Here is a 72,089-nt window from a genome sequence, read left to right as displayed (position 1 = left end):
GAGACGGGCCTCTCCTCTGTTAACAGTTCACCTGGGTCATAGGGCGTCACGTCCCTGTGGGGGTGCGGAGAGCTTTTGAAGTTCCAAAGCTCTTTCTGCACCCGATTCAGAGCCCGTATGTTTCAGCAGTTCTGTTTACTCCTGCAGGGATCCGCCCAGATAGGTGGGGCCAGGGGCGGGGTGAGTTGTGAGAGGTGGCCCAGAGCAATGGCGGCGACCACCACCACAGCCGGTCCTGCTTCCACAGCTCCCTCCCCTTTGCCGTAACTAGTTGGGCTGCGAATCTGTTTCTGCAGTCCACAGTTCTCAGAACAGCAAAGATCCTGTCCTTGTGATCTGACACTGCTAGTTTATCGCTTCTAGCACCGGGCAGGTGGGGGTGGGGCGAGCTCTGGGAGGGTAGGGAGGGGCGGCTAGTCTCAGTGCCTAAGGCTTCCGTTCTCCGCTCGGCAGTGAGGGCTTAATCACAGTTTTCAGCCTTCTTCCCTCAGTCTTTTCTCCGAGGTCTGCCGTGAACGTTGGGTTCAGCTGTGCTATATGCTGCCCCCTCAGCCCTGTGGGCCGTAAGCGGAGCCCTAGCAGTCCGAGTCCTTCCCTTTCCCGCAGCTGCGGTAGTTCCGGGAAGCAGCGAGCTCGGAGCACTGAGCTAGGTCTTTGTCCTGCGCCCGCGGGGCTCCGTCCGCACTTCTCCCTTCCCTCCTCCCCCGCTCGCGCGATTCACCCACCTGGAGGTGAATTCAGTAGTGGACCTCTTCGTCTTGCCTGTCTGCTGTGCAGGGAGTGTTTTGTGGCGTTATTGTTGTCCAATTAGTTGTAAATTCCAGGAGAGCTTTACAGAGGCTCACCTCACGCCGCCATTTTGATCAGCTTCCAATTTGTACTTCTTAATCCCTTTCCCTTTTTTCACCCACACCCCATCCCCCCTCCCACATGGCAACTATCAAAATGTTCTCTGTATCTAGGAGTTTGTTTCTGGGTTGTTGTTTGTTTATTTTGTTCTTTAGATTCTACGTATAAGCAAAAATCACACTGCATCTGTCTTTGTCAGATGTACTCCACTCAGCACAATACCCTCCAGGTCCATCAGTGCCTCCGCAGATGGCAAGAACTCATCCACGGCTGAGCAATAGTCCATTGTATACATGTACCACCAACTCTTTATCCATTCTTCCATCAAGGGACACCCAGGCTGCCTCCACATCTTGGCCATTGTAAACAATGCTGCAATGGACATACGGATGCACATGTCCCCTGGAAGTATTGTTCTGGGTTTCTTCGGATAAATACCTTGAAGTAGGATAGCTGTCTCCTCTATCTCTTGCTATCGTTTTTGTTTTAAAGTCTATTTTGTCTGGCATAAGGATTGCTACTCCAGATTTTTTGTTGTTTTTTTCATTTCCATTTTCATGAAATCTCATTTCCCATCCTTTTACTTTCTGTTTGTGTGTGTGTCTTTCTATCTGAAGTGAGTCTCTTGTAGACAGCATATGTAAGCGATTTGTTTTCTTATTCATTCAGCCCTCTTATGTCTTGATTGGAGCATTTAATCCACTTACATTGAAAGTAATTTTTGATAGATAATGTAGTTATTGTCATTTTATTATTCATAACTTTGATTTTATTCCCTTCAACTTAAAGAAGTCTCTCTAGCATTCCTTGTAATACTAGTTTAGTGGTGATGCACTCCTTTTTCTTCTCTGGGAAGCTCTTTATCTGTCCTTTGATTTTAAATGATAGCTTTGCTGGGTAGAGTAATCTTGGTTGTATTTCCTTACTTTTCATCATTTTGAGTATTTTGTGTCAATCCCTTCTGTCCTGCAAAGTTTCTGTTGAGAAATCAGCTGACAGCCTTATGGGGGCTCCCTTATAAGTTACTAGTTCCATTTTTTTTTTTTTTTTTACTGCTTTTAAGATTCTCTCTTTGTCTTTAACCTATGGTATTTTAATTATGATGTGTCTCGGTGTGGGCCTGTTTGGGTTCATCTTGTTTGGGACTCTCTGCACTTACTGGACTTGTATGTCTATTTCCTTCACCAGGTTAGGAAAGTTTTCAGCCATTATTTTTTTCAAATAGGTTTTCAATTCCTTGCTTTCTCTCTTCTGCTTCTGGTACACCTATGATGCAAATTTTGTTATGCTTGATGTTGTCCCAGAGGCCCATTAAACTATCCTCATTTTTCTGAATTCTTTTTGCTGTTCTGATTGGACATTTTCTACTACCTTATCTTCTAAATTGCTGATTCGATCCTCTGCTTCATCTAGTCTGCTGGTGATCCTTCTAATGCATTCTTCATTTCAGTTATTGTATTCTTCACTTCTGACTGGTTCTGTTTTATGTTTTCTATGTCTTTTTTTATGCTTGCTATCTCTCTGTTAAAGTTCTCAGTAAGTTCCTTGAGCATCCTTTTGAACCATTGTTTTGAACTCTGTCTTTGGTAGGTTGCTTTCTTCCATTTTGTTTAGTCCTTTTTCTGGAATTTTCTCCTGTTCTTTCATTTGGAATGTATTTCTTTGTTTCCTCATTTTGGCTGCCTTTCTGTGATTGTTTCTCTGTATTAGGCAGAGCTGCTATATCTTATAATCTTGCTGAGTGGCCTTATTTAGTAGGTGCCCTGTGGGGCACAGGGACACTACCTCTCTGATTACCTGCTCTGGGTCTTCCAGGAGTGTCCCTTGTGTGGATTGTGTATGCTCTCCTCTTATAGTTGAGACTTGATTGGTACTGGCATCTCAGTGGGTTGGATTGACCCTCAGGCTGATTGGCTGTGGGGTTTGGCCATGTCCACAGCTTACAGGCTACTGTGCAAGCCTCCGTACTCAGGTGGCTTACTCCCCTGAGTGGGATTTGCCCAGTGGGCTCTGGTGGCTATTGAGACCACCCGTTGTGTGTACCACTTGTGGGGCTAGTTGAGCTGTGCTCTGCTGTTGTCTGACCAACCTCCAAGTATATTGGTTCTGGGGCCTCTTGGGAGGGACTCCAGTACAGGCCCAGGTCACCCATCACTGCCTGTGACTGGGCACGACTACCTGGTAGGACCCACAAAGCAATCCACGGTTGTTCACTGCCTGTGCTAAAGTTGGAGGCATGTGGGAGAGGCCATGCTGTGGACCGAGGATAGCTGTCACAGTACTGGGCCTGGGGTAGCTCTGCAAAAAGCCAGGACACTCCAAGGCCTGCTGCCACCTGCTGCCTCACTTAAGGCTCAACCACTGATAAAGCCTCATGCAGTATACTAATTGGGCCTCAGGGAGTCACTAGAGTCGGAAGAGTTGTGGTTACAAGATTAATGTAGACTCTGGTTTGGTGCTCGTACTGAGCCTGGAGCTATTCAGCGAAAGTCTCAGAGCATACTGAGGCTAGTTGCAGCCCACTTGGGGCTTGTGGACTCTGATAGTTTTCCAAGAAAGAGTGCAATGCAGCTGTAGCTGGCTGCTCTGGAGAAAGTGCTTCTGATGTTGAGGGGAGTTGGGTGGGGTTGGGGTCCCAGTGGAGCTAACCAGGCCAATCAGATTCAGATTTGGCTGTGGTGGGGGAGGTCTCAACACAGGAAAGATGGCTCCTGCCTGATGGTTGCATGGGAGCAGAACCCCTCACAGAGAAAATGGTGACTGTCCTCCAGCCCTCGTCTCAATGCCCCCCCGTTGCCTCTCATTCTGCCCCCCGTATGCCTCTGACACCCCCGAGTCACCATCCCTCCAACAGAGCCCAGTGTGAGTACATGCAAGTGAATGAGTCTGTGCGGGCCATTTAAGAGGAGGTCTGGGTTTCCTGCGGCCTTCCTTCCCACCCAGATAGTCGAAATACCCACTGTTTTTCATAGACAGATGCTGTTGGGGCTCCTCTTCCTGGTACCAGTACTCTGGGCTGGCTAGGCTGGTGTGGGGCTAGGGTCCCTCATTCAGGGGGAACCTCCATGGCTGAGATATCCATCCTGATTCTCAACTGCCACATGAAGGTTTGGAGCCAGCCTATTTTGCGTCTGCACCCCTCCTACCAGTCTCAATGTGGCTTCTTTATATCCTTAGTTATAAAACTTCTGTTTAGCCAGACTTCAGATGGTTCTTCATGTTGATTGTTCTACAATTCAGTTGTAAATTTAATGTGTTCATGAAAGGAAGCTTGCACAGTGTTTATTTACTCTGTGATCTTAGATCTCTCAAAAATACGGTTTATATATGTTATGTGAGTATATGTATATATGCACATATATGCACACACACACATACATACAGACATACAGAGAGACAATTTTCCTGTCTTACCTTACATTTCACCATAAAACAGGGAAAAGTTTGTCCTGAACTGACACAAGAGTCTGTGACTGACTTTTGGGGACAGGGTGAGAACTTTGCCCCTGAACTTCCTATTTCCTGCATGATTTGGGGAGTGCTATTATGTTATTTCTTTGACATTAGCACTTAGCCCCCTCCTACTGTTGTGTAAGGAGAGATAAACGATGAGAGAGAGTGGCCTCACTCTAGGGTTACAGAACTTGCTGCCTGCTGGCCTCTGCTTGCTGTGGAGGGCATGTGAGAGTGTCAGATCTCAGAGACTCTTGGGGACCATAAGACCTAGAGAACTGCTTGGTTAATCTTCCCAGTTTAGTGCAGATGCATGTGTCCATCAATCATTCCTGGTAGATGGGAAAGTGCTTGTGTTCAAGGCCTTAGAGGAATGATTTCCAAACATCCCGGGACATAGCATTCCAATATTCAGGAATGTTCACTCTCAAGAAGGAAGTTCACAGAAATGTAGAGCAAGAATGGGCCTAAAGTCACATAGCTGAATTTCCCCATGTTACAAAGTCACTAATTCACCTGAAAGAGGCAAAGGGCAAGCAGAGATTCACTAAAATTATCTTTGAGAGTCTGACACTACCTCGTAAGCTCTACATAGCCCAACACTACTGCCTGGAACACAGATGTGCTTCTCAGATGGTGGGTGGCCTGAGCTGGGGACTCCTGACACATATCTCACACCTACCCCCAACCTCTACCCTTAACCTGCTAGTCCGCCCATGAGCTGAAGAAAAGCCAATATCAGAGGCTGTTCTCGAGAGCCTTTTCCCGCTGGGCTGGAATCTATTATTTTTATCTTCTAAGCTTTGTCTTAGCCATGCTCAAACTTTTTACCCTTTCTTTAAAGGACTTATTTTAGAAATATTTACTTGTTGACTTTTAAAAAAAATTAGTTCCCTTTTCACAAGTGTTGTTCCAATTGGGCCACAATATCCTCACGTCCAATTGATATTGACCATTTACACAATTTATGCAGTCCCCTATTCTGTGCATTGAGAGTCTGCACATAGAATACTCTTGCTTATATTTTAATTTGCTGTATATCTTTTAATTGGCCTTGTTTTGTCTTTCTAACCTTTAAATTAGTTGTATATTTCAACTATTTAACTCAGTTTGTTGCTTTCTGATGGTGTCTCTGTAGTGAGCTGAATGACGGCCCCTCAAAAAGATATGTCCACATTCTAATTCCTGGGACATGTGAATGTGACCTTATTTGGGAAAAGAGACTTTGTGGGCATATTAAATTACTGATCTTGAGATAGGGAGCTAATCCTGGATTATGTCAGTGGGCTCTTAATCCAATGACAAGTGTCCTCATAAAAGACAGAAATGGCAAAGATACACAGAGGAGAAAGTAATGTGAAGATGGAGGCAGAGATTGATCAGAGTGATGAGTCACAGGCCAGGACATGCTGACAGCTATCAGAAGCTGGAAGAGACAAGGAAGGACTCTCCCCCGGAGCCTCCAGGGACTGTGGGCTGCCAACACCCTGGTTTTGAAATTCTGGCCTCCAGAATTGGGAGAGAACATGTTTTTGTTGTTTTAAGCCACCAAATTTGTGGTAATTTTTTAAGGTAACCACAGAAAGCTTAGATAGTCTCCAATATGCTAAGAATTTGTTCAACACATTTCCTGTACAGTGATTTATTCTGCTATCTATAATCATTATTCCGACATTTAGTGCTATTTTCCAATTGTCAACATTTACTATACCTTTAAGGTCATGAATCTCAGTCATTTTGTGAATTTTCGTTATTGCTTCTTATTTGTCAATTGATGGGCTGTGTCCAGAATTGAAGGCTTCTGTTTCTCTACTAATCAACAGAAAATAAACTGTTTTTTTTTTTCTAATTCACAAATTTTGGAACAAAAGCCTGGAGAACATATAGAATTGAACAGTTTGACATTTCAGAGAAAGATATGAGTTATGTGAAGGTGTTTTAGGGCAATTACACTAATTGTACATCATAGCAGTTAGTGTGTGGTTTGGAGCTAGACTCCGTGGGTTGGAACCCAGCTTTACCAACTAATTGTGGCAAGTTATTTATCTTATCTGGGCCTTGATTTCCTCATCTGTGAAATGGGTCTAATAATTGTACCAACTCAAGGTTGTTTGGTGAGGATTAAGGAGATAATGTGTGTAGAGTTCTTGGAACAACACCAGGATTGTGCTTGACGCCACAGAAGTGTTAACTATAGTCCACGTGTTTATACCTTAAACATCCAATTAGTGTGAAAGCACCTAAAAAATAGGGAGGGACTAAATAGTGAGGTTATTAATATCTTAATAACCTTAAATTATTCACTTGAGGCAAGGGCTACCAGGTATAGAATGCTGTATGAACCTGAAAATAAAGTTCCAAGCAGAATTATATATACTTATCTAGGGGTGAACAACAATGTACTCACAAAGCAAGTAGTAATTATTCTGCATTATGCTGTTGATAGCCGTTATTTAACAGGTGGTGTAATGACAAATGTCCCCTCTTATTAAACCAGCCACTCTGTCTCTTTTCTTGACCTTTTACAGTATTTCTCAAATTGATTTCATCATTTCAATTCAAGGGCTAGTAGATTAATCTCATCACTCCATGCCTGCACTGTTTGAATACTCATGGAACCAATGCCCATATGACTAAATCTTTTCCCTCCAGCAGAATTCTGGGCATAGCATTCTGTAGCCCCCAAACTTTCTGAAATTCTCATCACCTGCAGCACTGGCCTTGAGCTCTTTTAATCCTGCACCCAATCAAAGGAAGAAAAATTAACAAGCCATATAAATGATATACAAATACTATTATCCTAATCATCTGTACGTGATAAAATACATGACAATGGAAAAAATGAGTTTAAGCTGAAACAGAAAATATTTTTAGCTGTCTTTCTAGTCATGATGCTCAGCCCTGTCATGAGCTGCCCTCTAAAGGCATGTTTTACATTTAGGACAAAGTTCCTCTTTAATCATAATGGGTACAGACCCTCATGAAAATGCATCTTCTTGGTCATTTAAAACTTTTTGTCCAGCTTATTGTCAGAGGTGGTTTGGTTATTATTGTTTTCACCTCAGGCTGAAGTGTAGATGTATATACCCTCTGTCATTTTCTTGCTGTTTGTATGTGCTTTATTATACCATGTTCAATATGCCATTTCTTTCTAGGAATCTTTTTAAACCACTTGTCCATTTTTTGAGGGTTAATGAAGTTAAAACATGAGCCATCTGTGATGCAAAACATGACAATAAATGGGCAGTGAAGAAATGGGGAGGAGCCACCACCCTCTGTCACTCACACCACTTTGAGATAAACTCACAAACTCATTGGCCATCTGACATACAGGTTGAGTGAAAGCATTAGTGTCATCTTCTATATTTAATGCTCACAAAAGTAAGAATCAATATGTTCTTGTTGTCTCCCATTTTGTGCCCCTCCCCAGTGGACATTCATCTTTAGGGGACCACTATCTACAGATAAAGTCCAAACTTTTTAGTCAGATTTTCTAGACCTTCACAGGCTGGTCTTCATTGGCCTTTCCTGGTCCAATGGTTGCATATCCCCTATAAGACCCAAACTGGACATATGCTGTTAGACATTAGTCGAAATGGATCGCCCACTGTCTCCCAACACGCCTTATTTTTGTCTCCCTGTGTTCAAATAAACAATTCTACCTTTCTAAGAAAATTCAGATCAGATCTCACCTCTTCATTCTTCCCTTATAATCTTGAGGCTGCAGTGAGCACACCTCTCTGACTCTGCAAATAGTCACACTTCTTGGTGAGGTGTCTTCTGTTATTGTCCTTATTATTGAAAGTTTTATTATTGTTATATTTTTACATGCTCATGTCTTTTTAAAATTTTTTATTTATTTTGAAATTACAGTTGACATACAATATTATATTAGTTTCAGGTGTATAACATAGTGATTAAACATTTATATGACTGATAACCACGATAAGTCTAGCACCTTCCTGATACCATACACAGTTATTACAATATTATTGATTATATTCCAGATTAGAGGCTTGTGTCTTATCTCTCCAACTGGATTGCTTGTTCCTTGATAGTGAGCCTATGTGTTTTATCATGGTTTAATTTAAAATGTTAAAAGACTAATATGTGCACATAATTTAAGACATCATCATTGCAAAAATGCTTATAATGAAACACACCATCCTCCTACTGACGTTTTCCCCTTTCTTTTCATCTTATTTACAGGTATTCCCTTTCAAATCTTAGTTGTTTCTCCTGACAGTTTCCTCCAAATTTTGCTACCCATTCTCTAGTTCTTGAATCATTGCTTGCAGACATTATCTACTGAGTTTCTGCTAAGGGATATGAGCATAGGGTATTCTGATTGTTCCTCCTCCCATTTTTTCCTCCCCCTTTTCATCCTTGCATTTTCCTAATATATCACAATTTGTTTTTCAGTTATTAGTCAGTATTCTCATTACTATGACTACTATATAAATACAGTTTACCACTGAGCCAACTAGGGCATATCAACTCATTTCTTTTTACAAACTTTGGTTTTTCCTGAAGTTGCTACATTTTCTGTTTTGTTGAGTCTGAAGCTATCATCACATGTTTTTTTTTTTTTTTCCAAATGCTCTCACAACACTACAAAGTGCCTGTCGGTATTATTTTCCAAGTTCTCAAATGTATCATACAATCGTTCGGTTCAGGTTTTGCTGGGAGATCTTCCCCCCCACCCCATAGACTTTGTCGACTTGCTCTAACTGGACCAGCTGTTGTCTGAATTTGTGGCACTGTTGTTACTCTGTGACTTCCCTTTGATACTCTCCTGTGTGGGACACCCTCCTTTTTGGATTCCATATTTCACCTCTCCTTGGTTTTAACCCTCATTCTGGTGGGAAAGTGTGAAAATGTCTATTCTGTACTTACTTTGGGTGCATAGATTGGCTGGGTATAAAATCCTAGATTAAGAACATATTTCCTTTAGAACATTGAAGGTTTTATCCTCCTCTTGTATTTTCATTCCTATTCCTGATTCCATTTGTATGTTTCTTCTCTGGAAGGTTCTAGCATCTTCTCTTTATCTCCGTTGTTTCAAGATGTTGTGATCTTTTCATTTATTGTGTTAGGCATCCAGTGTGTCTTTTTAATTTGGGGACTTGTCATCCTCAGTTCTGAGGAAAATTCTATAATCTCTGATAGTTTCTTGCTTTCTGGTCTCTTTCTAGAATTCCAGAAATTTTGGACCTCTTGTTTTGGACCTATGTCTTTCATTTTTTCTCTTCTATTTTCTATTTTTTGGTGTTTTTGTTTTACTTTCTAGGATTTATTCCATAATATATTATAACACTCTGTTGAATTTTACATCTTGGTTATCTTATTTTTAATTCCCAAGGATTCTCTCTTGCTCTCTCACATCTATCTTCCTGTTCTTATTTTATGAATTAACTCTCTTCTCTAATGGCTCTGAAGGTACACACACACACACAGATCCTGCACCATTTCTGTTTCCTCTGCAGTCCTTCCTACCAGTCTCTTGTAATTCATGTTGCAAGTTTTCTTAGATACCTGGTGATCCTTGATTGTCCTTTTATAATTAAGACTTAGATACTTGAAAGCAACTTGCTAGCTCTCTCTATGTGGGCAGAGCTGTGGACAAGTGGGCTTCACAATAGGTGCCAAACTAAAATGTGGGGTTGGGGGCCAACTGACCTTTTCATTAGGGATCTATTTCTTCAGCGAAGCATCCAGTCCTTGATGGCGGGTATTTTCCTGGCTGTGATCTTCTGGCATCAGGTTCTTGGAAATGTGCTGGATGGTCTACTATCATTAGGTGGACTTTCAGTTAATTCCCTTATTTTCAGGTGTGTGAATCACTCTTTCTTTGCTCACCAGTAACTATTAGACTGGCCCTTCCTGGAGTCAGTTTCTCTAGGGCATGTTTCTAGCCAACATTGGGGACCAGAAAGCATGGAGGTGTCTGCCTCTATTGAATGGTTAGGAGGAAATCTGGGGTACATGCCTTCTACACAGAAACTTTGGACCAACCGCCTGCACTGCCCCTCTGGGTCTAAGTCCTGGGCCTTTGTAGGTTCTGCAGGACAAACTGGCTTTCAAGCCCTCCTGGGAAAGAGTTACAGTTTAAAACCATATTTGCTGTTGTTTATTTTTGTTTCCATGAAAGAGGTCCAACCAAAAAAGTATTGTTGTGAATTGTCTGATGGGGTAGAATTTGTGATTCTTGATCTGGATTGAAAGAATCAGCAGGAACTGCAGGCAGAATCTACATCACTCAGGAAATTGGCTGGTAACAGGCAAATATTCAAAACTGTATTAAGAGCTCTAAGTTGTCACCAATTTGAAAGGAAAGTTGGATTCTTTGGGACATTAGATTATATTCCTGCAGAACCATCAAGGGGATGTAAAAATGATTCCAATTTGGCACCAGATAGACTTTGCTTTGAGGCTCTGCCCTCGGGTCAGGGGTAGGTTGGGAGGGGTGTATACTTTCTTTCCTCAATGCCAAGAACTCACTATCATAAATGGAAAGAACAAAATTATTTCATGGAATGGAATAGAAAAATTACAATGTTTTAGGTTTAGTTTATTTTTATTGGTTGTATTTAACAGTCATGTATTTAACAGTGTACCTTCTGAGTAACAGAAGCTGCAAAAGCATAGCAGTGGCCCCAGGGAAATTAACACTAATTGTTCAATAAATATTCTTGAGTATGTGCATCCATCCCAATGATGGCAGTCAATCATCCACACATTCCATTGCTTTCCATGTAGAAGACATTGTAGTCTCTTTATCGGACTCTAAATCTCATTTTAAACCTCTCCATGATGCTAACACCCTTGTAACACAAATTAGACAAAGACTAATGTCTTTGTCATGAATATGGCAGGTAAAATGAATGAACAAATAATGACCAATAACATTAATAACTTGAAATTTTCCATTGCTTACCATATATCACACATGGGATGAAGTATTTTATAGGTATTAGTTACTTATTTATACAACCACCATATAAGATATTGTGTCGCTCAACTTAGATTAAGTAAGTTATGCTGCAATAAAAAATGGCCCCCAGATCTCAGAGGTTAATGACAACTCATGTTTTCTACTCACATAACATGTCCATCATGGGGCTGCATGACTGGGGACCTAGAAGGTGGAGGAGTGCCAGGGAAAATTGGTAATCTCAGGTGAAGGGACAGAAGGGATGGTAAACCATGAGCTATTTCTTAAAACTTCTGTTGAGAAGTGACACACGCCACTTCTCCCTTTGATTCAATGGCCAAAGCAAGTCACATGGTCTCTCCTGACCTTAGTGAGTCAGGGAGGTTTTATTCTATTTCATGGAGGGGCATCTCAAGTCCTGTGGACAGCCGGATATCAGTGGCTGGGGAAGTACAAACGTCCACCAGGGACAGCAGCAAATATTTTGAATAATACAATCTACCATAGAGAAAACAAAACACAAAAGCAGTGTCAAGGATGTAATCATGCAGAAATTTTAAAATCAAACCCTATGTGCCACTTTATTAAAAGAGAAATAATTAATTTTCATCTGTATGTTATCATTCCAGGGTATAATTAAAAAAAATAAAACAACAATAACAACACTAAGATACTATGAGCAATAACACCAAGAGATTGCCTTACAAAAGGGCCAATCTAATGTTATTTATACAAATGAAATCCAGATTCTAAAATCTAGATTTCTGACAGCTTAGGTGGTCTCAAAGAGGATCCTGTTTCACTTTGGGGATTCTCTAATGTTTTACATTCATCACGTGACTCTGAAACTTGCCAAATGTGAGAAATAGCTGAGAGACAGTAAGTGTGATTGTTTTAAGGGGAGATAATTTTAAGAGGAAATAATTTCACATCACCAGAAGCCTGTCTTCAACTCATGAGAACCTAGTCAGTCTGCATTGTATTTCCTTTTTCATGGTTGCATAAAGTCTTGTCTGTCACAAGACAAATAAGTGCATACACATCCCAATGCTATAATTTGTTTTCTAGTTTATTAGAATCTTCATTAAAAAGTCACCACTTCTCTAGAATTAGCATTTAGTGTACTATAGAAATTAGCCAACCAGGTGTTGCTGTTTTCTTGAACGAGCCTGCCACCTAGTGGTTATATGGAAAACCAGACTTGGCAAAACCAGTGCTCTGCAGTACTTTTCCTTCAATGAGTATTTTTCGAGTGCCTAAGCTGTACCAAACACTGTTCTAGGTACTGAACTTATAACAGTGAATGAAGTGGATGAGAATTCCCGCCCTCCCAGAGCTGATGGCTGACTGCATAAGGACTTGTGTATGTTAAGTTAAAATTTGGAAATGTGGTCCACCTTCATAACCTGTTAACCTAACATCCTAATTACATGTGCTCCCATCTTCTCCACATGCTACATGTGAGTGAACTATCCCTGCTCCTATAAAGGTCAGCTCTTTCTTCTTCTATTCTCTGGATCCAAACACTTTTACCTTATCAATGGGTCAAGGACTTTGCATCTATGATGATCCCCTCTTTCTCCCACATTCTCAAAGGCTTCCTCTCCCTTGCACACCCCCTTCCATGTATACACTGGCTCCAATGGCTTTCATTAAAAACAAACAAAAACAAAACAAATCTTTCCTTAATCCTAAATTCTTTCTAGCTAATGCTGCATTTCTCTGCTTTCTGTCACAATAAAACTTCTCAGAAGGTTTGTTTTTATCCCTTGCATTCTCAAGAATCTCATCAGCCTTGTTTATTGCTGAATCCCTGGCACTCATAAATATTTTCTGGCAGTTAGCTGGTGCTCCATAACTATGTTTAGTTTGCATATGAATTCATATTGCAATCATGGCAATTGCCCACCATACCCTGGTCTATGGGTAATCTGGTATTGGGGAGAATAGAGGTAGATAGGGCATTAAACTGATGAGAGTCGTGCTTAGTATTTGGGAAGATTCTTTAACCTCTGGGTTCCCAATTTGTAAAAGGAGGATTGAATTACACTGGAGATGACAGTATCGTGTATCGTGTAAGATATCTAATTGGCACTGGTATCTTGGGTATAATATTACAAAGAGTTTTTTGGCCCCAAAAAGAATGCTATGACTGAATGATATTGATTGGTCAGCAGTGTCCACCCTCGGTATGGGAGGTGGTGCTGGCCATGCATTCCTGGACTTTATGGTTTCCTCTTGCTCTAAATGTAAACAGAGATTTTAAAAGGCAGAATCTCACAACGTTGTTTCCATTGTATTTTGGATTTGAACTAGACTTAAACCTCTGAACAGTCTTCAACATTTAATGATACAGTAAGAATTAAACTCAGACTCAAAATGATAAACCACAATCTCCAGGAAAGAATCTAAGATAAATGGAAACAGATTTGCATCTGTTTATTTACCCAGAGTTCATCTGATATCTGGTATCATGAAGGAAAAGTATTTTATTGTATAATATTTAAAAATGTTCCTTTCAGAAAAATGTCCTGAACTAAGTCTGGTATTTATTATGCTTGGTATTTTATTTCCCACTGAGATGTTTTATCTTCCCTTCCCTTCTGGTTGGTTGACTTCACTTCCTTCCCCCACCCCTGTTCTGCTTCTTCACAAGGGGATAATTCCAGAGTAGACTGACAAATATTTCAAGCTAGATTTCAATTACTGGGATAATAAATGTGAAATTAATGAGGTTAAAATAAAATAAACCTCAGAAGAAAGTGTAAGCCCTTTTTAGTGGAAATTGGGATCAACTGCATATTTTCATCACCTTATGTGTCAAAGAGTCATAAATCTCTTGAGTGGATGAAAAAAACTCAAAAACATCTGCATGGATTTGAAGATTCAAAAGAATGTATGGAGTTTATCTTAGTGAAAGAAAAGATAGTGATGGGTGATTTAATTTTTTATTTTTAAAATGTTTCCAAAATTGAATTTGTTAGGGTGACACGGGTTAATAAAATTATGTAGGTTTCAAGTGTACATTTGTATAATACATCATCTGTGTACTGCACTGTGTGTTCACCACCCAGTTTGACTTTGGGTAGTGACCAACGATTTTAGCAGCAGGAAATTATTAATGATGTAGATCAGAGGTTGGCAAACTTCAGCTCTTGTGTCAAAGTTGACCTGCCCTGTGTTTTGTAAATAAAGCTTTATTGGAACACAGCCATGTCCACTGGTTTTCACATTGTTTACGGCTGCTTTCCTGATACAACAGCAAAGTCCCCCAGTGGCCCACAGAAATCCCATGGCTTGCAAAACCTACAACATCCACTGTTTGGCCCTTTCTGGATTATAAGCTTTTCCATTAGATTGTATGTTTTTGAAGGCAGGGACTCTATGTTTAACCTTAGTTTTGAATTTCTCTTTAAAAAGTATCTGGGCCTTTGAAATGATCAGTTAATAACAATTTTAAGAAATCTAGTGTAAAAATAGATTTATGCAGTGGGTGGTATTTTTACACATTTCTTTCAGGAGTAGTTTCATGTTGGACCATTAGGCCAACCCCATTTTTCTCTGCCCTCAGAGAAAGGTTTGTGTCCTCTGCAACTCTTCCCTCAGCTGGGTTCTTCTGCAGGCCCCACCCCAGAAGGGAGCTCGCACAGCAGGGCATCGCCCAGCATCTCCTGTCCTGATCTCCTCCTTCCCCAGGTGCCACTAAGTTACTTTGAGTCCATCTGGCTGGTTGCTAGGGAACAACTGCCCTCAAAAGGTCTTCTGACTCAGGTTGCCCCTTATATCCTCAGGGCTTCCAGCCTGCGGGGCTTCCCATCAGCAATGTGCAGGCCTGTGAGCAGATTTTAAGCAGCTGCCAACAAGCTGTGGGGTGTCCATTGCCAGACTCCCATGGCACCCCTTTAGGCAGAAATGGGGGACCCCTTCCCTTGGGCCCAAATACAAGTTGAGTTTTAAAAGAAGAAAACCTTAACATACAAATATTTCTTCTTATTTTTCTGTCCACACATACTCGAGAAAGTCAGTTTTTGCACTGCATGTCTGTTTTGACAGCACAGTGTCTGGCACTTAGTGAGAGAAGCTAAGGGGGAGGGGTGAATTCCATGATGGTCACCCCTAAGTCCCCTGGGAATCTGGAGTCCCCAGCTCAAGAACCTCTGCTTGAGACTCCTGGGGGTGGGGTGGATATATATTTTGAATAGATCTTGCATGCCTGATGGACATTTTGTCCAGTATAGGGAGAGGCTTCTTGCTTTTTTCCTTCACCTCCCATCCATGGAAAATCTTTCTATGTGATCCAGGTTTCTATGTGCTCAAGGTTGCCTGTCCAGACCACTTTGTTTTCACCTTCTCAGAAAAATGCTTTAGCAGAATTATAATATAATAGTTTCTGCAGTTTGTAGGTTCATATCATAAATGGCCTCATGAGAAAAACTCCATATCTCCAGTAAAAATCATTACTGAAAATTGTCCTTTATGCAATTTAGGACCCTTTACACAAAGGGATATAGCAACACATTCCTTTCAAGTTGATTGCTAGGAAGACTTGTCCCTCCTGACACACACTGGAAATGTTTGCTTTTACTAGAGAAATTAATAGTCCCTAATATTTTAATTTTTTTCTCTTGGCTGCCGGGAAGTTCTTGTGCAAACGTAGCAACATACTTCAGGTTTTCCGTCATAGCTCTCTGTGTCCTCCTGTCCTCCCTGATTCAGTTCTTAACTCTGATCTCCTCCTTTCTGATCCTATTTGGTGGTACTATAAAATCAGGTTCTTTAGGACAGCTTCTGAGCTTGTTTTACAAATTGCTTAAGGGCTTTAAACACATTTTCTTACATAATCCTCAGAACTACCCAGTGAAGTTGGAATTCTCCCATTTCCCAGAAGAAAAAGACTAAGGCTAAAAGACAGGAAGAATTGCGTTCAAATTCAAAAAGCTAGAAAGCGAAGTCAAAGTGAGGATTTAAAACTATTGCTATCTAAAATCCAAGCTTGTCAATTCAACCACTAAGACGTACTGTCTCTCCCGGTCATATTCCAGTGGAGTTCAACAGATGTCAAAGAGAACTTCTTACAGAAGAATAGAATCAATTTTCCCAGACGAAAACCCAAACAGTGAATCCATATTAGAAAAACAAAGTCTAATCTTGTTGGTAATTAAATATATGCAACTCAAAACCATTTTGCACCCTTGAAAAGTTGTGAAATGTATTGATGTTGGAGCTCTGGGGAAATGGGTTCTCTTAAATTCTTTTGGTTACGTTGACTTTCAAATTTCATTTGAGAGCAAAAGCCATAAAAATCAGCACAGCGATGATTGATGGATCCCATTGCTAGAAACTTAAACTGAGGAAATATTTTAAAAGATGAAAACTATGTGTTTAAAGCTGTCACAGCAGCACTATTAGAAGTAAAAAACGGAAAGGAAGATAATTGGCCTTCAAAAGAAGACAAAATGCTTAAGCGATTTTGATTCAGCAACAATGTTATGTACTGGAAGATCATTCAGACAGATCGAGAAAGACACAAAAACCAGTTATATAGAAAACAGAACTTTGTGTTGGTCATGGGGCCACCAATGCAAAAACTAAGTTAATACAGATGGCGTAGTAGGGACTGAGTATAGGCTAAAATCTTCTTGCTCCTGCATTCACTTCCAAAGCTGGGGCTGAGAGGAGGTTTTCTGCATTAGAAGTGAACTGCCATGGGGCACCTCAGAGACCTGGATTAGCAGCTAAAAGAGAAGCCAGGGCTGGGGCCAGATCTTCCAAACGAAGTCCCTAATTTAAAGGCGAAGAAGCAGAAAGAAGCAGGAAGCACAAGTGCCGAGTTCACACACACAGTGCAGGGAAAGCTGATGAGAAGGCAGTCTCCAGGTAGTGATTTCTCGGCTGGGGACAGGTCTCCTGAACAACCCACAAAATTATATATTCCTCCCAAAGTAATGAATGGCCATTGCAAAAGCATGGAACTTTAAAACATGGTCTTAGAAAGCTGAGCAACCCTCTACCCCATCTCTGACACGACGCCAATTCTCAGTGAGAGCTACTGGAAACAGTTTGGGGTAAAATCCTGCAGACATTTTGCCATGATTTTTTTATTTAGAGCGTAATGGGACAGTGCCATGTATACTGTTCAGCAACTTGCTTTACGCACTCAAGAAGTCATTTTTGACATCTTTCCTTCTGTTTGATTTTGATAGCGGGAACATTTTAATGACAATAAAATTGCTTTCTTGTTGTTGTTCCAAGTCCACCAGGACTACTGAGGCTTTAAGATGAGAAACTACAGACACCATAGCTGATTTTTTTTGTTTTCTGTTTTTAGATATCCTGAACTGTTTAATGCCAGCTATTTCCTTTGTACATTTTAAGTCTGGCTCTCTCATTTCGTACTATCTAATTATTTTTTGTTTGGAGAGAAATCATTCTTTCTGACATGAGTTTATCTGAGTAGGAGATTCCTGGACTTGAGACGCAATTGCGTTCTAACATCTGCTTGCGAGTCTTAGGGAGTCTATCTAAAGAGCGGAGGTAGGTAGATGTTAGAATTTGGACAGCATTTGCACTTGGAGAAGTAGGAAAAAGCCTTAATTAATTTATAGCAAAAATATGCATTCTCTGCATCCTGGGTGGCAACTTGCTTGAGCACTTGCCAATTTATTTTGGGCATCATTTCTTGCATTGGAATGAAAGTAAAACTATTTTAATTACCAGTAGGGGCTGATATAAGAGAAGCATGTAACAACAAGGAATGGGGCCAGACTTAAGGCTCAGGCTATCTAATACTGGAACCTCTACAGTCTTACTCATTTAGAAGTGGAATCATGTGAATAATTGTTCTACAGCATTCTTTATGCTGTTGTAAGTAACTTGTTCTTTGAAGGTTTAATGATTATGGGGGAAGGGCAGCCAAAGAATTAAGGACTGCTTCCCCCGGACTGAGGTCCCTCTGCTCTAATCCTCTGTCCTGTAGAAACAGGTTAGGCATTGCCTGGAAAAAGCCCTTCCTGGTTAGTGAGGCAAAGGGCCTCTTATCATTGGTTTTGTGTGTTTTCTTAACAGAAAATGCTGGTGAGTAGAAAAAGTACTTTGGGACTGACAGTCTAGCTGGAGAAATTGGGGCTATGACAGGGAGAAGGTAGTTGGGAATAAGAACTACTCAGGTAGAATATAAGATTGCTTTTTATCTACCTTTTATGTTGGGCAAATATGTTCCTGATGTAGAGCTAAGGCCAGGTTGCTCCCTCCATTTCAAGTCTAATGCTTCATAATAAACATATTTGCCAAGGCTTCTCAGCTATCCTTTTACAGAACATAAGGAGGAAAGTGACATAGGGAACCTCAGTAAAGCTGTTTCTTCCCCTTTGCCCAGCATATAGTGACAGAGAGTGGAACTCCAAATCCGGAGGTGACTCTCCGGCATTGCTCCTGGAATGACTGCCTGGATTTGTGCTACAGCCGAGGAAGGTGGTCAGCGAAGGGCTCAGGGTGCATTGCAGGACCCTGCTCAAAGGAGAATCTCTGATAAAGTTTTGTACCTCCAAACCTGCTGCCTGCTAAAGACACCCCAAAACCACAGCAAGAGGCAGTTCCCCTTGGAACATGTGCTCTTAACAAAAATCAGGTCTTTTCCAACTTCATGCTCTTTTAAATCACCGTTTCTCAACCTCATTATCATTATTGACAATTTGGATGGGATAATTGCTTGTTGTGGGTGTTCTATGAGTTGTAGGACGTTCAGCAGCAACTCTGATCTCTACTCATTAGATGCCAGGAGTACTTCCCCACTTACACTTCCTTTCCCCATATGCCTCCGGATATTACCAATGTCCTCTGGGGAGCAAAAGAGCCCCTGCTGGAGAAGCACTGATTGAAACAGAGGAAGTCCTTCGCTTGGCTATGTGAAGGGTCAGGTCCTAATAATGTGTGTGTGGGGGGGTGTAAGAAGGGAGAAAAATGGAGTAAATGCTATACAGATTTCAACGTTTTCCTGTAATTAAGAACCATATATATATATATGGAAACAGCTGTACTCTTTCATATAATATTGGCTCTCTGGTCTTGAGCTTCCAATTTGTAGATAAGATCCTGTGAACAAATTGTAGCAATTCGGTCCTCCAACCAATACTTACCAGTAGAGCTGAATTTATCAAATTCTCTACGTGAGTCTCCCAGGGTTTGGGTTAATTTAGTGGCCTTGGATAGAAGTTAGCCAAAAAGATGTGAAGCAAAGGTGGTTGGGGTACCACAGCTGACACTGCTGTCACCTTGCTTTAGCTTCATTCCTGTTGGTCGACATATTTTCTTTGGGACTTTCATTCTCTTTGAACTATTTAGGAGGAAAGGATGGGGAACTGAGGAAGACATCAGGACTCGGTAGATGGTATGGGAGGCACGGAGAGGGGAGTCGTGGTGAGGTTTGGAGGTGAGGTGAGGTCTATATAATTATTGTAGACATTTCAATTGACACAAACAGATACAATTCAAAACGGTGAACACACACTGAAATTTTTATCAACTGACTAGTAATGTAGGTGATGACGAGTCCATTATATTACAAGTAATTCTATGGCAAATACTTTAGCAGAAATCAGTAGTCACAGAATAATTTATCCTTTTGATAAATATCTTCACAATGCAGGTTATGTTTCACTGGCACAAATTATATAAGCAATTGAAAATGACAAAGGAATTCATTTTACAACCCAGGCAATCCAGCTTTGCTTATTAAAAATATATTTATTTCATTTGGAGAGTAAAACAGTTTTTATTTTCATGAGTGTAATGTTGAGAGGTAATTAAATTGGTCGTAAATCACACCTTGAACTTCGGCTCCCCCGTCCCGTTAGTCTATAATCTAAATAGCTAGTGACAGCCACAATAATTAATGGTGACAATTTTCTAAACTCCAGAGCTTCAAATGCTTCTCCATTCATTCCCTAAGTGTGTGTTTCAAGATTTTTTTTCAGGAGCACACACCTTAAAAATGTGAGATGAACCACTAAAAACATCACCAAATTGGACTTTACACAGTAAGATATTGAGATGTAGCATTTTGGCTACCACTTGATACATGTCTATAAATTCTGGAAAAGCTTCCACTCTTCAGGTTAAGAGCATTGTCAACCAGTTACATCATTATTTCATTGAAGAATGCCTTAAAACACCTGATGGAAAAACAAAATTGAGAAGATCTGCAGTCTCATTGGTGGAAGCTTTTGCCTCCTGTTTCTATGGTAACCTGTGATCTGTAGTCCAGTCACACCTTTGAAAGGCTTCTTTTCCCTATCATGAAAATTTACCCAGAAGCACTGAAGGTACCAAACATTAATTTTTATGTTGTCGCTGTTGTTTTTTTAATTTGAAAAAGAGAAAACAGAACATAACATCCAGGGGCTTATCATGTACAAGTACTTATTAATTTTAAGATAATTTTCATGCCTATAAGACCACAGGGCTAAAAACTGAGTGCTAAATGAAATAACTATTCTGATACCCTAACAAACACACTCAACAAATGTCTTGAGCATAAAATTGCAAATGCCCACTAATTCGATAGGGTAAAAACTTAGAAACTTGCTCACAATGATTTTAAGTTTCATAGCCAAGTAATTTTCGACCTGGAGTGATTTTGCCTCCCAGGGGACATTTGGCAATGTCTGGAGACATTTTTGGTCGTCACAACTGGTGAAATGTCTATGATGGTGGTGGTGGTTTGTGTGCGAGTGTGTATTACTGGTAACTAGTGTGTAGAGGCCAGCAATGATGCTAAACGTCCCAGTGCACAGGACAGCCTATCCCCCAACAAAATTAGCGGCCTCAAACAGGAGGCTGAGAAACCCTGCATCTAGCCTCATAGACAGTGTGCTGGAATGTAGGGCACACAGGACATAATAAATCACTGAATAAATATTTATGTCCAAATAAATAAAATGCTTTGAAGGCAACCCTAGTTGTCATTTGCTTCCGTGTTCTTGTGCCGCGTTTACTTCTTCTTTTATTTAAATGGCAAAAAAGGAAAAGAAAAAAAAAACGAAAAAGAACAAACAAAGCCCCCACTTTTTTCTTACCGCCCTTTGGTTAAATTGTGAACATCTCCAGCTTGCATGCATTTGTCTAATTTGGTGTGGCCGCATATAAACTTTAAATTCCTGTTCAGTTGGGTACACGAGTGTTTCCACAGCAAAACCTCTGGCGTAGCTCTGGGTTGACATGGCCACACCGCTTAATTTAAATGTAGTTAAGTTCGGATAAGTTTTTTTTTTTCTTCTAGTAATTGAAAATGGACTTACCTTTCCCCAGTTGAATGTGGATGCACTTGCCTTTGGCGACTGCCCCCCTAAACATGGTTACATTTTGTCACCAGGATTTTGGAAGACAATTTTGCCCGAGTAGAATCGACGACTAGGTCAGGAAGGCAGATCCACCCATGAGGAAAACCTGCAATTCGATCTTTTTCCTTGCTGGGATATAGGCGAGCATAAAAGCAACCCAAACACAGCCAGAGGGCGCCAAAATACCGCAAATAAAAGTTCCAAAGGTTCAGACCGGTTTTGCGGGAAGGTAAAATCGCTTTTGGCTAAAGAAAGAGCTACCGTTGTAAGCGACGTCATGTTCTGTTCTTTTGCATTTGCTTCATGCCAACAGATAAGCACCGTGAGCATACTCCCTACCCTGGTGGTTATGTTGTATCCCGGTGTTAGGCAAAGTGGCAGCCCCCCAGGACTCCCCGACACACCGCGATTGGCCCCGGCCTTAACTTGTGCGCTTCTGTGCGGGTTGCCTCGGCTAACCGTCTTCCGCGAACTGATGGCTTCCACGAAAGCACAGACACAAAAGGCAAACAAACAACCCGCCGGTTCCATTCCTCGGACTCCTGTCTTCCCTTCTTCCTCTCCCAAGTCCAGAGAGCATCCTCGCAGGGCGTCGCCGCCCGCCCCTCCAGCTGGACCTTAGCGGTGGCGCTCGTTTGAAGCCGCAGCCTTCCCAATTCAGGGCAGCGCGCCTCGTCCCCGGCGCCTCCGGGACGTGCCTGCTGTTTGGAGGCCACCCTCAACCCCTGGGACATCCGTCCTTAGAGGCTGAGGGGGAGCCCTCAGGTCACCCCCAGCCTCACTGCCTGCGGGCGTATAGGAATCTCAGCCGGAAGTAGCGAGCGAGTGGTATTTGGGTGCTGAGGAGGGTAGCAGGTGGCAGGGGGCGTCATTCATCACTTGTAGGCATCCCCTTACGTCTGAGCGAGAGCCCGAGTACGTGTTGAGAGACAGAGAGAAAGACAGAGAGAGAGAGAGAGAGAGAGAGACCCACGGGCAGCGCTGGATTCGCGGGGGAGGGGAAGAAGGGCGGGGGGCACCAGAATCCAGAGGAGTGCAGAGGAGAGAGGGAGCGAGTGGGAAACCCGCATGGAGGGCAGATGAAGAGAAGCAGGAGGGGCACAGGGATGGAGGGGCGGGGAAGGGGGTCCACAGGGATGGAAAAGGGAGGTGGGGGGATTGGAATAGAGGGGAGGGACGTCAGGAGCGCACAGGGATGGAGGAGGGCGGGGCACCGGGATGGAGGGGAAAGAGGGAGGGAGGAGGGCGGGGAAGCAGGAGGAGGGAGGCTGGGCGGGCGGACGCGGCGGGGGAGGGCGCTGGGCAGGAAGGGGAGGGGGAGCGCGAGCGCAGGAAAGCAGAGGCTGCAGCCGCCGCGGCAGTATCGGCAGCGGCAACGGCGGCGGCGGCAGCGCTCCAAGTCGCTCCTCGCTCGGGGTTCCGCCGTCGAGCCGGAGAAAGAGCCTCCTCCAGCGGCCGGACGCCAGGCCGGACGACACCAGCGACCCGGGCCCCTCGGCGGCACCGCGTTCACCCAGGGGCGGCGCAGGCACCCAGAGCCGGTAAGGAGGCGCGGACCAGGGGCGCCCGCAACCCCGGGGGCCTCCGTTACTCCACCGCACCGCGCACCGCTCCCCAGGCCCGCCCTTCTCTCTCCGCGCTGCAGCCGGGTGGGGGTGGGTGGGTGGAGGTGCAGGGTATGATTAGACGGCGCCGGGCGTGCGGTCCCTCCACCAGGGCTCCATCGCACTTCTGGGATCTGGGGTGATTGGGAGCCCCCGAAGTGGGTGGCTTCAGCTACTCGCCGGGTGGGGAGGATGGAGGGATGGCGAGTTTGATGAACCGAGTTGGGGGTGGGTGCATAGCGGGAGAGAAGGTGATAGTTGAGGAAATTGCCTAATGCGAAGCCCTTTAAGCGCACTGAGTCCCAAAGGGACGGTTTTGTGGGGCTGAAGGGAGCGTATCTGTCATAGGAACCTACTGCGGGGAAGAAAGCGCTTGGTGCGAGGGGCGCAGCAGCCGAAGATGGAGGGTGGGGGTGGGGTGGGGTGGGGTGGGACTAAGGGGAGAGGGAATACGCGGAATCTGGTCTGATCAGAGGAAGGAGGTGGTTTTTGGATTAGCAAATGGGTTTCCTCCACCCGTGGGACTCCTGGATCTTGGCTTGGGGTGGCCAAGGAATGCGAGATTCCCATGACAACGTGCCTCCAGAAGCACCTCTGAGCTGATGGAACAGCCAGCCTCGGACGTGGCTGAATTGCGTTCCCATTAACCCACGGGCCATCTCTGAACATTTAAGTTTTTGGAGTCTTCGGTTCAGAGAATTCACTGGGCGCCTACACCCGCGGTCCTGGCCGGGAGAGTGTGAGTTTGAACCTGACAGCGCACGGCCCCTGACGGCCCAGCCCGGCTGTGAGCGAATGTTTGAGGTTTAGCAGATTTTGAGTAAAGCATTAACGCTGAAACCTGACGCACGGTTCCAGTCCCCTCCATCCCGAAAAATATAAATTGCAGAATCCCTGGATCCGGTAGTACACACAATGCGCGGCTACAGACCGCATTCTTTTCATGAATATTCATCGAACGCTTGGCTGGGCTCCTCGTCTGCTTCCCCAGAGATATTTCTGCCTTGACACAAACTCCGTGGACAGCCTTTGCTTGTGTAATTTTCACCCTGCTGAAATTAGCACAGCGCACATGTGTGCATTTTTAGTACCTTGAGCATGGTTGACACACCTCGGTCTCCCGCGAGGCCAGTAGCACATACATGGCCGATTAAAATGAAACAGTAGCATCGAGATGGCCTTCCTACTATAGGGGTGTGACCAGCACCCCACACTCCCCTCCCTCCCCCCGGGAGTACAGCCAGGGCTAACAGATCCCCAGTACTGCGGACAAAATGAATGAATCGGGACTGTAATTACCTATTCCTTTGTCTTGGCCTCGCGCATGCGCCACAGAGCAGGGTGTGGAGGGCCCAGCAGCCGGGGCTGATCTCTCCATCACCCACCCACCCACTCTCTCTTCGGAGGCCGAGGAACAAAGGCGTTTGCCCTAAATGTTGCGTGAAACCCTTGGGCGCAAATGACAGTCCCCTCTCCCCATCCTATGTGTATGTTTCTTCTTTATTAGGCCATCTCTCATCTTTTGCTTTCTTAGTGATTCAATTGATAAAAAATGAGATTTGCCGTTATAATGAGGACAAATTGTGAATTAAATATTTTTTAATCGAACACTGTTATTTTTCTTTCTAGTACTGTCCATTGTTCTTTTTCCTGTAACATATTGCACTGCAGTGATGGTGACTCTCCTAATTTGCATTAATTAACTGTTTGACAGATTTTTGCTGCTGGTCATTTGATTAAGGGACATTGGTCTCCAAACGGACAGTGGGTATTACCCCTAGTGTCACTACTTGGGAAAAATTGAGACATCTTGGCGTTTTTAGGAACAAGATGGCCTACAAAACCCGGAATAGAGAAAATGGTTACCTTGTCAGGATCCTAACTCTTTCATTTTTCTCTTGATTCTTACCTCATTGTTTCATTAGAAATCCGGGCGAACCCCGTGGAGATGGAAAGCCACTCTTGGGGGAGGAAGAAGGTAGTTAGGGTTGCTGGGGTGAATATGGTTAAGTTCATCACGCTTCCTTTTTTTTTTTTTTTTTTTTTTTGCCATATCTAACAGAAGCCATAATGCATATACCTTTGATAGCTGATTTTCTTTCCAATAATGTGTTATCCAGATTATAGCTTTGTAGATTTCTTCTTGGGCTACTTTGTTTTACTGTCCAAAAGGAGATATTGCGTATATAAAATAGAAGCTAAATATCATGTTTTTGCAATGGTACATATGCTTAAAAGAATTTTATGCTTAAGTATTCTTGGTATAGCCTGATAGGACAACACGTGGCAGAAAAATGGAAATCATCTCTTTTGTTCCTTTTAATAAAAACTTGAACTTTGTATGTCAGGGCCTATACTTGGAAGGGTAGCTGCCTGGTACCCTCTCTATTCCTTAATGTTGAGTGTTTTATTATGGTTTAGAGGGATATATGTAGTATTTTTTCTTTTTCTGTAGGTTGTGTTTTTGAGGGAGAGGTGAGCTGGAATATAGACCAAATTCAATAGCAAATGTATACCAATATACCCCAAATTCAATGAGTCTTAGGATTTTGAGCACGATATTTTTTAAATGGAATAATAATAAAAAAGATCAATTACCTTATTCTTTTAGCTAGCTAGCTTTTTGTCAAGACTTGGCAGGTGGAGAAAGGAAGCTAATTAGGCCTTTTGAAAAAATGCATCAAAGGTGACTATATGGACGGTGGTATTTTTGTCCTTAACTGATGCTTATGCTTTCCTTGTGGCACGTGGAAGAGAATTCCCCCCCAGCTCCTAATCACTCAAATTAAAATGTCCAATGGAAGAGCTCAGCTCAAAGGGCTTTAGCTTCCTATCCTTGGAGGTAACTTTAGTCTATCTTCCTGGATTTACCAGAGCAAACCATATTATAGTGTAAGACATGATTTGTTGTCTCTTTAGTTTTTGTGTGTTTTTTTAAAATTTACATTAAGAACAATTTAAACCATTTTCATTCCATTAAGCCATGGTCAATATAAGTGGAGTTTGAAAAACTTAAACATTTGGGAGATATTTGATCCCTATAAAATAGATGTTTTCGTTTTTCATTGCAGTTTTGTAAAAAATTGCAAAACCCAAAACCATTTATATATGTACACATATATGTGTATATATGCAGTCATGCTATAAAATAAAATTTTACTCATATAAAAGTAAACTAGTTGGTATAGAATATTTTATAAGTGCTTCTTATTGGTCTTTGGAAAATAATACATTTTCTTTCTAAATATGTTTGTAATATAAAAGGGAGAGAGCCTAGCTATCCTACTAAGAATTTTACTTCTGATTTCTACCAGTATACTCCTAAAACAAATGGGTTGCATTGTGTATCTTAAATTAAGATGTTCATTTATAGGCTTAAAAACTCACAATAAGCACCACTGAACATTGAAAGCTGTAATAAACAATGCTATCTAAATAAAGGATTTATAAAATTGTTTTGTCTTTTTATTGTGATATGTGGAAATTTTTGTTTTGGAAAATATCCCCCAAAAGGCCTGTCAACTATTATTTGTTAAAAGCAACTGCTTTTGGTGTCTGGTTCTGTTGGAAGAAGTGCTTTGGTTTGTTTAGGCTTTTGTTTTTCTTACATGTAGTTTTTACCTATTCAGTTTTACACCTTCTTTATCAAAAGATTAACATCTTCTTAATGATTGTCTTCGCTGATAAACTAGAAACCAGCTAACCGCTGAGGAAAACTCCTATGTATGTACACAAGTTGAAGTTCTTGGGGAAATGATGTGGAAACTTCTTCATTTTATCAAGTTTTCTCAATTTACTGGGTCATTTCCATTTATTCTGTCTCTTAGGCTTAAGATAACCCAATGCAACATGAACTTTACTCTTTGTATGGTGGATACATATCAGGAAATGACTTCGAGTTTGTAAATAGTCAGATTTTTTTAAAAGAGTACACTTGATGTGTTTTGGGGAGATTTTTTTAGAGGTTTCCTAGGGTAGATATAGTGGAAAGAAACTGGATTTGGAAAAACCCTAGGCACTGGCTAGGCGACTTTGGGCAAATTATTTCAAACCTCTCTGGATTTCACTTTCTTTAGTTATAAAAGTGGGATAATTATTCCTGCTTTCAGGCTATAATAAGGACCACACATATGTGTAAAAAGTATATAAGTACAATGGCTGGCTCTTAGGGGCTCCAGAACCTCTCAGTCTGCATTTCAACACACAGAGTGTGATTGACATCACTAACTAAAATCCACATATTGAGCTTTGTTTTTGTTTCATGCTAATAATCAAGATCTGAGAGTTTTGGATATGTTTAGTCAGAAATTGGATATCTCATTCTCAAAGATGCTCAAATATCATAATTCCTGATTTCTGTCCTGATGGATATATGTATTTGAAATTCTGAGATACTGTATGAGAATTTGTCCCAAAGTAGATTGAGTGAAACCAGGATGGCCACCCTCATTGAATTCCCCATGGCTGCTTATGTAACGCAAGAGATGGCATTTACATTCTTTTGAAAAAAATACTAGGGTAATTTTAAAACCACGGAAGTTCCCAGCCTGCCAAAGGAAGGTTTTTGTTAAACGCCATTCCTTCCACAGCTACTAAGACAGACATCTAGGTAAGTGTCACATGAGAAAAATTGTCCAGTGAACCTTAAGAAGTGTAGAAGACAATCATATAGAGTCAAATTCTTACCAGAATAGTTTAATTGCAGTTTTGAGAAGGCGCAAGCCCAAGGAGCCTTGTGATTAACCGGCATTCTGTTTTTCCCTCTGGAAGTGAAAAATTGGATGAAAGGGGATACCAAGAGTGTCTCAGAGTGTGTGTTCCTTTTTCTGAACCCTAAGGATTTAAGTAACTTAAAAAAAAATCAAGCTTTCCACAAGCAATAGAGTTTTGAACAAACACAAGGAAAGCAGAGACTTTTTTTGACTAGTCAAGGCCATCAGTGTGGGGAGGTTGCCATTGAGCAAGCTTCAAAGTCTAGGAATAAATTCCTGAAAGCTTTAGAGATTGAGAAATAGAAACCATCTGCAAGCACAGCGGGTACAAGGCATAAGGAAACATTTCAAGATAATATAGGAAAATGGTGTGCAGTGGGGAGAGCAACACGTTTACACAGTATTTCCCCCTTATCACTTAAATATTTTATGAACTTGTGTTTGAATTGGTTTTTTTGTTGTGGTTGTTCATTTTGGATGAGGGAGGAAGGGCTGGACTGCATGGGTTTGTTTTTTGGACTTCTCTGTGAAATGTATATTTCAGCCATTGTTTGTACCTTGTGAGGGAGTGTGGTATTTAGAATGCTGGTTAGGAAGGCTAGATGTGGTGGAGTTGGACTCTAGAGCCAGATTCACTGGGTCAAGAATCTTGTCTCAGCCATTTTCTAGCTGTGTGAATTTTGGCCAATTACTTAGCTTCTCTGTGTTTCAAACCCCATCTGTAAAATGGAGGTTACAACACAGAGTTATTATATGCATTAAGTAAAATCTTCCAACACTTAGGACAATGCCTCATAAATATTCTTTCCATCTTAGCACATTCACCGTAAAGTGGTGAGAGGCCCAGCTTTCTTTACTTCATCGTCTAAGTCTGTAGCTGTTCATATGCTTGTTTAAGAGAGGTCAGATTGCCAGACAGGCCATGGTGGTGCCTTGAAGAGTAGTTCGTAGGATATTGAAGTCTGTGGTTTAGTAAAATCCTCCAGGTGTAGCTATGACACCTTGAATATGTTGCCAGAACACTTGTCCTAGTTTCAAAAGTCTGCAGTGGATAGGTGAAGACAACCCCAGCCTCCTTACTTAATTGCTATTAAAATGAAAAAAAAAACAGTGAAAGTATCGGAAAATTAAAGACCTTCAGAGAAAGACTTATTGTATGACCTTGGGGATAGAGTTAATGCATTCAGATTGGCTTTGTTGTGTCCCCAATCAAGGTGTAGCATTAGCATTTGAAAGGAGTGTCTCATCATTAGTAGCACTAAGATTGATATAAACCAACTGAGATGTTTCAAATTCCAAGGACACACGTGGTATATGCCCTTTCCTCTTTCCCAAGTTGCTGTCACCCCCATTCCAGGAATAAAACTGAAGGTTGTGTTATGCAGGAATGTAAAGGTGTTGTCATCTGTTGACAAAAATCTTTGAAAGTAATCATCCGCATGGAGACCTTAGTCACTGTGTCCTTAGAAACAAAAAAGAAGTGCTTGGGAATTCCAGATATTTGGGATTGCTACATCCTCCAATCAGTTCCAACCTGTCAAGCCTTTAATTCCGCCCAGGTGATTGGTTTTTGGCCTTCTTGACACCGGGTTTTTGCTATTGAGTGAAGGTAAAGTCATTATCATTTTGGTTAAATCATTTTTTAATAGTTTATTTAAGCATGTTTTGAATCTTATGGATTAGGAGGGAGATTATTTTACTTTGTCAGTTATTCACTGTAGGCCAAAGGTTTTGGATATGGTAGTTGTATCTTTTTAAAAATATTTCCTCCAGCACAGAGGTGCTGTTTTTTCTGTTTGTTTGTTTTTTAATTTGGAGCAGTTAAGGGATGGAACTGGACATTTGTTGACTATTGTATGTTATACGATCGAATTTTATTCTCAAGCAAATTATTAAATGCATTTTACCTTCGAACAGATGAAAAACAGAGCATTAAATCATGTGGGCATAAGATTCTAGAGCTACTAGAAAGTGATAGATTTCAAGCCTATGTCTGATGGTCCCTCTTTTCCACAATGCTGTGTACACTGGACTTCCCACTAGCCTTGCCCATTTTACCTTATGCAGTATGGAGACTGGAGGATAAAAATGCATAACCTTCTAACATATTAACATCTTCAATAGTCATGTAGAGAGACCCATACTAAGTTCTTCAATGAAAAATTATGTATCATAGAAGAGCTGCATGGAATACATATTTAATCAGTAAATACATTAAGTGACATAGATTAGAAGTGCTTCTTGTCATAGTGAACATGGACTAGTATCCTCAAGTCATGCCTTTTCTAGTATGATGATGTCCACTCTTAAAATGACTGTGGATGCATTTGGTGGATTTGGTTGGCCACCTTCTCTTTTCTTATTATGCTTCACAAGTGGAGGAGGTAGTAACTCAGATACCTTACCTGTAATTCTACTTTTCAGATACTAATCAGATACTAGTCAACGCCCCCTCCAGCTATATAGTTAGGGTTGTCTGATAGAACTAAACCAAGTCCTGAATTTGTTAACCAGTTTTCATTCTGCTGCCATGCAGGATTCACTTAAAAAAACTCGTGGCTATTTTAAATACTGGCCTAACTACAACCTGAGTCCTTGTAAATACTTGTGTCACCATAACAAAAGGTTCGAAAGCTCATGACTAAAACATGTATTTTGGAGCTCAAAAGGATTTCAGGAAAACTCTTGGCTTGCTCAAGGTCCCATGAGCTGGCTGAGTGGAAACCCAGGTGATTTCCCAATAAAGCTTCCTCCTACGTGTCCCTGCCTTCTGTCTAATTGAATCAAACTTTTACTCACTGTCTGCTACTTCAAAAAAAAAAACCAAAAAACCTACCATTTTTTTGAAAATCCAGATCTGATTTTGTGTCCCTCCCTGCTATCCTCTATCCCATCTTCTGCCTTTCATACGCTGCTGTGTCCCTCGTCTCCAGGTGCTACCTGTTACTGCTTTATCTATGGGCCATTCCCCCCCTCTGCTTATCTCTCTGCTTCTTAACGTTATAGGCACATGATTTCCTCGATAAGCCAAAGAATTTGTGGCATGCACTAAAATAACTGATAAAACTAAATTTTAGTGTCATCTTTGTTTTCCTCCTAAAATGAACAGTGGTGCAAAGTTGGGGGGCTGTGGGTAGAAGTTACACATTTGAAAAGAAAGTTGGTTTTAGACTAATTTGGGGCCTATGGAGTGAGTGGAACAATCAGGCATTGTGCCCTAGAAATGCTCAGGAAACTCCTGGAAAATCCAGCATGCAGTATTGTGGAGAGGTGATGGATGGACTTGAGCTTTTATATGGATTATTAGCGTATCTATCTGGCTTATTGGTTTGAGAGCTGCATGAAACATGAGATTCAATCTCTTTTCTTTAGAATTATCATTTACAGTATTTGGGCCAGTTTAGAGGATTCAAAAGAGCTCTAAGTTTCTGAAGTAGTCATTCAAATATGGAACTTAGGTACAGGTTGTTAAAACACTTTGCAAAACTTAATATTCAGGTGTTTGAAACTGATTTTAACATTGTTAACTGTTTACACTTGTATTTGGTGAAACTGACAGTTGTAGATGAGACACAATTTTAATTTCATATTTAAAATGATCTATTTAGACATTTTAATGGTGGAGAATAAGCTTTAATGAATTTACATTTTTCCCTCAGGGAATCTGCAATAAACGTGTGACTTCCGTTTCTGTAATGCTGTTAATTATTATAGTTTTGCAAGTTCAGAAAAGGATGTCTCCCTAAAATAAGCACTAATCAAAACCTCTTTAAGTTTATAAAGAAATAGATGTGAGAGAATATTTTTTCCTGGTTGAACATTCTAAATAAGTTTCCTGAATTGCTTGGCAAAGTGATTTTGAAAAGACTCCTGTCATTTACCCATTGACAGCCTTTCAAAACACTATGACCACCTAGGCTAATATAATAGCTAAGATAAATAGTGACAAGATCTAATTAGGGAATGGTATATCAAAAGGGAAAACGGGCATCCCAATTTCGGGTATCCCCTCTCACAAGAGAGCTGTACTTTTTGCTTTAATAAAAATCTTTACTCCTTAAAAAAAAAAAGGGAAAACATCAGCAACCATCTAGTAGCTGTGAGGACATCCCTATTTCTTCAGTGTGCATACAAGAAGGTTCTCAGAATTGTTGAGTCTTTGCAAAGTACTGTCTTAAGCTTCTCTGAGCTTGTCTTGGAAACTGGAAGGGCTGTAGGTATATTTGCTGTCTTTGACCTTTACAAATGTTCTCAGCTGTTTCAATAGAGGATAAACAGCTTCTGTATTTGCCTTAGTCATATTTAAGATAATTGGGGAAAAGGAAAATCTAGAGAAATTGGTGATTTACAGGAGATTAAAGGTGACTTTCTCCCTTCCTTTATCCTGCATTTCATCAAGAAGGTAGGGTGAGGTTATGTGACCACTTGGGTATTTACTATATACATTGTACGGTTAAACAAGGTGTTCTGGAATATTCTCTGAAGGACTTATTTTCCTAAGGAAAAAAGAAAGGATCTCAGTTAACAATTGTGGTGACTGGTAGTTTCTGGGTCTTCTTGTGATCACCTAGCCTTGGTGACCACTCTGTTGACAGGAAGTTTCCTGTGGCAAGAGCATTTCCTCAGTAGCCCTGGTGATCTTTTGTAGACTCCTCAGACTTTGAATTCCCAGGGCTCACCCAGCTGGACTTTAGAAACCTGATTCTAGAACTTTCAGTGTTTGGTTTCCAGACAAATAGCAACAAGTATTTGTCCCAATATTCTTCCAAAGGTTGAACAATGGAAACAAGATTGATAGTGGTTTCCCAGGTGTATGTTTCTTCATGTGACTCACATCTGAAGATGATTCTTCTACCGCATGCAGTCCAATGGTTGACCAATGAAAAGTCTCATTGAAGGTTTCACTGGTGTAAGAGACACAAACAGTAACAGCTCACGCCATTCACCTCTACCCTTTCTGTTCAAACTAGTTTTGTTTCCACCATCCAGAAAGCTTAGCTTTGATTTCAGCTGCGCTAAAGTTTCCTGGGTGAGCGGTTGTCCTAGGAGACCTCAACTGGCCACAATGCAGCGAGAAGTAACTACACAATGGAATTATAACACATGATTTCACTAAGGTGAGACTTGTAGTTTCACATGCAATGTGCTCTCAATGGGTAAGCCATTCTATTAATATTTCTAAGATATTAGGTTTAATTTACTACAAACTCTGAGTGCAGAGAATACAACAGAAAAGTGAGTTTAACAAAAGAATGAATTTAAATGTCAGCAGTCTTCACACCTCTCCCCCATACCCATATAACTATCTTCGTTAGTCGTTTCTGCTTAAAAAATATCACTTTGTTGTACTTTAAACTTTAATGCTGTCAGCAGTAACACATTTTTTGGCTGTCTCCTTGCCTCCAGCAACAAGTACTACAACGTTAAGGGGAGAAGTGGTGATTAGAGGGAGCAGCTGGTAAATTAGCACAAATGTGTTCATGCTACCCCTTTCACTTGCCTTCTTTAGACCAGTAGATCCTACTTGTGGATCTCTTTCTTGTATTTATCCCATTGGCTATGCATACTAACTACCACAGGAACACTGAGTGTCATTTCTGTAGTGAGATAGCCAAACATATCAGACAAAGGGCATAACAGTCCAGAATTATGTCATACTGCAAAAAAAAAAAAAAAGTTACTGCTATTTCTAAGGGGAGTGAAAAGAACTCACACCAGTTTTGAGCTGGGTATGATTCCTGTTGGAAGAGGATGTGAACTGGGTGAGATAGATCTAAAAACCAAAACCTAAACTGCGGTATTTTAGACAGTTGTTAACATTACCAGCATGCAGCATAGCAAACCAGCAGGCCCTGACATGTTGGCAATTGTTTGCATAGTTTTCTTGGTAGAGGAAATTTCTAAGAGAACGAATGTTTCAGAGCACTAATATGCACTGTGGTTAGTGTGAGGTTTAATTGGCCGGGGATGCATTTCCATTTAAACTGGATTCTGATAACACATTTAACTACCTTCCTACCTGATTAAACAGTCCAAACGAGAGAGAGAGGCATTTGTGAGCAACAGCGTTTCTTACTAAATATTGAGGTTTTAAAAAAACACCCTTCTTTCTGATAAGGAGGAAATAGCTGCTCTGGAGGGAAGTTCAACATGGTAATTTTGCAGCCATGTTTCTAGATGGAGAGAGCGGAACACCATTCCTTTCTAGTCCCCGGAATGTCCGTATTCCCCCTGTGTGGGCAGGGTTTCTGGTAAGTACAATACAGGAAGCAAAACTACATTGTTCTGGATCAGCAGGTCATTACCTCTTGTTTCTGACCCCGACTGCTCCCTCCTCCTACTGTTTGCATGGGTGGAAAGGAGATGCAGGTGACTGGGATATGAGAAAAGGAAGGGACGGGGTCGAGGGGGTGGAGATCAGTCATGGAAGTGGTAGAAGACACTGCGCTTTGTTCCTGCTCTATCTGCCATAGCAAAATGCCACAGCCTGGGTGGCTTAGACAAGAGGAATTGATTTTCTCATAGCTATGGAAGCTACATGCCCAAAACCAATGTGTTGATAGATTCGATTTCTTCTGAGGTCTCTCTCCTTGGCTTGCAGATGGCTGCCATCTTGCTCTGTCCTCGTCGTCTTGCTTCTGTGTGATTGCATCCCTGCTACATCTGGTGTGTCCTAATCTCTTTTGTATAAGGACACCCATGCTGTTGGATTAAGGCTCACCCCAATGGCCTCGTTTTAACTTAATCATCTCTTTCAAGGCCCTCTCTCCAAATGCAGCCACAAGTTGAGGTCCTGGAGCTTAGGGCTTCAACAAATGAACTTTGGGACGATACAACTCAGCTGATAACAACTCCTGTTGCAGGCCAAGAAAGGTGGTTTATTTACAGCAAAGAACAATTTGAAGCTCCTGTGCAAAATGCTGCTTCATTTGTTCCCGCCCTCAAGAAAGGAGTGGGGAGACTCAACAATACTTGAGCCCCTGGTGTAATCCTCACTGGCCCATGCGGGACAAGGACACGTTTCTTCATCTGACACATGAGATACAGAGAAGTTAGTTTCCTGAAGCTTCACAGTGCTAGAAAAGGTAGAGCCTAGTGTGGGATTCAAAGCTATGTTTCTGTGACCCCATTGTCCCGGGGGTGGCATAGTATGGGCAGATGCCATTCCTTCTGCTGTGCACGTGATGGACGCGTACGTGAAAGAGGCCTCAGGATCCTTCTCAACCAATCAACACGCATTAACACATAGTGAAACCTATTTTTCATTCTAGGACTATATTGTGTATTATCCTGCTTTTCCTCTGCCTGAAAGCTTTTCCATTAGGTTATTTATATACTCAATTATTACAAGAGAGTGAATAAAAGAAAAGAGAAGAATTTACTTAGTGCATCTAGTGTAAAGAGTTAGCTTGTCTTGAGTGGATTAAAATAGAGCTATTCCGAGGTAACCCATTTAAAAATCTCCCACCAAGTGGCAATGGTAAAGACCCTTCTTATTCTAGATGGAAGAATTGACCAGAAGTGCAGGCCAGTTTAAAAATCCTGTTCTGGTATCCTTGCCTATTGGTAGGGATTCTCCATAACAAATATTACTGTGGGGTAAGTTTTATTGGGTGGAGACTTGAAGGCATTAAAAGATAGAGGCTTTAACAATGGTAAGTGTGGGAAGCCTGGCTGGAGTTTTGCTAGGTTTCTATACAATGGGACACTGAGGAGCAGGAAGTAAGAAGTGTCAGGAATCATACGAAGTCTTTGATTACAGAAGTCAAGGCTAATGGATTTTTGGGCCTTTCCAAGCAATAAAACAAATAGTGATACTTAAGGGATTCTTTGAGGGGCATTCTCAGCAAATGCAGATGCGGGTATGTCTACAGTTAACAGTTTGAAAGACTCTTTAAAAAAGCAATTTACAACTTTTGAGGGTGCCCTCTCAAGTGATGCAATCATTGCTTTCTGTTTCAAATTTCAGCTCATGTAACATTGTGTGAACTATGGCCCTAAAAACACTACCTCATTAATCCATAGTCTAATTGAATATAACAATTCAATTTGACTAGATAAACCACTGGCCTTACAACAATTGAAAGTTAGTGCTGTTTAATATCTTTCATAAAAAAAAAAAATTCACTGCTAAATTTTTTGCATGTAACATGTGATGTGAGTTACCATATAATGTTTTATCTCTAATTTCTGCAGCATCTCTTTTCAAGCCAATGTCCATGGTCCTGTTTTCATGCTCACTTTCTTGGTCAGTACCACCTTCCATTCATTCCAGAAAGCTGGCCTCTTCCTGGTAACAAAGCTGTATAGATTATACCTTGTAATTATCTCACACATCCATCCATTTCTCTTGTTGAGGAGAAAATATTTCTATCTTTCAAGGTTCTTTTGGCTGGTCTAATAATCAACTTGACACAAGACAGATTAAAATTAAAGTTTAATAACACGTATATCTCATGTATACATGGGAGAGACCCAGGAACACTGAGAAACTTGCCAAAATGGCAGAAGCCATCACCTTAAATACCACCTTCAGCTAAATACAAAAGATGTTGTGAGTGGAGACTCAGTTATGGGAAGTGACCAAGAAAACCACAGGTAATGAGGGCAATATTGTTACTCAGATTTCAGTCCATGCCTTCTCCGTTGCCAAGGGTTTCTACAGATTTAGAGTTATCCTCTCTTCCAGGTATGGAGAGGGTGATCCCTCTATCTTCATTTATTCAAGATAAGCTAATTCTTTACAAATGGAGATTGCCTTCACAAATGTAAATATCTTTTTACAAAGGATAACTTCTACTTGGTTTTCAGAGCTTCTCCCATGTCTGATGTTTTGTAAAATTAACCAGCTCCAAATAACTAACATCCCCAAAGAGGCATATTGTGGGGCAGCAAACTCTGCTTCCCTTCATTCATTGCTCTAAGCCATGAACTTCATCGAAGCTTCTAGCCCTGTGTTTGGTTATTGCCCTAATACTCTTCTAAATCTGTGCATTCCTGTGCCTAAGACTTTATAGCATGACTTTCAGTTAAATTTAGACTAAAATACCAGAATCCTTCGCTGATCTGCAAGTTCCTGCACATTCACCTTCTGTTTTCATCTTCAGCCTTCTTTCATCCTCACCCTCACCTACCCTCTGTTCTCCAGCCATATGACCCGCCTTTCAGTTCTCCCCAGTGCTCCAAGCTCTTTTCTACTGTTCCTTCTGTCTGGAATATTCTTTTTCTCACTGTCCAAATATTCCTCAGCTTATGTGCCACTTTCTCAGACACGCCTTTCCTGACTGTCTCCACACTTCTTGTAGCACTTGCCATTTTCGTCCCTGCATGTATCAAAAATTGATGTGATTATTTAATGTCTCTTAATGAAACGACCCAGGAGGCAGGGATGTATTGGTTTTGTTGACCCATAACAGTTCTGATACATACTAAGCCCTCCACATTCATTCAGTGTCAAAGATTGCCTACTGTACATTATAGTCATGGAGGGCATGTGTCTTGAAAGTCACCTTTGGCACCTGAGGTGACTTCCATTTATGGACAGTACATTTCATCTTATCAGTGGTGCTAACGATGAATGTGGATATCTGATAAACTCCAATTAGTGTAATTATTCTGTTTCCAGGCAGTAACCTTGGTAGTAATTGTTCTAAATCCCCGAGACATTACGAGTAATTAGTACGAAGTAAGCTTCCTTCCAAGGCATTCTCAAAGGAAGAATAAACTTGTATATTGTTTTGGGGGAACAAATAGTATGACACTATGGAATCTTTGGAAGTAAATCACAGGGACTGAAAGCTGGGCCGACTGTCCTTGCATTCTTCATCGCTTTTCCCAAACCATTGAATATGACAGTCTGCTCCAGATTGGTCGTTCCTGAGCAGCATTTTGTAAGCCTTTGTGAAGTTGCATGCATGGACCCCCAGACGACCTTGTGGCTGTAAATCTTTATTTACACATTGGTTTATTGTAAACCTAACAAAGTAAATAGGACCTAGCCCTGGTTTTGTGCTGCGACCACTTAACTCTAAATTGTGAGTTCCTCCAGTCCAGGACCTTGCTTCACGCATGTCTGGGTGTCCGTTTCTCCCACAGAACCTGTGGTTCAGTAGCGGGCTGAGGGCACAGAAGGGCATGTTTCATGGCCCTTGACTCTGTGCTGTACAAATAAGTCACATGTCAGAATGTTGTCCTTTGCTTTATTTTCACATCCAGGAACCAGTTTGTAATGAATCTTTCGCAAACATCCCGGTGTTTTCTTTGGGAGGGTGTGGGGGAAGAGAGGGGTGGCAGGGGGAGAAACACAATTAAGACAACATTTGTGATTTACTCCCTGCCCTCCATGTTTTCAAGTACTCCCTGATGGTCTGTATTCAATTTTCATGGTCTCACTCCTGGGTGTCATTGGCCTTAGTTTGAACTAAGATTATCAGAGATAATTTGAGTGAATGGAGACTTGAAGACATTAGAAGATAGTTAACCCTGAGATCTCTCACAGAACCCTGATCTGTCTAGTTTTCTAAAGCCAATTCTTATCGATGAAATTCTTATTATAAAACAAGTAGTTGTTTTCACAATGATATGAAATTGATTTCCAAAGTAACCTGTAGTTAAGAAATAGTAATACAGGGTTCCAGTAAGCAAGTCTAATCTGATGACACAACTTATTCATTCTAAAACATTTCTGGATATATTTTAGCAGGCTTTTTCACATGTTAAAAGTGTAGTTATAGTTGTGATTGCAGGGTCTTTACTGTCTACCTCTGTGAGCTGAGTTGGGGCATAAGACGTTCTCATATCATCTACATAATTTGTACCATAAACACTTGCTACTTTTATTGTTGAATCAGTACTGTGTCTCAAAATGGTCTCATGTGAAATGAATTCAGTTTATGAATTAGCCAGTGGCATTGCTGCAGCTTTGACCCCTTTAGTTCCCTGTCCCTTCCTTGCTTCCTCTTCCCCCCACATACACGATAGTACTTCCATATGGATCTAAAGGAGCCAGCCATCAGGACAAGAAAAAGCACAGCGAGGGCCATCTACTCCATAAGGTCATGTCAGTTTAATTTAATTTGAGTGGCAGAGTAGAAAGGGCAGTGATAGCTCTTTGTAATTAATTTTTTTTATCTTATGTATTATTTGGCATCCCTAACTCGCCATTTCAAACTTCATGTTTTGTTTTGAAGGCTTGGCCCAGGTTGTAGATGGTGTACTTGGGATACATAATTAGCTGGAATGACATGGTTGGTATCAATGGTTGAGCAGCACTTTGTGACACAAATGAGTAACTGGATGACTGATACACATTTTGATATGTATTTTCAAACCCTCTGATGTGACCGGCTAGGATGAAAGTGTCATTATGGCTTCAAAATTGGGGAATGTAAACAGAAAAGTTGCTGTGGCTGCATGGCATGAGTTGTGTAGATGTTTAGATTCTGACATCTCAACTCCCGGAGACAATCTACATGGGCCTCAGTCTTTGGGAATTGTGGGGACATATTTCACCTCCCTTCAATTGTGTGAAGGTTATTCTATTTCTGCCCTATAAATTTGTTATTGTGTTGGACACACATGATGTACACTTATTCATTTGAAGTCATAAGTAAAAACAGGTTTATATAGTTGTAAAAGGTACAAATATTGCTTTTGTGATGAATTCATTCTTTAAAGATTAGTGGCTTTTGTAAGCGTATTTCTAAGACTACGCTTTTTAAAAACAGTTCAAATGAGCAAACACTGGGGTTTTTCTACTCTGTTAAATGCATTGTGGGGAAATACAAACCACATTAAAATATTGCACAATTAATGTTTGTTTATTGGATGAGCTGGAGATGCGAAGACTTGTTTCCTTCCTTTTAAGGAGCTTACAGTCAGTGAAGGCAAACAAGAACACCAGTAATTACAATGAGACAAGTGTTAGTCTGTAAAGAACAGGGATAGAGATGTTAACTAGTGGAGAGTCATTAAATTAACTACTTGGATCAATGTTTACCTCTGTCCTTTCCCTACTCTGCTGTCAGAGCCACCTCTTGCACTTAACTAAGCCATGTGAGATATTCCAAGTTTAACAGGCCATTATTTAAAGAATTTTATGTGAATATCACTTTTGAGAATATGAAAGTCAGGATTGATGTCATTTAATTCTAATGTTTTAATCACTAGATAGAAAAGATATTTGCATATCTTAAATTTCCATGAAAAACAAAGTACTGTGGGATTATAAATGGAAGGAAAAGCCTTCCAAGAATAATTAGTTCTTAAAACACAGTAAGAATATCCTTTGATCATGAGTAGCACTTCCTTACAGTAACTGAAGCACCATGTGGGGAAATGTCCCCGCAGTTACTCCCTCCTGCCAGCCTCACTGCCATCGGACAGGCTAGTCAGCTTGAGAAACAAGAAGGATTACTATTTTCCTGACTTCAAGTTTCCAAGAAAAGCACACAGTGGTTTGCAGGATTTTTTAAATCTTTGTTCTAGGGAAGTTACTTGTTGAATCCAAGGAATGAGTGGTGTTGCTTTTTGTTCCAGAGAGATCTCTAGGAACACAAGTTGAGGGTGCCCGGAAATGACTCTGAAATTTCAAGTGACATATAATGAAAAAGGGTGTCTTATACAAAGAAAACACTTTATTTTGATAGAAGCTACTTCGGAAGATGTTAATTCCAGAGTTTCTTTGGGGTAAGTATGCAGTGCTAAAGTTGACAGATCATTTTACTGTTAATGTTGTGTCATAGGAATTATATTTCCCTACATATCTAGTCCTTTTTTGCCCTAAAGTGATGGTTTCTCTTGACTCCTGAATTGCAAATCGCTTACAGAGGTAGCTGCGATGCTCGAACATGACTTTTTTTTTTAATTGAAGTCTCTCAACACACTTGGCAAGGTTGTTAGCCAATCTCTTATCATTCCTCTAGCCTTCACCTTCTAGTCTGATTTTACGACCTGTCATCTGTAATGACTGATTGACAACTGATTACTTCTCAACCCCACAGGGAAATGCCTTGGACATAGGAGTCCTCTCTGCTTGACTCGTTTCTCCTAGAACTTCAGGCAGTAGGTAGCCCACAGTAATTGCTCAATATGAATCAATGAACACATCTTCGAGATTATTCTACCTTGGAGGAGAAAAGCAAAAATGATTTATTCTTACATATCTTTAAACCAATGTATACATTTGTAGGGATCTTGGACAAACCATTCAGAGAGTTAGTTTCCTGGTTGATAAATGGGAATTAGAGTGTTGGCTCTCTGTCAATGTTCTCTCCTAAAGAGTTAAATGGCTACTGAATACATCCTGAGATGTGCTCAGAGTTTAGTTTTCATTTATTGTTTTATAAAGACGGAAATGTCTTAATAATAGGAATTAGAGATTTTTATTAAGTCTTTATAGACCCTAATATCTAAAAGTTGAGTAGTTCAAGTCTGGTGAGTAATGAACACTTTTAATTACATCTATGTCTTAAGAAAAAATTCTCATTAGGTAGTCTTGATGTAAATGAATCACAATTCTGTGTATCAAAAGAGCTGTTTGTGCTACTGTGTAATTCCCCTGAAATTTTCACAAGCTGGAATTTTTCTGTATGTCTTGAAGGCTCGTTAACGGAATCTTCCAGCCCAGACTGTGGTAAACAGCCAAGAATTCTTCATAGAGGTGTTGTAAGGAAGCCTGATATCAGGAAGGCTGTCTGATAGGGGCACAAAGAACCCTCCTTGCTCATCTGGAATGCTCTTCTGAATTAGAAGTCCTATTTCTAATTATTAAGTAATTATTAAGTTCTATTCTTAATATGAGTAACGTTCATAATTTTCCTTTTGAAGAAGGAAATCTGTCTCAGTCTGCTGTTGAGCTTGCAGGCATTCCAGGTGTGGCCCTCTGGAAATGAGGGGTGTAAATGAGGATTCTGCATCCTAGCCCTTCTTAGGTGTGCTCTGATGTTGCCTTCTAAAGCCAGAGTACATAGAGTGTCATCAAACTAGTATAAAGCATAATGTGTGTGTTGAGTTTGCTTAATCATATAAATGCTTATTTGGGGGATTATTGTCTTTTCCCAGCTCTCTGTCACATTCTCTTGGATGGATCTAAACAGTTTGACACAACACCTTATTTGGTTTGTGACTGGAAATTTTTGTGTGAATTACACTTTTTCTGTTGTCTAGGTGCCTTTCTATTTCTTCTCTATTTAAGTTGCTCTTTTTTTTGTCAGAACAGCACTGGACTTTCCCCCTCCTTAAAGTCAAACCAGATTCGTTTGGTTCTCCTCATCACTTCAGCCTTCTTAGACGGGAAAAGTGGTCACAATTTTCAACCAACTCAGTTCACAAATAGCTGCCTAGCTGAGTTTTTATTGAAACCAAAATAAAACTTCAAAGAAACTGAAGAAGCTTGAGCCTCCCTTTTCTCCCTTTCAACTAACACCTACCGATGTTTATCTTGGAAATAATTTGATGTTTATTTGCTGAAGCATGTAGTTAAGTGTTAATGGAGACGAATGTCAAGCTTTTGAACCGTGTGCAGAAGGCTTTAATATTCTGTGTTGAGCATTTGATACTCTATGGTCATGGGTTTCTATGGAATCCATGAAAGCGAGGGGTAAAACTGCTTACCTGGCCCCCACATAGTCTCAACTGAATGTGCTGAAATGCAGTCACAGCCGTTTCATTTCACATCTGAACTTGACCCACCTTTTCTTCATATCCTGCCGTCTCTTTTCCTGCATTACACCATGTCCAGTTTTTCATCCGGTTTTCCAGCACCATGAACTGTTCACAATTTCTGATAAATATCTCAAGTGTGGCATAAATGATGTACCTATTTAAACATGACTCATTATGGATTGTGTTTAAATATTGATATGATGGTGACTTTTCAAATATTTGGAAATTTCTTCTTGAGGGTAAACCATTGATCACCTGCTTTCTGTTTGAATTTGGTTATCTTCAGTAAACTGAAGTACCTTTCCATTCAAATGAGGACTTCCTGGTTATCGGATAAATGCCTAGACAAGGAGGATTTACTCCTTGCTCCTTTTAGCCGGGTAAGAAGCCAGTTGAGTTGGCTCCAGCCAATAAAATGTATACATGATTTGGGGTGAGTGGGTAAAGTTACCCAGCTCCTTATCCTTACCTGAATAATCCATCAAACCTGACTAAGTATTACACACTACCTTTAGCTCCTTTTGAAAGGAAGTATGGCGTATATGAAAAGTCCCCGCACTCTGTTTTTTCTTGGTAAACCATTTTTGAAGTCACCAAACTCAGGGTCCACATAAAATAGGTCAATGATAGATAGTACAGTCAGGCCCCCTTATTTGCAGGGGATATGTTCCAAGACCCCCAGTGGATGCTTGAAAACCTCAGAGAGTACCAAACCCTATATATACATACTACGCGTTAGCCTATGCATTCGTACCTTTTCACTTAAAGGAAGCACTTTATGACTTCTTTGGCTATTTGAATTGCTGGCATCACTACCCTTGTGCTCTGGGCCATTATTAAGTAAAATAAGGGTTACTTGAATAACAAGCACTGTGATACAGTGATAGTTGTTCTGATAACCTAGCTGGCTACTAAGTGGCAGGGGAGAGTCACATCCTGAATGCGACTGAGCTAGACAGTGAGAGATTTCATTACGTTACCCAGAATGGCACACAATTTAAAACTTACGAATTATTTATTTCTGGAATTTTCCATTTAATGTTTTCGGACCATGGGTAACTGAAACCGTAGATAAGTGGGAACTAGCGTACATGTAATAGAAGGCTGTATATTTGGGGATAACTCTTGACCCCACACTCAGCCTGGGATCTGGGGCTCAGTGTCCTGAAGGATTTATTGAGATAGCCCAGGCTTCTCAGTATGGCAGCTTCAGTTATATTCCTCCCAGGGCCTTGCAAAGCAGACTTGATCCTAGCTCATACACAGATAGGAATTCAGAAATGTGTGGCACATTCGCATCTGACAGTGTCCTCTTAGGGTTGAAAACACAAGCTTCAGTTGGTGAAGCAAAGCTCTGCTAGTCTGGATGCCTCCCCACCCCGACCCCCCAATCTGTGAATTTGTACTTACTCAGACTCCTCTTTACCAATAACCGCCTTGGTGGAAATGTCACCCCAGTCTTGTGGTGGTGTTTGCTTTTTCTTTTTCAATCTGTAGTTCTGTAGTTGGAACTGTTGAAAGAGATGTATTTTCAAAGACTACTAAAGAAAAAGCCTGGATTGTTGTGATTTTGATTCTAGGTTATTGGTAAGTTACTGGTTCTTACGTTGTTAATAACATTACAGGGAAGGCAAAGCTCTGCAAAGGTTTGTTTTTTAAATGACATTTCCCAATGTTTTGTAATCTCTTTTAATTATAAATTGCAAAGAAAAGAAGCCCATCCCCAAAACCTTTTAGTTTAGTGAACACAGGCTTATTACCATGCGCAAAGCAGGCAGTGTTCCTAAGCTTCACAAAGATGAATATTCTAAGATACTGTAACCTGGGGAGGTAGGTACTGCTATTATCCCATTGTACAAAAGTGGTAGCTTTGGCCCAGAAAAACAAGTAACGGCTTCCGAAACCAGTGTGACTCAGTCCTTTCTGGTTCACATTCCACACTCCCAACTTGCCAGAAGCGTTCACAGTAAATAAAAAAAGCTTAATTTATTGCTTCCAATTTGGGTAACTTTTCTTTGACTACTTAAAAAAAGTGCCATACATTAGCTGCATTTATTGGAAATGAACGAGATTCTGACGCTTTCACAGGACCTGTTCCAGACCTGGAGCAGAGCCAGTGTGCACAGAGGACCCTCTTCCTGTGTGCCTCTAGGGGCCACCAGGGCCCCAGACACCACCTTCTCCAGACTGCTGGGTGGGTGTCAGGCCTCTGGGTCAGTTCACCAAAACAAAACAAAGGCTGTGGACCCACTGACCCACCCGGAGCTGATGGATTTGGGGACAAAGCTGCAAAACTAGGACACAGAGACAGCATGCAAACTTGGGGTTTTCTGAGATTCAAGCTTAAGCTTTTTTTAAAAAAAATTAACTCGGGACTCTTGACTGAACGATTGAACCATACTGTGGTTTCCCCACAGAATTGGAGGTGCACTGCATTTTAAGGGTAAGTGGTTACCGCAAAGAAAACACCTCCCTCATTCACTCACACTCTGTGCTTTCCTGAGTGACAGAGAAAGGCCAAGTGGCATTGATAGATTTGTATATAAATGCCATAGAGTTGGCATTTAGATTTAACGTTTATAAAATATCTAACCAAACAGTGTTACTGAAATAGCAGTAAGCCCTTGTCCCGTGCCTTATTTATGTCTACGCTGGCTTGGGTCAGTTTCTCCACCATTCTTAGCTTCAGTTACTTTGGTGTCTAACTTGACATGAGTGATGTCTGCCTTCTGTCATGATCATGATTAGCCAGGCACAGACTAATCCCTCAAGAAGAGGGAGGTAGTTACTGTCCTTCCCTTTCCAGCTCTAATATCTAGATCTTTGTCTCCTTACAACATTTATGACAAACTGTAATTATTTGATTTGTGAATTTGTCTTATTTGTTCATAGACTATGTTTTATCGTATGATCTTATTGTTGGTGAACATATCTTCTTTGTGTGTGACTCTGTCTCTCTTGCTAGCCTGGAATGTAAGCTCCATCCCTGGGTCCGTGTCATGCAAGGCTGGATTTCCAGCACCCTGCACCTTGTACGTCCTCAATGAATATTAAACAAAACACTTGAGCTCTTGCCAAAGTGAGCTCTTGCCAAAATGGTCATCAGGCACAATTTCTTCAATGTAGTGCATGCTAGGTACTATGTGAAATCAGGTAAAGCTAATTCTTTGTAATGTATCCTTACACTATAAACGATAAAACTGGGTAGAAGATTTTTAATTGACATTTTAGGTTCTCAAATATTGGAAGATAACTTTCTATCTGGTGAATATCAATATTATTTCTGATATATACCTTCTTGATAAGAATAGATACTTTTTTTTTTTTGCCTTCCCAAGATCTGGAGGACAGAATAACTAGGTGAAAAATTGGTCCAACGTATTTTTTTTCCAAATAAGTTATTTAATTCATTTCAGTATAACTGTATTTATGCTTATGAGTGATCTGCTTTAACTTCAGACTATGTTTTATGACTTTGTATAGTGTCATTTTTTGTTTGCTTTGCTTTGAGTGTACAGGTGAAAATTGTATTGAACCTCAAATGTGCACAAAACGTCAGAGTGTTGTCCGGTATCAGGAAAACACATTCTGGCTTATGAGTACATTATCTGTGAAGGTCTGGGGCTCTGCACTCTAGTTAGTAATTCCTGCCACGTTGGGGTCTGACACTGGTCCTGGGAGTCGTCTCTTCCAACACACCCTTTAGGGATAAGAGATTCATGATAGAGTCTCTGAGTTACCCCCAGGCACACTGCTGCTGTACATACTGTCAGATCCTAAAGTTTTATTTTTACCTAAATGGGGCTTGATAGATGTATGGGCATCGAATATATGTTTGTGTGTATGTGCATTGAAGATACTATAATCATAGTTTTTAAAAAAGATAATTAAATATCAATGTTGGGATAAGACATGTTTTTCCTGTACTGGCTATCAAATACATTATATTAAATTGTTTTTAAATTTAACACTTAAAAAGTATGAACATTATTTTCAAATTAATGTTTGATTTCTTTAAAATTATTTATTGCTCTCATTTTTGAAGATTAAGTTTATTTTATCACGATTGATACTATTTTGTCTCTGGAGCTGCATATTTCATTAACACTCTTTGGTTAGACATTTTATAAAGGTTAAATCTAGCTGCCAAATAGATGGTATTTGTATATAAATCTATGGAAATCTATCAATACCACTTTGCCTCAATTATTAATTCATTGCTTTTGTAAACATTCTCACCCCAGCAGTTGAATATGTGAGTTTCTGAATACATTTTATAGGCCTTTAAAAATTACCAGTTCTGCAAAGAAAAGTTATATAATTTTTTTTCCCTCTAGGCAGAGAATTTTCTTGGTCTTTACTGTTTTCTCACTTTTGAAAAATACAGAGAAAACTTGCTGGGGTGGGAGAAGACAAAAATAGAGAAAGGGATAAGGGAGGGAAGAAGAGAAAAAGGAGAGATAGAAGAAGAGATTGAAATCAGAGTGAATGAAAGTATTGCTCAGATAACTCAGGTATTAAATGGAAATACCAGGATTTAGAACCATGTGTGATGTTTGAGCTTCAGTGTTCACTTTCATGGAGTCAAAATATAAAACTGGGGCTCAGTAGTAAATTACTAAGAAGTTGAATAATATCAATGCAATGTATAGGTAGAGGAAAAATGTCAAGAGGACTCTAGAAAAGAAAATCTAGAATTTTTCTAGAATTTTCTAGAAGCATTGGAGATGGCTTCATGGTAGAGCGCCATGATACTCAAAGGTGTTTGGGGAAGGTCTTTCCACCGGAAGTAATAGCCACAACTTGTCCCACCTTTGAGGATGGGCCTAGTCTCTTCAAAGGACAGTCTTGATTATCTTGGTAAGAGCAGAACAGTCCCTGTAAAAGACCTTTGGAAAGGTAGAAATTCTATATCATAGGAGTCATGACATCCTGAAAACTAGGTTGAAAATTGAGCCTCTGTGGTGGCAGTAGGAAGCCGGTGGGACTGGTGTTTCATTGGAGCATGAATACTAATAGAGCTGTGCCATGGTTCCAATCTGCAGCTCTCCAAGGCATATCCTTGTTAAGTGGGCGGGAGAGAAAGAAACTCATGAGCCATGGGCTAATCTACATGCAGGCTAGTGAACTGGAGAGGGATTTTTCGCTTTAGAATGGAGTCCTGGTTACATTTCAGTTGTATCTATTTAATTTCAATGTTGTTAAATACAAACTAATTATTAGAGAAATGGTGCTATGCTTGGGTCTACTCACATCTCAGTAACTAGATACAGGTTTATAAGGAAATTTGTGACTTGGCAAAATCTGAAGGAGGGGCCTAATTCCCTAAGTGTCCATTTTTCAATTTGCTTTACAAACTTTCTGTAACATTTCCTTTTTCAAAAATTGTATTTTTCTCCCTCTGAGCCCCTGGGGCTTTGAACTCGTTGGCTGTGACCACTGAGGACAATTGCCCTGTCTTCTATTAGTCATTTTGTATCCCCTTATTAAAAGGTCATTTGGCATTTCTGAAAGTGGTGTTCATCTTTTAAAAGTCACTTGGGTTTCTGAATGTTGGATTCTTACTTGGATTCAAGTTCTGAACATATAAAGTAGTGGCCACTGGATCTGAGAGGCCTTTGGTTGGGGGCCCACAGTGTGAGAAAGGGCTCCACGGACTCCACAAATGATGTGGATCCAGGTTTCATACATATAATTATGTGACATGATTGTGACATTTTTTTTTAAGACAGAGAAACAAAAATGTTATTGTGTGTTCCTTCAACTATGGAAGAAATCAGTAGAATACCAGACTGCCCAATGGTTGTGTGCTCTGTATACTTGCAGCCTTTTGAGACTGATCCAGAACAGTCACTTAACAGGAATGCTGCTTCTTCAAACAATCCCGTGGTTGGGGATCACCTTTGATGTGGCCAATGTGAAGTTCCTGGACCCGCACTTAAGTCTGCCTTTGATGGAATAACCCCTCCGTCAAATTTAAGAAACTGGATCTCTCTCAAGATCAGACAGTGGCAGGAAACAAGCACAGCACTTCGATATGTCCCAGGTTTAACCTAAAAGAATGGGTAGGCTTTCCTTAATTTTGCTGCCACCCACAGACCACAACCTCTCATGATTCCCCGAAAATGAGCCCCAGTTAAGATCATCAGCCAGATGGACACAATTAGTATGTTATGACAAGGTTCCAGAAGAAGATGACATGACTATATTTGAATAAATGTAGATTGCTGTACCTGAAATAATAAGACATCCCCTGAAAATATGCCCTAATGTGTCTTTTGGAGCAAACATTAATATAAGACCCGGTCTTATTTTCGGGGAAACACGGTCTTTGCGTGTTGCGCTTCCTGAGAGTGGTATGACCAATTGCACTGGGCGTGCAAATGCCAGGCCTGCTCTCCTCTCCTGGGTTTGTCCCCATGTTGTAATTGTGCAAATAAATGCTCACTCCAAATTAGAGAGATAGTTCTTGATATTGTGTTTGTGATACTTAAGTATTTGTTTTAATTCTAAAAAAGAAATTTATATTTTACTTTTTATTGATGGTTTAAGATGATTCAGATTATCCTTGTACTTCAAGGAGTTTCTTATTTGAAGTTGTGGAAACAGTCTTAGGTCTTAACTTGGAAAGACAAGTATTAATCTATCCTTCTGTTGCTCTAAAAAATCTGAAAAAAGTGATTACACCTCAAAAAAAAGAAAGAACTGGTGAACTTCATGTTATGAGAATTGGATAAGTGTACGCGTATTGCAGAGGATTTGGAAAATATCTAGCATTTTGTGGTCTCTTAGCAGCTTCCACTGTTTCCGGAAAGGGGGCATAAATGATCACAGAAAGGGTGATTCTCTTTGCATCTGGGCCACCATGGAGCTATCTTAAGCACAGACTGGTCGATAGCCCCAGGGTTACGAGGCTTCCTTTGTCTTGTTCCCAGTTGCTTATGATGATTTCAGTTCAAACATACCAATATGCCAGATCTGGGACGGTGAACAGATGGTTTCATGCTAGTCAGTATTCTTGTAAATATATTTTAGATGTTTGCCTGTAGTCCTGTTATCAGCATTCTCACTTTAGCTCTAAGTGTAACAAACAATCTCTCTGGCACTCACTTCAATTTAGTCGCTGTTTGTAAACTATTGCGATCAAAGGACCAACTTCACGTCCAATGACTATGACCTGAAGAAAGTGAGCAATAAGTGTGAGTGTCAGAGCAGCCTCTGTTATGACCTACATCTATTGACTTGATGTGAAAATAATTCTGCCATACTTTAAAATAAAAGACTGTTTTTTTCATCGTATGCTGTTGCTGTGTGTGCTGGATAAGGATTGTGTAACGAAAATTTATTTCCGTGCCTTGGTTGCATATGTGGCATTAATTTTCTAGGTGACTCTGCTGCATGAGTTTAAATGGGAGGTCACTTCAGCAGCACCATTAAGAAAATCTGCTTCAGCTCGAGTTGCATTAGTCTGGGGTGTGGTGGGGTTTGGTAGTAATTACCATAAGGACGGTTCCATGTGCTTTCTACAATTGAACATTCTCATTGCAAAAACTTGAGGAATAATAGAGCCAAATTCAGACACCGGAAGTGTTCTTTCAAGCTCTCTGGGGGCTATTTCTTTAGAGGGTTAATCCCATTCATCAAGGCTCTGCCCTCATAACCTAACACCTCGGAAAAGGCCCCACCTCCAAATACCATCACATTGGGGGTTAGGTTTTAGCATATGAATTTGGGGTACAAACATTCTCTCTATAGCAACACTTAAACACTCCATTAAATCTGGAGGTCTTTTGTATTTTGGAGACGCTTTCAATTCTTGGAGATTTCAAATTTACAGGCTTTCCAGGGACCTTGTAAGCTCAGACACCCTTGCCCTCAGCCTGCTGGGCCTGTCTAAGGAACCATCCCTGTTGCTGGCCTTCCACTGGGTGGGTCAGACCTGGGTGGGGTGTAGTAAATGTCAGTCTTTCCAAAGTCTTGTTTTTAACTCAGGAAAAATGTGGTCAAAGGTGAGGAGCCCTCCTCTTTTGTGCAAACTGCAGCAGCAAATCTGAGCTGTTATCTCCTTGAGTTGGAATGTTCAGAGCAAGGTGATTATCTCCTGGGCTGTGAGGCTAGCAAAAGTCTAGATGAACCGGAGTATCTGCCTGAGAATTTGAAAAGCCAAATTCAGTTACTGTTTCCCCGAAAATAAGACCTAACCTGAAAATAAGCCCTAGCATGATTTTTCAGGATGTCGTCATACAAAATAAGCCCTACCACATTTCTCTGAAAATAAGATCAGGTCTTATATTAATTTTTGCTCCAAAAGACGCATTAGGGCTTGTTTTATATGACGAGCATCCTGAAAAATCATTCTACGGCTTATTTTCCAGTTAGGTCTTATTTTCAAGGAAACACGGTACTATTTCCATGAGACCCTTCCATCCCATTCTATGAATGCTAAGGCAGTTTCCCACCATACGTTTTTCTAACCCAACCTAAAATCACTTTCTACACACACAGCCTCTTTTCCCTTTTAAACTTCAATTTAGACTCCCATGTTTTCTAGGAATAGCTCTTCTTTCATATACTAACATTGTTATATCTTTGCTTACTTTGGGCTTCCTACATCATTGAGTTTTCTTTAGTACACAACTTGATCGGCCATCCCAAAGGCTTGCTTCTTGACCATCCCGAAGGCTTCTCATTTGAATGTGTTTTCAGGGTTCCTTTTTGTTTTAAATTGCGAAGATCCAGTCTTGCTAGAGCTGCTTTGTCTACTTGTACTAAATTACACCTCTTTTAATTTGAGTGTGTTCTACTTGACTACAAAAAGTCACTTTGCTTTTTATAAAAACGTACTTTGTAGAAAGTGTGTTCTTTGATTAACTTCTCTGTTTTCTGAGATTAGCTGCATTGACTTTATATAGTAAGTATCAAAAAATCAACCTAATTCTTTGCTACTATTTCTTTTTTACAGCATCAGTAGTAGTTTATGTGGAAAATTCACTGAGAAGACTTGGTATTTTCCAGTGGTATCATAACCTGAAGATTAATCATCGTGGAGGTGGGGGGAAGTCATAGAATGATTTATTGCCAAAAATATTGAGATATTTTAACCTGATCTTTTGGTGCTTGAAGAGTGGTTTTGAGAAATGTACTCTCTGTTAGAATTAGATTTTGCTGCATAGATAGAACAGAAAATCCAAATTTTTAATGGCTTACGAGAGAGAAGTTTAATTCTCTTTTACAGAAAATTCCAGAAATGGGCTCCAGGGCTGATGTGGCAGTTAAGTGGTGTTTTCAAGACACTAGGCTCCTATCTTTCAGCAATTCCATTCTCATGGTTGATTTCTGCCCTCAAGGTTCAGAATGGCTGCTGGAGCTCCCAGCCATCTTTCTTCAGAAGCACATACAACACTTTAGATCATGTTTGTTTGCCAGCACTTAGCAGTGGAGTTATGAAGATTTTAAGTGGAAGGAAGACATAGCAATTGGATTAGAGAGAGAGGTGTTGCGGGGGTATGTTGGTCCATAAATACCCCCATATTTCTGCCTAGGGAATGGAGTGGACGGTGGGTCTAGTCTCTTGGATGGGGATACAGAAAAAGGAATAAATTTAGGAAGGTAGGGAAGGTAGCAATGAGCTCCCTTGGGAAAAAATCTAAGGTTTGAAGTACCAAAGGACATCTGTGTTGGGTCAGTGATATGCCACTGTGTACATGTGTCTGAAGCTTAGGAAATAACAGTCAGTAAGCCTTAGAGGCTACACCAGGGAATCATCAGCATCCCTGGAGGCTCTTGAAAATGTGCAAGTGGGCAAATCTCCCAGGAGAAGCAAGACGACTGAATTGATGAGGGTCCAAGGCTGATGCCCCCACGAACTTTTGAAGGAAATCATGGACAGAACAGTGAGCTTAGGTTGGGGTTGAAGATGAGAAAGACAGGTGCAAGGAAAGTTAAAGGGAAATGACAGCTGTGTTTTCTTTAACTTCACTTTCACCAGTGGACTACTGTTGACATTATGGAAGTGTCACAAAAATGACTTCAGAGAAAGCCAGGCACGGTGTAATCTGAAGGGCACCACAAGACCGGCTGTCTGCACAAGAGGACCGTTGACATCTTTATTGTCTTACTGGATTGTTATAAATTCTCTCTCACATGAAGTTATTATTATCCCCATTTTATGCTTATGAAAAGAAAAAGAAAGAAAGAAAACAGACTCAGGTTAGGCAACTCACTATCTGCCATGCAGCAGAATGAGCTGGAACCCTGACTTGGAACACAAGCAAATTTTTTGTTCCTGGTCTGGATTTTGTGCTGTGGCATCAGGTCTCCTGAGAGGTGCAGTGACTTGTCCAGAATTTTTGTCCAGAGTTTTTGACCTGGTAAACTCTGCCTGATACTACAACCTAAGCCTCTTTGCTTTCAGGAAGTCAGAATACATGGAGTAAGTCATGAGAGTAAACAAAAGACTATCTTGTTCCCCATCTTAAAACATTCCCAAGTGACATTCTTCTTTACTGATAGTGATGTTGCAAACCAGAAAGAGCCTGATTAAGCCTTGCACATCTTTTAGATTTGAATCCCACTCTCATCTGATGGTGGGAACTGAGTCACTGGTTAAGTTTGTTCACCTAAGATTCTAGACTAAGGTCAGCATACTTTTTCCTGAAAGACCAGATAGTAGATAGGTTAGGCTTTGCCAGCCAGAGGATGTCTGTCACAACTGCTTTTGCAGCATGAAAGCAGCTGCATTATGTAAATGAAGGGGATTGGCTGTGTTCCAATTAAACTTTGTTTTCAAAAACGAAAGCTGGAGGCCCAGTTTGCGGACACCCCTGCTCCCGAAGCAAGCTAAATTCCAGAATTTCTGCTTTTAACCCTACAAGTAAAATCATGCAACAAAATTATGAAGAGATTCGTTTCTTTTTTCATTTTCAGAACTCAAAGCATCTAGTTGATTTTGTTTTTAACATTGGCTCAGCTATATCCTTTTATAAGTGTGATCGTTTTGGGAGAACAGATGCAAAGTATGAAATTTTTTTATTTTCCCCTGTGTCGTCTGGATGGAATTCTGAGTTATCAAGCTTCTCCCAAATGTCTCAAAATAATCCATATCTTTCGAATCAACTCTCAAATCATGGAGAGTCTTGATATCCAAACTGAACTGTTGGTTTGCTTTGATCACCATGAATGTGCACCCCGATATCTGTGGGGTTACAGTCTGGAACCTGTGGCCGACAGGAAGCTTAGACACTTGCATCATTAAGAAGTTTCATGCATCTTACGTACCGATGATGACCACATTCAGGAGGTTTTATGAAACAAAAATAATCCTTCACCTTTAATGACTTTACCTGGTGTTTTTTATTTGTATTATGTAGATGCACATACTGATCTTAGAAAAGCGCTGTAAGTGGACTTTGCATGTTGGTCGTTTTCCGGTATGTTCAAATTGCAAGTCTGCTTTTGTACCAGAGTTGAGTTTTTGGTAATAGGAATTACACTGGATTTTTAAGGGAAATATCTTTTTCTTATAAAAGAACAAACCAGGAGGACTTTAGTATCTTGTGTGCAAATAAGGGCTAAAGATGACAAATAAGCATAATTAATTAGTAAAAGAATCATAAGCAGGTTCTGTATTCTTTTAAGCAGTAAGTCTTCATTTGTATTGAAAAAGAAATTTTTGTACACATAGGGAATATAGTCAATAATATTATAATAACTACGTATGGGACCAGGTGGGTACTAGGTTTATCAGGGAGATCACTTTGTAAATTATATCAATGTCCAACCATTATGCTGACACCTGAAATGAATATACAATAATATTAAGTAACTAATTTTTAAAAAATGATTAATGAGGTCGAGCATTGCTAGTCATATGCTAATTGGCCATTCAGATTTACCTTTTTTAAATTGCCTGTATGTAACCTTTGCCCATTTTATGACTAGTTTTTTTTTTTTTTTAAGTCTTTTTCTTATTTACTTGTAGGAACTTTTTACACATCCTGAATATAAATGATTTTTATGTGGTTTGTTAAAAAAGAAAAAGAAAAAGAAACTTATGCTAAAATAATTGTAATTCCTCCTTTGTTCATTTAGAAGCGCCCCTACTCTCCCAGAGAGGCTATAGGCATTATAGTAATACAGCATGCACCTTTAGCAAATGGACCTCTCTCTGCTATTGAGTTGTTTATCTGTTTGACCTTTAGCCTCCTCCTGACTTGCAGGAAATAAAACAGTTCTGCTGGAGCAAAAGGTCTGAATGTAGAGTGACTGGGGGAGCTGAGAGGACTTGACTGGGTTTGGGGCATTCTAAAAATCTATTATAATCGCCTACAACAGTCAAGTTTCACTAATTCCAAGTAAAAGGACAATTTTGCCTGACTGGGAGGATGGTTTGGATTTTAGGATAGCCTACTTTCAAAGCTATGTTATAAATGGAATACATCTGTGTGAATAAGGAAAGCTAGGTAAGTTGATAAAAAGCTCCATTTTGCGAGGGATTTTCAGTGCAATGAAGAACTCAGTGATAGTTTTGAATAACTATATTTATTTCTCAGATTTTAATTCGATAAGAACTTCAGACCCCATGTCTGAGTCATCATAAAATGAATCATGTGATCTAGAATAAAGAATTTTTACTATATACCAGGCTTGGTAGTGCTCTCTAAGACACTGTAGGATTATATCAGGAAGAGGTCCAATATAAAAATGGAGAGAATAAATCCGAAAGGACCGTTAATGTTGGATGTCCTTATTTCAGCAGATAGTACGTTGGACAGCCTATTCAGTTGACACAAAGGAAGAACAATATTCTAAGACTGATTTTTATCTTAATAAATAAAATGCTCCCTCTTTTATGGGTGGTCTTAGGTAATTTCAGTTCACCCTCTGCTTCTTTTTAGCCTTCCAACTGACTGAAGGTATAGCTTTGATTTTTCTTTATGTTATGTGATAATTTATTCTAACCAGCAGCATATCTATTGATGTGTTTATTTGAACCCATTGTTGCAAACTTATAAACAGTTTGGGACATGCACATTTTTCTGTATTTGTTGGTATTTATTTTAGTAGTGTTTTAGACACATGAAATTTTTGAGATGAAATGGCTCAATCCCTTTGTTTTCTAGAAAAACTATGTAGGTCCAGAGACATAAGTGACAGGTGTACAGTCACGTGAGCTAGAGGATGCTGTTCTCACAAAGATTCTCTCCCCCTTTGGTTCAACTTAATGTTTTAGGTGTCATGGTGATGCCAGATTAAAATAATTTACCCATTTAATATTACAAAAAGTTCCCTAGGATTTTCCCCATTAAAACACTCACGAAAAACAAACAAACAAACAAACAAAAAACCAGACTCATGAGTCATAGCACAGTATTACCTTCCAAGCTTTCATTCTACACTCTCCTTACATCCAAGAGTCATGGAATCTGTGGTACCTGTGCCAGTCTGAGGCAGCTGTGTTTTGAAATCTCTTGCCCCATTCTGATGCCTAGTGTCAATCAGGAAATGTTGTAATTTGTAATCCACTACCGCTGAGGGTATTACGGGTAGGAAGTTGTGAGAGTGCAAGGTTGCTGGCGGGAGTGAGTAGTGGAACCCTCAGGATCCTTACTGAGGCTGAATTTTGCCGGCTTATATAAGTCAGGTAAACTGTGTCACATTAAACACATCTCTCACTTCCACCTGCTGTTTAAAATGTGCAATATGTTTGCCTTATCTTTCTTAGTAAGACAGTGTACCTCTCCTCTAATGTGTCTGATATAACTCCAGGATTGCTTAAGACTCACGCTGTCACTGGTAGATTCCAGTTAGCAACGTCCTATAGATCAGAGGACATTTATAGACAGTAAATGCCAGACATCCACATGCAGAAGACACGGTTTGGGCGCGTAGGATATGACCCTTGGTCTACTAAGCAGAAAGAATTTGTGCCAGATCGAGTGAACCTTGAGGTGTCTATTGACATCTGGGGTTCCACGTGTTCCTCACTTGTGTGGTATCAGCATGACTTTCTACCCTTGCCATTCAGCACCTCACTTTTAGCAGCTCCCCCCTTGGTCCTCATTCCAGACAGTGCACAAAAAAATACAAGGGACATCCAAGGAGAGCCCAGAATGCTTTATTAGGAAAGATTTTGGTCCCTGTCTATGTATTTTCTGCTCTCTTGCAAAATAAATTGACTTTCTGTTGAAGTGAACTTGTTGAAATTGTTTAAGCCACATTCAGAATCCAGCCCACAGGCTAGCATTTGCTGTTACGTTTGACCTTTTTAAGAGGCGTAGTTTTCCTATACTGTAGACTTGAAAGGTCTACGGGTAGGTCAGAGTCAACCTTGTTTTCTGCCTGACACTCTGTCCAGCACAGTGTCCTGAACGTGTTTGTGACATTTCTGAAATAAATGCATAAGTGTTTTTCAGTGCTCAATACAATCTAATTAAACATGCATATTATTACTGTGCATTTGTGTAAAGACTAAAAATGATAGACTTAAGGAATACAATTCTAGTCTTTTATATAACAAATGAAATAACCAAGCCCTGGGGAGTTTAAAGTGGCTTGTTTAACATAAGCAGCTACTAGTGGCTATGGTGAGCCCAAGTTTAACAGATATTATTTAAATATTCAAGTTCACAGAAGCATGTACAATGCAGAGTGTGAGTTCTTTTTCTAAGGAGAGCAATTCAGGTGAGTTATTGTGTGGCTTGAACACGCTGAGAGCGATGTCATTGGGACATTAAATAGGTTCTAAGTGCCACATGTTGGGATGGTACTGAGTGCTTGGTCAGCAGGCTGAATACCAAGGTGGGTTGGAAGGCAATGCCATGTCCCCTCGTGGCTCCTTGATTCCAAGAAAAGTGCTCATGGGTTTGGGCGAGTGGGTTTTCTTGACTTGCTTCTTCTAAACCTGTAGGAGAAAATAGAGAAGTGGCTGACTTCTCCCCTGGGTTTTAGGCTGAGATTGAAGAAGGATACCTGGTAATTCTTTCCTTTACTTTATGTTTGAATGTACTATTTAATAGCTGTAGATGAAAAATAAAATCTTCTCATGGAAAAGGTTTATTGGTATTTCCATTTTTAAACTATCATTGAACTCCAAACAAGTAAAATGGGCAAAACAGATTATTGTGTGTATTTGCCACAGCCTTGCAATTTACCTAACACAAGTAAGATGGAAATATAGTTTGGAAAAGACTGTCTCTCTCCTGAGATTGCTCTAAAGGAGCGTTCTCCCTTTTGATTTTCCCTGAATATTCTTTCCTGTATGCTGGGCTCACTTAGCCATTTGATGTGCATGATTGGCATTCGTCTTTTCCCATCGCGAGGCCTCTGTTTTTACCAGTGTGAGAATTTGCCCAATTAGTAACATTTACTTCTCCTTCAAATCTACAGGTTACATAATGGATATGACAGTCTTTAATCTAATCTGATGTGAGTAATATAACTGAATCAATTTCCATTTGTTTGCCTGTTTACAGTAATTTGTTCCACCTCTGTTTTTACTTAATCTTGAAAGTCAAAGTTAGTCTCTATTACATATGAAGAGGACTGAGAAATGGTGCAGGTAAAGCAAGATCAACGAAAATTTACTGAATACTTGCTGTGAGTCATGAGCTGAACTGTAGCCTTTCCAGCAAATACTACATCTATTACTACTAACCACCTCTTCCCTCTCTTTTGTCTTGTATCGGCGAGGTTGAGTGTGCTGAGGCTAAAATCCCTGGCCAAGTTCACATAGTTGAACTTGGTTGGCTGACCCCATTGCCCATATGCTTTCTCCCATAGCGTATATTGGATCAGGGCTCAAAACTCATTGGCAAGCCATCAAAGTTCCATTTGAACTAAAAAAGAAAAACCTGTTTTCTGAAATGTGAACTCTAATTACACAAAATGGATGCTTCTGAAAACAGTACTGTCTCATGGGGAGGGCTCTAAACTTTGAACTACAATTGTAGCCTCATGTTATGTAGAAAGGGAGTTTACAGAGGTGACTAGTCAGTGTAGTGTGTTTCCCCCACGGGTGGCTGAAGTTGCTGGAGGAACAAGGTGTGGGGACAGAGCCCCAGAAAGCAGTTTCCAGGCTCTCGGCCTCACATAGAAAGGTGCTGGCTCGGGTAGTAAATGGCCATCAACTGTGATTGGATGGCCATCAGCTGTGGCTAGTTGGCCATCAGCTGTAACCCGTAAGCCATTGGCCACTAATATAACTGCCATGGCTACGCTAGCAGAAAAAATGGGGCCTAGCAAGAAGATGGTGGCTGGCAAGCGCGGACTGCTGTTAGGACGGCGGGTTGCAGATTATGTAGATCCTGCTTCCTGTGTCTCCAACCCCGCCGCCCAGCCGCTGGCAAGAATATAGTGATATGACTCCCCTACTTATGGCTCCGTGGGTGTTTCTTTTTGGCCTCACCATGTCCTGCGTTCTTATGTGGGGAGCGGGAGCTGAGACCCCGCAGGCCACCCCGCGTGGCACAAGGGAACTCCCGAGGCCTGGTGTACGCATGGGGGCTTGTCTGCAGCAGGTAAAACTGCTTTTTGGTCTGGAGACTTGCTCTTCTATGCGGGCTGCTTGTGTGGTGCCCCTTCCTTGGCGAAACAGTGGCACTAGGGTGGGGGCTGGGGTGGAGAGTGGTGCAGAGGGTGGTAGAGGGATGGTGGGGGTGGTTGGCTGAAAACAATCCCTACCTAAACAACCATCAAACGCCTTCTCATTGGGAGCGTCTTTGCTGGATTCTTCATCACTAACACCATCACCCCTATAACCGTACCTCAAATAACCGTACCTCACTACCTAAAAATAACAGCCTTAGCCGTAACTGTCCTAGGCTTCACCATTGCCCTAGACCTAAATTCAGCCACACAAAACCTAAAATTCAAAGACCCTTCAACTCCATTTAAATTCTCTAATCTACTTGGTTATTTCCCCATTGGAGGAAGAATAAGCCCTGATAACTGTAACGTATTTGTGACTCTAGTAGCAAAGAGAACTCAAAGACAAAATGGCACAGTAGGTGAGATTTCATTGGGGTTGGCGACCCCTGTTTTGTCCACCCTTACCTCCAGTTTCCACCCTGGAAGCGAAGTGTTCTTCTGTGCTTGTTTTCAACTTTGTAACCACCAGTAATCACATTGGTTTAGGAGATTATCATGTTTTAGTTTTTACGGATAATGCAAAAGCGTTCACTGACTCACTGTCCCTGCAAACTCCATGTGTCTGTATTTCTCAGAGTGGCCGCTGAGCCAACAGCCTCAGCTTTATCTGGTCTACTTGTTAAAAAATAGATGTGTAGGCCCCACTCTAGGCCCACTAATTAATCTCTGGAAAGAGAGCCCTAATCTGCATTATGAACAAGCTCCTCATTCTAGTTGCTTCAATTAGAATTCATCCCTGCCCATTCATTCATTGAAAAGGTATGTATGCAGTTTTACCCTACTTACGGGGTCTGGAGATAAAAGACATCAAGTCTTTCTTCTCTAGGAGTTCCAAGGTTAGGAAGGAATACCCCTCAGTTATGTGTTAAAAACTCACAGCACTCTGAGACTCCAACCTTCAGTGTTTTCCTCGTTGCTGAGTGCCTTGTGAAGCAGCCAGGAGGCTCTCATTCGAAGGAGGCAAAAGTGTGGAGGGGAGTGTGAGCATGGTCAGCCTGGGGAGCCATGTTGGCTGAGAAAGATACATTCAGATTTGTAAGGTGGGGCTGGATTACAAGTGACATTAAATGTTACACCATGTTGTTTAAACTCAACATTACAGTAATCTCTTGAAGATAAGGAAGCACATACCATTCACTTGTGGACTTAATCCATGTTTCTTCATTCAGCAAATGTTTACTGAACCACTTTTTGTGCTACACATGATACCAAGAAAAAAAAAGCATATTTTTTTTTGTTTAAAAGTCAAGGACATGTATAAAGAATTTTAGGATGGTTTTCCTTGAAATTGATTAAAATACGAAACAGCTTTAGGAATGGAAATCCTGCATTTGTTTTTGATGCCAAAACAGATACATGTCAATATGTGACAATTTCAGGTGGTCATAAAAAGTATGAACTAGCCCTTTATGATCAGAGATGGAAATGACTGGAGATAAAACTGCAGTTTTTGCTGGAATAGGTGAGCCTTCTCCCTTCTTAGCCGCCAAAGTTTGTCGGGTGGGTTACACTGTGCAAGTCTGTTATGGCTCAAAGCCCAGGATGGTCTGTCTAGTCCATTCATAAGCAGCAAAAATATCTCAACTTCTAGAATATTTTTTTCTTGTGCTTTATTTTAATTCTATCTTGATAGTTCTAAATTAGTTGTGGTGGTAACACATTAGGTTTCCTGGGTCTGTGGGAGAGAAGAATTGTTCAGAAGCGATCGCAGCAGTTTGCATTTCCTGAGCTGGTTGCGGTTCACTTAGTAGCTTTATTGACTAAAAGAGCAGGTGATTCATATAAAGTCGAATGTTAGAATGCCGCAACCAGGGCTTTTGAAAGGACTACCCCTTAAGTGCAAATAAATAATGATGTGAACGCACAGCAGACTCTAAAAGCATATTAGACTATCGATGAGAATGAATAATACATGTTTTCTGATAGTGTTTGCTGTATGTGGCAGGACGTTTTAAACAGGGAGGAGAAACCCTCTGCATCAGGTCTGCATTCAGCCAACCTTTCTATTCAAAGACAAGCTTACCTGTTATCTGCCGTATTTAGAGCAGCATCCTCAATTCAGTTTGATGGTTAAAACTTGTAGAATCAACCAGGAGCTAAGCTAACACTGTGAAAAATTGGTTTCCACAATATGCACATCATGACTTCAAACCATTTTGTCCATATGATTGCACTGATTTCTGCATTCTTGTCTTTATGTGATGGGTCCTAGTGCCATAGAAGTTGTCGTTGTGGATGATCCCTGGAACTGGCCAGGTCTCATTTAAAGAAATGGAAATTTCAGTGATAATTTAGCGTGGTTCTTTCTACTCCTCAGTGAAAGCTGAGTTTACATAACTCAATTTATAGTCCTGGTTGTATTGACTCCTCTTACGAGTTTGTAATTTCATGTTTACGTGTGTAACGAGTCTGCGATATTTGTCAAGCACCCATCACGCACCAACAACCATAAAACAAAATCTTTGTGTCCGGGCCATCAGATATATGTTGAATAAATCTGAAGAAAGCCTTTTGGTCAATGTTCAGGTGAGGCTAGATTTGTTTTACTGCTAAAACTCCCAGCACACTACAACAGCATGTAAGAAGGTTAAGTAGTAGTGATTCAGATTAACAGCCAAAGATGGATGGCTTATTTAAAGACATGACAAGATAATAAAGAAAGAACAAAGAGAGTAAAAGCATTCTTAAGAAGTAAGCTCCTTTTTCCATTTTTATTGGAAATCCATGTCTGATGCCAACTGTGCATTCCCTTATCTCTTAAACCCTTTTATAATGCAATGAGCAGATGTGCTTTCCTTTTGCACGTCAAATTATTTCACAACAAGGCCTCCCAGGTTTAGTGGTTACTATGTTAATTCTTTAACATTTTAGTTTATGAAATGCCTGTCTTTTTCCTCCCAGTACTTGAGAACTCCTAAGTGTTGTAATATGAAAGAAACTGAGAAGATAAATGAGCGGACAAATAAAGACCTAAAGAACTGAGAGATAAAGGACTGTTTCAAAGACACATGATCTAACATTTACTATAGCGAGATCTTATTGAGTCTTTGGTCTGGAATAATTTGGATTTGACCGTATTCACTTGAAAGAGAGTGATGCTGGGTCTGGGAACAACCACTGGATTTTGAATTTGCCTCACTCCGTTCTCCCCCTTTCCCCACCTGTATTTTAAGTGTCCCTCTCGACCAAGCTTAATTTTGACGTATTTTTTCAGTGTTCCGAAACATTGCCCTATTAATTATTTTCCTTCTTTTTACTGTAATTTCTCTCTTTATTTTTGTCTCATTCCACCTTCCCATATGTATCAGTTCTTCCAAAGCCTTATGAATAAAGAAACAAAACTCAGTCTTACAAAATTGCAAGTTTTTGCCTTGATTTTTGCCTGCGCTCTTTAATGTCGACCATTGTGGGTCTGTTTTCTGGCTCCTCGTGTGCTCTTAAGCCCTTCCAAAGAGAGGCATATGTCACTCCAGGGACAGTAGTTGACAGCACCTCCCCAGATCAAATCACACATATCTGTTGTTATCTTTCTTAACCTTTTTGCAGCAGCAGGTAACTCCATCAAGCTGCTTTCTAAAATTCTCTCTTTTTGGTTTCTGAGATTTTTTTTTTTCCTTTCTAACTTCTTGAAGAGCTGATATTCTGCTTTTTTGCCACCTAACTACATTCTCCCTATTAAGCAACTTTATAGATTGATATTCCATCATCTCTCCCCCCAGCTCAGTGAGTCCTTACCTGTCTCCTAATGTAAATAGGGTTTTCCGATAATCTTGACTGGAACCCTTCCTGTTTTTGCTCTGACATAAACTCTACCCACGTCACCATCTTCTTCTATAGAGAGAGCTTCGCCATCTTTCAAGGCACTCGATCATGATGGTTAATAGACCACGTAAGACCACGTGCTTTGCTTCACCCCACATCTCCAGACTGTTTCCTGTATGATCTTGGGTACATTATTTACCTGCACCATACCTTAGTTTCCTCACGATAAAGTGGAGATAGTAATAATTCCTTCCTTGTAGGATTGATGGGCCAGGTAATGGGTTAAACATGTAAAAACTAAGTAGTAAGACAGTCCTAGGCAGAGTGAGGACTGTGTGTGTATAAGTACTTTTGATATTTCTACCATCACAAACTTCACCTCTACAAAACATTTTCCTGATTCTCTAAATCAAATGAAAACTGTATTGTTTTTCATTCTCTTCTGACACTTAAGTGACTCTTATTTTAATTGTCTCTGCATTCCTTGTCCCTCTGGCTAGAATAGAGTAGGCCTTTTGCTCACCTATGTTTCTTGTCATGGCTTCTAATTAGTACTCACTTCAAAAAAGTTCTTTTTCCCACTATGACCAAGTCTGCCTTTCTAGACTAATTTCTGAACATCTGAAGATCTTGAGGCCACTCTGCATGTTGGGTTTTTGATGAGAGATCCGCAAAAATACTTTGAAGATGCTTCTGTCGAGCTAGCCTGGACTTTCATGAAGGAGAAAAATGGAGGGGTCACTTGTGATTGATCTTCTATTGTACTGGAGGGTTTTCTGATTTTGTAGATCTAAGTCATCTTAACGAAACTTCTTTGGGAAAATGGCGTTTTAGAAGTATGAATGTGTGTTTACTTTTTTCCAAGTATTTCTTATACATTTTTACAGTGCTGAACATTTTTATTGTGACAAGGGAATAAATTTTCTTGAAAGTGTTTTCTGTATAATTTTACTCATGATAATAGGTATACTTTAGAAATTTAGACATGGGTTGGCGATTCTTACTATAGTTTCCTCTCCCCGAAAGATTCTCATTTCCTAATTGTTGGTGATGTTACAGTTGCGAAATAGAAGCTTTTATCGAATCAGACGCTGAGAACAATGTCTAACATGGAAGTTATCATCTGACATTGATAAACCCTGACAGCAAATCATTATGACTGAACACATTCTGGTAGGAATATCAAAAATACACACAGGCTACATTACCTTTATTTCATTTTCCTCTTTTAGAATAAAGGTTTTGACCACTTAAAAGAAAAGGGCCAGTCATTTGTTGGAAATAGAAATTGGTTTATATAACCAAATGTTTTAACATTTTTTCTCTATTCTTATTGAAAATACTTTTTGAATTTATTGTGTTTCCTTATGAAAAGAATCTGTGTAAATTCTTAAGATCGAAAAGTGTTTTTCCTTTCTCTTATCTCAGTGTGTTTGACAATACCTTGGAATTTTTCAGCCTGAGTAATTATAAACCCAACTTGTCTGGTGATGAGTTTGTCTGCAGATACAACTCATGAGTCATTCTAACATGTTATCTTTTTAAAAATTCCTAATAGTTGCCTTGTATATAAAGCTGTTGAACCTTTGCAGCCCTGAATTTTCAGAGTGACAATTGCTTGTTCAAGGGTACAGTGAATATGCTGCAGCCACATATTTAACTATCCAGAAACATTGATACATTCTTAGGGTCCTTGTGAGGCAGATATGTTTTCTTCTGATTGTAAGATGGAAACAAAATCAAAAGGATACTGTTTCTTGTCTTGATCACATCAGGAAGCAGCAATCAAACCAGAAATAATACTCCAGTCTTGTACATTCATGTTGGGTTTTGCTATGGACTGGGAGTCTTCACTGGCGTCTGTTTGATTTCATCCTTAAGTATATTCTCTTTGTTCTAGATTAAATTGTTAATTCATCCAAATTTGTATTTTCAAAATAGAAACTTGTCAATGAATGAGAGCTTGGTATAATTCAAACTGTCCCATATAGAAAATACCTAGATATTATTAGTGCAGAGACAGAAGAAGTGAATAGGACTAGCTCATGAAGTCATAAACATTGTAACTTTTGGATCATATGGGGAAATTCTTTTTCTTGTTTTATACATCAGTTAATGTATCAATTAATTTTAATTGTCACAGAATTTTGTTGTTCATTGACAGAGTAGCAAAAATGTAAAAATATGCTAATGAGAAATGGAATGGGGAGGTGTCATGGACTATTAGTAATTGTAGGAAGAATAGAGCACATACAAATCTCCCATGGTTTGGGGATAGTTAATTCCTGGAAACTGTCATTATGCCATATTGCATTTTCTGAAGAGGGACAATGCTATAACTGGGGCTTGCATTTTTTTTCATGCAAAGACTTGTGCAACACTAGCTAATGGATATAACCAACAAAATGCTACCAAAATGAAGATTCAACAATTATAAGTGGTGATTATCTGCATATCAAAACATCAAAAATTCAGTATGTGGGCTGAGATGAACATTTAATTACCGATAATATTGCTTGCCACTCAGATGCAGAAGGGTTCCTGAAAGCTATTTAGATGGCCCAGGTGTCTAGAGGGCTTCTTCTGGGATGCCTGATGGCATGCTATTACCTAGACCTGCCTCAAAGTACTGAAGTTTTAAAGTTGGTGATGATAATGCTATCATTGTTCCTCTTACTCACACTCTTTTTGATCCAACATGTCCCCCTTTCTCCCTCACCTACATCCAACTAGACTAGTTAGTGTTTTAATTCAAGGAATAAATAGAGGAAACAGTGAAACATAGCTCCCAGAAACCTCATATCTTCATTTACAGATAATGTGGCCATCTTTCAAGGCACTTACTTGATGGCTGAAATATTGATTAGACACTATCTGGGTGTGTAGGGCTGTGCCTTCCTACGTCTTAAAACACTGTAGCTTAGATTTAGGTTTAAGTGACTTTCAGGGTGGATTCCTAGTTTCTGGGTGTTTTTATTGCCCCCCTAACTGCTTTTTTTTAAACTTCAAAGTTGCAGCTTCCAACTTTCTATACCAGTTGATTTTTTTCCAAAATTAGAAGTGATAGAAATGAGAAAAATAATTGAAATATATGCCCATCACTCTGATTTTGGAAGGATCATGATACAAATCTCCATTGGCAAGTGGGGCAATGAAAAGTTTAGGGACAGAGAACACCTGAATTTTTGGATTTTCTTTATTGTCTTGTCAACATCTTGAGTCTACGTCACCCCAGATCTGTACCCATCCTGGGTCTAGGGGGTAACATTCCTGAGATGAGAGCTCTGCCCATTTGCCTGCTTCTTAGTGGAGTTCCCTTTGACCTCCTAGATGGTACCTTCCTGCCTTATCTAATTTTGTTGGGCTCAGTCTTTTGCTTATTGTACTGCTCCATGAACTAAGCTGGTTAGAATTTCCATACGGGTAAAACGAGGATGCTAATGATATACTTACTACCTTATGGTAGTGTTGAGAAGATCAAATAAAAATAACTTAGTAACGCGTTTAGGATTGGGATTGTGCCTGAGACCCAGGAAACAGTAAATAGATTTTGAATTAGAATTTTAATTTACCCCTGGGTGTAGGCAAGGTTTTCACCCATATTGTCTTGGGAAATAACCAGCTACCTTGCTTTCCCAGGTTTCTCTTGGATTCTGTAAGCCTTCTGATACTTTATTATAATACTAGCAAATACAAGAACACTAGCACAAAGTAGAAGTGTTTATTAACTGTGAGTTTGAAAAACAAAGGAATGGAGACATACTTTCTTACTTACAACTTGGTTATGTGCGTTCATTTCCTACCCAGAAACAAATCAACTGGGCTTAAAACAAAGAATAGAAAGTGACCTTAACTGAGTTTCAGAAAACCAATTTTAGTAATGTAGATTTTAGGTTTGTAAAGCAATATGATTTTAAGCCTCTGAGGATAGCTGTATAGAATTTCACGCTGTGTGTGTCAGAAAGCGGCACTCCTATGTTACGTTTACAGTGCACACTACATTTACATTTTGTCTTCTATTCTGTAATTTCTAAGTTGGTGTATGGGTTTCTATTATAGAATTGGGAGAAGGTCCTAAAGATGGACCTGTCAGGTTTTTTATTTCTTAGTTATCTTGACATGAAATCTGACATTATTTTGACATACACCATTTATGTGTACTGGCTAATTAAGAATTCAATGAAAGATTTCTAACTACAATTTAAAATACCGATCTAGTTGATTTCTTTACATTTTGATTTATTGCCTTTGTGATTGTTTATAGGATAAAAGTATATTTACTTATATTTTTACCGTACATGATTATTCCCACTTTTGAGGGAGAAATAACCACAGATTAAGTCAAATACAGACTGCTGGGTGTCTGAAGTGCATTATGACCAAAAGCCAGTCCTTTTTAAAAAAAGATATGTAAGAGAAATTCTTTCTTTGATACCATAATAAAGGTCTTTCTTGAGAATAGGAACTAGTATTTCAGTCATCTTTCAGTTTATTGCTTTTTTTTCCTCCCAACTATTAAAGCCATCCCAGACAGGAAATTAGCATACAGAGTGAGGAGACAAGTTTTGACTTCAGTCGAAATTCTTCAGATTAGCACTTTTCTACCCAATACCTGGCTTTTAAATAAAATACGTGTAGGTGATTTCACTGTCATGAATTATGATTTCAAGAAGTGTAATGAATAAGTAGCAAATTTTCTGTTCTAATGGACAATATTTTTTTTAAATCATGGAATATTTTATAATCCTGTCAGGAGTGGGCCCTAACCTGGAATCGAATCAGATAGTCTCACCTGTATTTGATAACCTCCACTGGGTCCCAAGGCAACTCTTCCTGTCTCTATTGGAGTTTTCTTATTTGTGGAAACTAAAAAGGATATTGGAATGTGATTTCTGCCTGTTTCATCAGGAAAAAGCAAATGACCTGATTTTCCTCTAAAGAGTGACATTTCAGTGGGTTCCCACTCATACATGATGCCATAAAAATGCATTTGAAGGGGAAAAAATGAAATGCCTGTTTAGCTCTGGCAACAGTTGTGGCCTGAGTTTCTTATTTGTAAGTTTATAAATTACTATTTATCTGGATTAACGTTTTGGTATCAGAGGAGAAAAATTCAGGATTCAAATACAAAAGCAGGTTCTTACGCCCAAAGTGTCACCCTCCAGTAAGTTTGAGACTTAACTTTGAGTGAAAAAGGCTGTTAATGACCATTGAACTTGTATATCTAGTTTGAATTCTAGTCAGGACATTGATAACGTCAGAGACTTTTATATTGTTATGGAACTATTTCTTTTAAGGCAAAAAAAAAAACCCTTCAAAGCAATGAATGCAAGTGTGACACGACTAATAAACTAAATGTAACTGAAAACACTATGCTTTTCATTTCTTAGGGGATAATTTTCCTTTAACTGATTCTACTTAATGACAGTATATACCAGCTCCTGCTTAACTTTGGTGTTTGAAGATGTGTGTGTTTATATGAACATATATATGAATAATGGAGTTTGAAAGGAGTTTGTAGTTTGAGGTTATTTTCTTGAAATGTGTGCTTTATTACAGCTGTGCCATTTCTCTGGATCATTTTAAAATTATAAAGCCTATTATTAGCTATACTGTAGATCTAAAATGGCTGCCACTGCCATTTTGTACACGTAAGAAAATGGCTTTAAAAGAATGATGGCTTTTTAATTTTTAGCCTTTCTTATGTGTACAAAAGAAAATGGTGTTCGGTATTTGGTGTTTGAGTGGGACATCAGAAGGCTGATAGGAAACCAGTACTGCTCCCCTTCTCTTGACAATGGCAAACTTAGTCTTTAATCGCGGATTCTTTGATCTCAGCTTATTTCCTCAACGTGCTGTGATTAGACAGACCTTCTATAACTGAGCTCTTATTATGATTCACTGTTTTATTTATAATGGTGGCAAAATGCATGTAAAAAATTTTACCGTGCTAGTCATTTGAAAGTGTACGGTTCAGTAGTGTTCTGAAGCCTTTACTTTGCAAAGGGAAGCCTCTTAGTTTTTGTAGTTGACAGTCTTCTTCATCCCTTCCCCTGCTCTAACAAATCACCACACATTGAGTGACTTACAAACAATAGATAGGTATTTCTAATAGTTCTGCAGGCTGGAAAGTCCAAAATCAAGGTGTGGGCAGATTCAGTGTCTGCAGAGGACCTGCTTCCTGATGGGTAGACGGCTGCCTTCTTGCTGTGTCCTCACATGGAGAAAGGGGCGACTGAACCTAGTGGGGTGTCTTCTCTAAGGGCGCTCATGCCTTCCAGGAGGGCTCCACCTCCACGTCTTAGTCACCTCCCACAGGCTCCCCTCTCCTAGTGCCATCCCTCTGGGAGTTAGGATTTCAGCCTAGGGTTTGGGGACGTTCACAGACCTTCAGTCTAGAGCCTCAAGTGACTCCTTTTTGTTCTGTTGTGTGTTGTGCTGTGTTACAGAACTCCAAGATGGGCGGCAAGCTGAGCAAGAAGAAGAAGGGATACAACGTGAACGATGAGAAGGCCAAGGAGAAAGACAAGAAGGCCGAAGGAGCGGGGACGGAAGAAGAGGGAACCCCGAAGGAAAATGAGACCCAGGCGGCCGCCGAGACCACCGAGGTGAAGGAGGGCAAGGAGGAGAAGCCGGAGAAGGACGCCCAGGACGCTGCCAACAAGCCGGAAGACAAGGAAGGCAAGAAAGACACAGACACGGCCAAGGCAGACGCGCCGAAGGCAGAGCCCGAGCCGACGGAGGCGGCCGCCGAGGGGCAACCGGAGCCCCCGAAGGCTGCGGAGCAGGCGCAGGCGGCGCCCTCGGGCCCGGCGGCCGGCGAGGCCCCCAAGGCTTCCGGGGCCGAGGCGCCTGCGGACCCCGCAGCTGCCTCCAAGGGGGATGACAAGAGCAAGGAGACAGGGGAACCCACAAAGACTGAGGCTCCCGCAGCTCCTGCCGCGCAGGAGACGAAAAGTGACGGGGCCCCGGCCTCAGACTCAAAACCCAGCAGCACTGAGGCTGCCCCGTCGTCCAAGGAGACCCCGGCAGCCACGGAAGCGCCCAGCTCCACGCCCAAGGCCCAGGCCCCCGCAGCCCCAGCAGACGAGGTTCAACCTGCCGAGGCCCCGGCAGCGAATTCCGATCAAAGCGTAGCAGTGAGAGAGTAACAAGGACAGACCGCCTCTGGAAAAGAAGATCACAGCTCAAAAACAACCAGTTTTTCTCTCTCTTTGTCTCTCTCTGTCTCTCTCTCTCTCTCTCTCTCTCTCTCTCTCTCTCTCTCTCTCCTGTACTAACTTGTTTCAAATTGGAAGTAATGATATGTATTGCCCAAGAAAAAAAAAAAAAAAAGAAAGGATGTTGTCCCATCAAGGGAGGGAGGGGGTAGGGAGAATCCAAATAGTATTTTTGTGGGGAAATATCTAATATACCTTTGGTCAACTTTACCACTCAGTCCTGGATTTTCAAGATCAGTGTCTGAAAGTACAGTACATCTTTTGTACGTGAACTGCTGTTTCCTGCACTCCGCCACTAAGATCCGATATCTTGTTTTCTGCAAGGGGAGGTGGGAGTGATGCGTTTGATGCCGCCCAGCGGGCCTGTTCCAAGGCAATCAGATCTTTATGAAAACAGTATTTTCTGTGTTTTCTTTTTAATTTTTAGCCTTTCTTATTTTGATATTTTTTGAATGTTGTGGATGAATGCCAACTTTCAGACAGCCCACTTTAGCCTGTCCACATGTATCTCGATGCCAATACTCCATTCTTCCTCCCCAGGTATTTTTGGGAGTAATAAACATTCTCTCATCCGACTTAGCCTCCCTAGATTTCTCATGACGAGTTAATGCATGTCCGTGGTTGGGTGCACCTGTAGTTCTGTTTATTGGTCAGTGGAAATGAAAAAAAAAAAAAAAGTCTGCGTTCATTGCAGTTCCAGTTTTTCTTCCATTCTGTGTCACAGACACCAACACACCACTCATTGGAAAATGGAAAAATAAAAAATAAAAAAAACAAAAAATGTACAATGGATGCATTGAAATTATATGTAATTGTATAAATGGTGCAACAGTAATAAAGTTAAACAATTAAAAAGAAGTAACAATGACTATTGGTTTTCTTTTACCACCCCTTTCTCCTCCATAATCATCTCAGAACAGAGCTCTGTATCTGGCATTTTCCTGGATATATTTGGATAAAAGTCTAAAGCAATATCCTCAAATTTTTGTGAACATTATTTAAAAAGTTAGCTGGATCGGTGTCAATCTTGGAAGAGGCTAAACTGAAAACTTACTATGTCTATGAATATGCACCCTGTAGAACTGTGGGTGTGATTACTATACTTAAAAAGAAGAAATATTTTGAATAAAACATTAAAAGACAGTAAATTGACTTGATTTTGAAGGTAGGGAAGAAAAGTATTATAAGATCTTACAGAAACATCATATGTATGTGAGTTGTGAAACCTCTGCCGATCATTTTGTTTTGTCACCTTTTTATCATATTTGTGGTAGAGCCTGGGAAGGGGACTGCATGTCATGAGCAGGCAAGGGGACAGCAGCAGTGTGAGAGTTGAGCATGCAGCTGGCTTTTATGGTGACCAAATTCCTGTCCGGGTTTTGCCCCTCTTACCTGGCTTTTAAGTCATTTCTAATTTCCAGGTTTCCCTGCTTTATCTACAGGAGGGCAAAGGCTTTCTGATCTCTAAGGAAAGACCTCTTATTCAACTTCTGGAATATTCAGTAGTTTGTCTGTATACCTGGTGTATTATGATTTGTATAGGCACCTCGTAGTTTAAACCATAATGTGTAGGTATGTACCAACAGATGTGTTGTCACCTCCATCCCCGATATTTCCCCCAAGCCCTCAGTTTGCTCAGGTTCTATATATTCTGCAGATGGGGAAGCATGGGTGAGTTGGTATAAGTAGTGACTTTTATGGCCAGGCATGCGTAGCAATTCTTCAATGTAAGAAGGAATTGTCACTAGGACCTTGGTAGTAATTTGGATCTTTTCCATTTGGATGTTAGAAACCAAATCTGAAATATAAAACACTTAGAAGTGAACTTCACCCTAACCACTGTAAAGATTGCTCATACTTTAATCAGTTAAATGGCAGGTTTATGGTGAGAGTAGGATTAGGTGATA

The 72,089-nt window shown here is 40.5% G+C and overlaps 1 protein-coding gene across 1 annotated transcript; it reads left to right on the top strand.

The window, feature by feature from the left end:
• Positions 1 to 22,887: 22,887 nt before the first annotated feature.
• On the top strand, positions 22,888 to 71,032 carry BASP1 (brain abundant membrane attached signal protein 1). Its single transcript, XM_081052867.1, has 2 exons — positions 22,888 to 23,114; positions 69,412 to 71,032. Exon 2 carries the CDS (start codon positions 69,421 to 69,423, stop codon positions 70,111 to 70,113), a length of 693 nt encoding a protein of 230 aa, XP_080908993.1. The 5' UTR covers positions 22,888 to 23,114; positions 69,412 to 69,420; the 3' UTR covers positions 70,114 to 71,032.
• The last annotated feature ends 1,057 nt before the right edge of the window (positions 71,033 to 72,089 follow it).

The sequence above is a fragment of the Rhinolophus hipposideros genome (genome assembly GCF_964194185.1).
Source record: "Rhinolophus hipposideros genome assembly, chromosome: 7".
NCBI classification, from domain to species: domain Eukaryota; kingdom Metazoa; phylum Chordata; class Mammalia; order Chiroptera; family Rhinolophidae; genus Rhinolophus; species Rhinolophus hipposideros.
The sequence above is the reverse complement of the archived record's forward strand: the minus strand, read 5'-3'. Positions and strand labels throughout refer to the sequence as shown.

Coding starts and splice junctions, on each gene's coding strand:
- BASP1 (XM_081052867.1), top strand. CDS start 69,421: ATGGGCGGCAAGCTGAGCAAGAAGAAGAAGGGATACAACGTGAACGAT.